Source organism: Vigna radiata, chromosome 5, assembly GCF_000741045.1.
Source record: "Vigna radiata var. radiata cultivar VC1973A chromosome 5, Vradiata_ver6, whole genome shotgun sequence".
Lineage (NCBI taxonomy): Eukaryota > Viridiplantae > Streptophyta > Magnoliopsida > Fabales > Fabaceae > Vigna > Vigna radiata.
In genome coordinates, this window is record NC_028355.1 from 1,215,269 (window position 1) to 1,285,858 (window position 70,590).

Sequence of the window (70,590 nt, forward strand, 5' to 3'; positions counted from 1 at the left end):
ATATGCTGCCACGTGTATTCCACTAATACATTATTTTTCAAGGTGTTACATTACCTCTTCTTGGTTGAAATATAACAAATATTTCCTATAATTAAAGAGAGTTTAAATCAAAAGGTTAGAAACAAATAAAATTTACTTTAAAATGAAAAACAAATATTTAACTTTTATTTATAAATTTTTGAACCTTTATTTTTTAGAATGTGTTTGAATATAAAACTCAAATCTTATACAATTTGATGTATTGAGTTGTAAAGTAATTATTGAAAATTATATTTAAATTTAATTATTAACTTACAACATTAAAAAAAATAGGTAAAAAAGAAACTACTTTACAATAAAGAAAAATGAAATTTAGTATCATATTAAAGATATGAAAAATATTGATATGCTCTTTAAAAATGTGCATTTTTTTCTCTACACCCTTTAGTTAATTTGTTAAAAATATTTTACATGACACATTTCAAATAAGTTTTTTACTAAATTAAATACATATTGTTATTTTAATTTAGTATCTTAATCATTATCTTATTCTCTTAACTAAATCACTTGTTACTTATCTTTTATTTATAAGAGACTATAGAAAAGAGATGAAAATAAAATAGAAAGTAAAATTCTTTAAAATAATGAAAAATGAAATTATTTTATTTATTATTTGACATTTTTTTAAATAATAATTATTATTATAGAAAAATGGAGAAAAAAGAGGAATGGGTATACAATCTCAACATTATGATAATTGTTTATCTAAACAATATAATGTAGACTTAATCCATAAACGATAGTTTGTTTGAATTAGAGGTAGAGTGCAAAAGGAAATAAAAAAGAAAAAAAACATATAGTAGAAAATTAGGTTATTTAGCCCGAGTGAAACATTTGTTTATAGATGCATTTTTTGTAATATAATATTTTTTTATATACTAATATATTTAGGAAATAATTAGTAAAATAAAATTTCAAAATATAAATTAGAGATAAAATGCAAATTAAATAAAAAATAATATAAAATTTAATAAATAAAAAGTACTTTTAAAACAATAATATATTAAAATAAATTACTTTAAAATGAGTAAAGTTGAAATTATTACCTTTTCAAATTTGAATACTTTTTATTTTAATTATTCTTTCTTTGAAAATAGTTCTTACACTTCACCCTTAAATCCTTCTCTATTTCTCAGAAAATAATTTATCTAAACCACCAAAGTTGTCTCTAATCACTGTGTTAATCAGCCTCCTACAATGCTATGTGTTTTCAGAATTTGAAGACCAGAAATTCCTCCATCAACACCATCAACACCACCATTCATTCAGATGTTTCGCTTCCAAAGCATCAAACCCCTTTTTCTCCACTCCAAGGGACTCACAACCCCTTTTCCCTCAACACTCTCTCTGAAACACTTCTCCCTCACTTCGCAACAACACTCATTCACCGTTTCCTACCTCATAGACACCTTTGGTTTCTTACCACAAGCCGCTCTCAAGGCTTCCAAGCGCGTTAGCTTCGATACCCCTCAAAAGCCCGACTCAGTCATCGCTTTCTTCAACAGAAACGGATTCACCCACGCTCACATCAACAACATCGTCAAAAGCATACCCAACATACTCATATACAACGCTGACGAGAAGCTTTCGCCAAAGTTCCAATTTTTACGCTCAAAAGGTGCTTCTGCTTCTGATATCGTTCGCCTCGTTAATAGGTGCCCCAGAATCCTCACATCCAGCCTCAAGAACAACGTGATCCCCTCCTTCGAATTGGTGAAAAGGTTCCTCCAATCTGACCAGAAAACCATTGATTGTGTTTTCGGTAGTAGACCTTTCCTTCGATATAACGTTGGAGCGCAGAATGTGGACATGTTGCTTGATGTTGGAGTCAGGGACTCCGGCATCGGCTATTTGTTCGGAAGGAGGCCCTCTATACTCTTGTCTACTGACTTGAGGGAGGCTATTGATGAAGTTAAGGAAATGGGGTTCGACCCTTCCAAGATAAATTTCGTCATTGCCTTGCACGCCAAAAGGGCTCTGTCGAAATCGCGGTGGGACGCGAAAGTTGATGCCTTTAAGATGTGGGGTTGGTCTGAGGAAATGGTTTTTGATTCGTTCAGGAAGCATCCCCTCTTAATGTTGGTATCCAAAGATAAAATTAATGAGATCATGAGATTTTGGGTTGTTGAATTAGGTTGGGACCCTTTGGCACTTGCCGAAATGCTCAATATTTTTGGATTCAGTTTGGAGAAAAGGATTGTTCCGAGGGGTTTGGTTGTCCGGTATTTGATTGTCAAAGGTTTGAGAGAGAAGAGTGCCAAGTTGTATACCCCGTTTAGTGTTTCTGAAGAGTTGTTTCTTAAAAGATTTGTGATGTGTTTTAAGGAGGAATCGTCTCAACTGTTAAAGCTTTATCAGAACAAAAAATGTTTCCAAGAAAACAGAGAGGACGGTGTAGAATCTGCCAGTTAGCAAGTGGATTACATAAGAGAACAAATTTAACCATGTTGTTTTCATCTCATCCAAGTACTTTTGTTAATCTTGTCGAAGTAGCAATTGATTTAACTGAGATGTTCCATTTTACCGGGTGAAACTGTTGTTTATTTATCATATATTTTTCAACTTACATTACAGTAGTGATGTAGTCAATTGCTATCCTTTATAAATCAGTGAAGAAACAAGGACAGATTCTTTATAGAATGCTCATTGTTGTTCCCTTGGTAAGAAATATATATATTTTTGTATTTTGATGGTGAATAAGTCTTGTTATATATAACTTAGTTAACATGGGCATCCCATTGTTGTTCTTTTCACAAGATATGAATTCACTACCCTCTTGTTCTAATTTTGTATTGGGGAGGGTCCTTTAGTTATCATTTCTAGTCCTTTGCAATTTTTAGGGTTGCTTATTAGTTGAAATATTGTGTTTTGTCTAGGTCGTAGATGTAAATGAGAGATAGACAAAGATATAAATCAGAGGTCCTTCGTATTTGAAAAATATGAAGGTCCATGTTTCATTTATTCATTCTGCTGGAGTGTCAATTGAAGACAAAGTTTGATTGATTGAAAAGATGTTTCTCTAATATTTTAGCTGGGAATATATCGATTTCTTCTGGTTACTGCATTGTAGGTTAGGTGAACTTTACTTTTATAGTTTGATGAGGAAGATGAACGAATATTGAAGTGTTGGATTACGATAGGTGCATCAAATCATATGAATATACTTTCTAACTTTGCATGGTTGAGATGTTGAATATAACTTAAGTTCTCATAGCCTGTTGCTTCAGTTTTGGATTTAATTTCACATATCCAGTTTTGGTAAAGAAACAACCCCTATGATCATAGGGACAGAATTTCATATATTGACTCTCTCTAAGCCTCCCAAAACAGTGTGAGCTTGGTGCAGTGGCCCATCATTTAAAATAAGACAAACATATGAGTAAGGACTAGTGATTTCAACTTTCAAGTGGAAAATCAAACCTCTGGTGCTCACAACATTGTGTCAGAGATTTAGAACAATGTCAGTTAAGCTGCAAACCCATTGTCAATTTTGTGCACTGTATTAGAATAACTTTGCTATTTACTTGTACATGTACTAGTTAGTTTGCTGCTTTAATAAACCTCTTATGTGCGTATGATTTTCAGACTGAATAAACACCTATTTTTGTCTTTGAAAGATATAGGAGATGACAAGTAGGTTCTTGAAAAAAAAAACCTTGGTGACATCTTAGTCCCTATAACTTTTTATGGTTGAGGATGTTTGTCCCACTCTTAGGATCAGAATAACTCTTCTAGTTACACGAGGAGTTGTTAAGTGTAAATATGTCATCTTACTTTTTCCTTGCTGGCGTTTTTCTGGTTAGATAGGCTTGAATGCTTAGTTTGGAAAGTTTGTATATTTGAGGACCACTTTTTTCTCTGCATTTTAGACTGCCACTTTTATCTGTCTTCGGTACATTGTTGTAGATCCTCCTTCTTCCTCTTATTTTCTCTGCCAAGTAGTTATTCATCTATCACATCACTTAGATCCTTGGTATTTGTCTTTGTTTTCAGAAGAACTCTATTTTATTAGCTGTATTTGTCCAGTATTTTCAGCACAAGGAATGAGTAAAAAGACGAAGAATTGATGCATCAACAACTCTGTTACACTGATGCTGTTACTAGAACACATTTCAGAATGGATTTCTCTCCAACACAACCTTTTACATTTTTTTTTCTTTCCCTTAAAGTATCCCTTTCATGGAATTCATTCTGAATTGTGTTCCAGGAACTTTCAAAAACTCATTTCATAGAATAAATTTTGGTTCTTCTCATACTCCTCTTTGAACTGTTTAAAACTATCAAATTTAATTAGATGCATAGCAGAAATTTCATCTGACAAGTTTCTGACAAATGAAGAAAACGGCTGTCCACACTGAATTTCAAACAAATATCAGCTTAAGATCAATTGGACAAAATAAATAAATATCAGCTCAATGTAAACTGTTTTTACATTCCTGATTGTGTGCCTTTGTTAAAAAAGAAATTCGAACAGTGTTTTTTTTGTGTGTGTTTTTCTATAAGTTTGTTAATTCAACTCATGTAAACATGTTTAGAGTGTTTTTGTTTAGCACAAACCATTAGGATTGTCTGCATTTGGTTTTGTTCAGATCTCAAATTGTTGTTTTTCTGTGTGCATTTGATTCTATTCAGTTTTGCAATTTGTTGTTTTCTTATCACGATAAATTCGCCCAATAAATTTATCTTGCATCCTCTAAAACTAGCTTCTGATTTATTATTCCTTTTATGCCTGCATAAATCTTAAACAAATATGTACATTAAACTTGTATGGGTAATGATACATAGACAACACTTTTTTACAACATTTGAACATCAATCATATGTGTCATTGTGTGATTGGTCCAAATGACACAATGACACTACCATGAACCAATCACACAATGACACGTATGATGATGTTCAAATGTTGTCAAAAAATGTTGTCTAAGTATCTTTATCCAACTTGTATACGTTGTACTTCATGCATACATAAATCTGTGTAGTTATATTATTTAATAATTTTGTTTAAGATGTGTTTCAAACAATAGTTATATGGTTATCACTATGATTGAATTTAATTGTCAAGACAAATATATATGTTTTTAGTTTTTTTATTTTTTTTATTTATTTTTTTACTTTGATTATGTTTTTTGTTTTGTATCATGACTTTGGTACTTTTTTTTTTTGTCAAGAGAAAAAAATATGAGGTACAAGTTCCTTTGAATGAAGACGTAATAGTTTGATATTAAGTACACTAAGTTGGATATTTGCTTTCATGGTTAAAATGGTTGTTATTGTTCATTTTAGTTAATATTTCGTTAATGCCGAGAACTTTATCTGCATGTTTTACTTTATGTTATGGTTTAAAGTGTTAATTAATTTTAAGGTGTTAAATTTTTTTTACCTTTAATCGTTATATTATTGAGGTTTATGTACATTTGTTGCTTCTCTTATATGGTTCTATGTACTATTTGAAGTACGTATTTTCATTTTAGTATTCTCACAAGCTTTTGTAAATTTATAATAATCCATCAAGTTTTATGATATATATTTTCTAAATATAATGTAATATAATTGAAAAAAATATATATGACATGTTAATTATCATCATGTGTTTTAGTTCATGAATTTGCATACTAAGTTTAAACTTTAGATTTGAATCAATAACTTATATTCATTTTGTCCACAAGAAAATGTCTAAATAGTAATTAAATTTAGACAGCAAATAATAGTTACCAATTCATAAATTAAAAATTATAAATATTTAAAATAGTCTTTATTATGAATAAAATTATCATTAATTTGTGAATTGATTTTTAAATCCGTTTTCAAAATTAACTATTAAGATTTAAAAAAAAATAAATTAGTCTCTAAATTGGTCTTTAATTAATTTTTAGTTTATAAATTGATATCTAAATTAATTCACTAATTATTTTTGTTTGATTACCATTTACACATTTTCTTGTAGTGGTCATTGTTTTACAATTTATATTTTTTTAATAATTAAATTATTCATTGTAACAATTTTACCTATTAAACTATTACATTTTAATGCCATTTAACTTATAATCATAACAAATATTCATTTAAATTATTCATTTATCTAAACATTACCTAAAACAATTCATTAAATACATAATTACGCACCAATTTAATTATTTTTATATGTTTTAATATTCAAAAATCTAGATATAAAAATATTTTAATATATGTTACAATATAATAATATAATAATTTTCTTTTAAATTATTAAACTTTTGATTTGTATAACATTCATTTATTATATATAATTAACTTATTTATTTAAATATAATAATAATTATATTATTTTTATTAAGTAAAAGACATCTATGCATATAAGTGAAGTATAGAGTTTATTTTATAAATCAACTTTTATAAAATTGATATAGATATAAATTTATTAAGACGATCTCAAAGCCTATTTTAGCAAAGTTGATTAAAATTGTTATAGAACTTATTGTTAAACTTTTGTTGAGCTACTCACTTTTTAGTTTATCAAAAAGTAATTATTACTGTTATTATAATACCAATATAATGATATTTAATTAAAATCTACATGAAATATATTAGCTTTTGTTAAATATTAAAACAATTAATTATCTTTTAGGTGTGAGAATTGAAGGTAACCATTGAGAAAAAAGTATAGATGTGCGTTTTCATTGTGTAAAAAGTATTTCATATTAAAATTCTCATATTGTAAAAAGTATTTCATACTAAAGTCATTAAAATTTTGTAACTCAAACTTTGATGATACACTACATGTAAAATGACTTATCTATATTTATAAATTTTGATATAGATAATTGATTAGAGATATATAATCGTTCAATTCAATCTTATTACCATTTGGTTACAAGTAACTAAATTGATTTCGTGTGGATGGTCTAATCTATTTAGGTTTAATAGATTTGGAGGTCTTTGTTTGTGTACTTTTGCATCAATTATGTCCTTATATTTTCAAGTAGTTCGATTTGGTCCCTGTTTAAAAATTGAAGCAATAAAATTTGTGCCGTTAAATTCTCTGGATAGCGTAAAAAATGTTGTCAGAGGTGGACTTAAATGATTTTTTAATTTAAAAAAAGTTTAAAAAGTTCCTGTCACATCATTATCTCTAGACAAACCCTAATTTCTCTCCAAGAAACCTTAGTCGCCGCATTATCCAGCACCACCATCGCCACGATCTCGCCGTCATCACTATTCACGACCATCAACGCCACCGCAGAACCGGTCACCACAAGTTCTAGCACCATGAGCAACCTCAAGCCACCACGCTTCTCGCGACATTCTTCCATGGACACCTTGCGTGCCATTCTCGCGGGTAGCCAACCATCCCCACAGCGCAAGTCGCCACCGCTAACACATGCGCCGTCGCCACCATCTTCATCTTCTCCACCTGGAAATCAAAGGAACAAAATCGCAACTCTTCTCTTCCACCGCGAAGCAAGAACGCGTCAGTGTCGACATCACTTTCAGACCTGTAAAGCCAAACCAAAAAACCATAATCGTGTTACTTCTTGCACAAGAACTCGAAGCCATTGCAACACCCACCTTAATCGCATCACTCCGCCATTAGCGAACCACTAGCAGCTCTCACCAGCATCGAACAGAAACACCTTCATCCATGAAACCCATTCATTTATGTGTCGCATCTGCAAAGAGGAACACCAAATCAATTTCATCAGTTCGTCTTCTCTTGCGTTTTCCTCTCGTGCCTCCACATCAAAATCCAAAAACCTGCAAGAATCAAACCAAGAACCAGGACAAGTTCAATTCACCTGAAACACCATTAGATTGTTCACAGTGTTGCCGAGGAGAAGAAGCGAAACCCTTTCGCGAGGAGAGACTAGGCGCTAAAGCAGGAGTATTCCCCCAATCTGAAACCCTAATTGACAGGGAACTTGGCAGCGCATTATGTCAATTTAAGTCCACGTATTAAACTCTTTGTGTCATGTGTTTTCAAATGCCAGCTCACTTAGTCATCATGTTTAAATTTTGATGCCGTCCAACAATACAGTCTTTATTACTTTAATTTTTCATAAATAGGGTCCAAATCGAATTACTTAAAAATAGAAGAACCTAATTAACGCAAAACTGAACAAATATGGACCTCCAATCTATTAAACCATCTATTTATGATTATAGGGTCATACGTAACAACTTTTATTATTATTTTCTTTTAACTAAACTAAATGTGATTGTGATACCTTGAGTTTGGATCGGCACATTATAGTGAAGCAGAAGCAATAACAACCTCGGACCTCATCGATTACATATACAGCTCCCAAATTCCAGGTTCAACCCACCAACGTGCGAGGGACACTTATTTAAATTCTAAATCTCTTACGCATGGAATGACGTAAACTCCATCAAAACATATAAAACAACATATAGTAATAACCTGTGTACCTTATTCCATCCAAATAAATATTTTTCAATTTTTTCTTTTCAGAATAGAGTTAGATTGAATCAACTTTTTAGACAAAGCAATAATATAACCCTCACACTAAAAACTCCTAATCATTTATTAAACCACATTAATATGAGTTGATTGGTGATTCAGTTGGGTGGAATTGTTCCTTTATAATTCTTTATCTTTGATGCCAACACTACTCATCAAATTGTCCTGTATCTTGGCGCTTGCAAAAGGCCTTCTGATCATCCATCACTAACAGTACTTGCAAGCCAATCAAATCAAAGATTCTTCGCTTGGACTTTGTGTACATTTAGTTTCCAATTAATCAAAAAAATTGCTCAATCACCCCATTAACTTAATATTAAACTTCACTTAATGGCTTATATATATCTTTTCTAGTCACTAATGCAGATCAGAGAGTTTGTTCATCTTATAATTTTGGTTTTCAAAATTTTATAGGTATAATTTTCTTAATGGCTTATATACCTTTCTAGTTTTTTCACTTATTCTATTCATAATTAAACATAAAAACATTCCCTATATACATGAAGTGAATTTTATCTAACAGTTGAACAGGAACATCTCCCTTTCATTCCTATAAAAGCATCACATTTTCACATGATACATGTCACAATATACAAATAACAAGACACTTAGACACAGTGTGTCTGTCTAACACATGTATGCGTATTCGTCTATATATACAACGGGATTCGATCTGGTCATTGATTCTGAGTGGTGTGTTATAGTCAAAAGAGTTTCTGGGGCATCGAGAAATAAAAAATGGAAGATAGCTTTGGAGGCAGTTCCTCGAAGGACAAGTGCAGCATCAAGGAACAAGACCAGTTGCTGCCAATAGCCAATGTTGGTCGGCTCATGAAGCAGATTCTGCCGCAGAATGCAAAGATCTCGAAGGAAGCAAAAGAGACAATGCAAGAATGTGTGTCGGAGTTCATAAGCTTTGTGACAAGTGAAGCTTCCGAGAAGTGCAGAAAGGAGAGGAGAAAGACAGTGAATGGTGATGACATTTGCTGGGCATTGGCTACGCTAGGATTTGATGACTATGCTGCACCAATGAGAAGGTACTTGCACAGATTTAGAGAGCTTGAGCAAGACCATAATAATAGTAAGCTCAATCATGATGAAAGATAAGGATGAACTGTGCAAACTGCGACACCAATTCCTATGCTTACACAGTGAACCAGCAACATATTTAGACCAGTTTGAGGTTTTCCTCGAATGAAATATGTAATAACTTCGTTGTCTTGCCTAGAACATAGACCTTTTTTCTTGTCTTTCATATATATATATATATATATACATACTTCAGGTCTTTGTGGTTTCTTGCAAGTTGAGAAATTTCAGTTTATGAAGTTAACTTCTCCCTGCAAATCGATCAGATACCAAATTCAGCATTCTCCCTTGATTCAAGAATAGGAAGATTCAGCTTTCAAGCAATAAGCACCAGTTTGATCTGAGTTCGTTTTGGAACTGGCTAACTTTTTCACTTTTGGCTGATTAATTTCCTTGAATTTTCAGACATTTGTAAGTTATGTTTGTGTTTGATTTTATCTTTGTGGTTGATTATCTTGTGCTAATCTTAGTACAAGTCAGCATTGTCGTCGCCAAACACGCTAGCTCAAAGTTACTTTTTAGGGTTTCCTCATATAGCGAATATATTAATTAGTACATTCATGCGTGTTTAATCTACTTTAATTCAGCTTTAGACTAAGGTTAGGGTTTCACTAACTCATAATTTTTAAAGTTGGGGCCACGAATTCTACCCACTTGATTATTATTATATTTATTTAAAGTATGTGGTAGGTTAAATAACTGAAAACCACCTCCTATAAACAAAAAAGAAAGAATAATAATATGAAGTTTATTCTGTTTAATTATATATTTATAATATAATACGTTGTTGTTCTTTCTATTCAAATGTTGCATTGAGCCAACATGTGAGAGGAAATCAAGGACGAAAATCAAGGAACAATGAACCAACCAAAATGATTTTGTAGGTTGAAAATTTTATAATGAAGAGCATATAAAATATATAAATATTATTATTTTGGATAAAGGAGTAAGAGGTATCCAATTAAAAGGAGCAAACATGAATTTACACTGTATTTACTCTTCCCTATATATGGCAACCAAGGTACACTTTGCCATGGCCAATCATAACTCACCAAATGTCAACCACACAATTGGCTGCTTTAGAAAGTATGTAGCATATTTAGCATCTTGCTGTTTGGACTTACGTGTGTCAATGTGACTAGGTTAATTAGGTTAAGTGTGCCAATGTAACTTGGTTAAAAGGTAAAAATTAATAATAGTTAATTAATGTGAGCTTTCAAAAGAAGAAACCCTTGTATATTTGGTCTTAGTGACTATAAACAAACTTATATAATAGATTATGGGTATCACTTGAATTTTCTCGAAAATATAGTATCAGAGATACAAGATAGGTGGTATTTATCTCCTTGTACTAATGTAAGGTTGGGATGAATTTAAGTTAATCAAAAAGAGTTTTTAATTGGGTGGACTGCATTGATGTCACATGCCATGTAACTGGTATGATACTATTTTAAATCATGAAAACAAAGTGGATGAAGACATTTCAAGGAAAAAGATGCTATATATAATTAAGTCAATTGACAAATGGAATAACTCACATTTAAGAAGATGCTATATACATAATATTATGTTGTAAATGTATACATTGTCTTCGTATATATGCGAAGAAAGTTATGCCTTCATTTTAATCTTGATTTATTTGAATTGTTGTTTTGTTTTTCACTTTTTTTTCTCCATGTGCTTTTTGATATCCAACTACACTTTTGATGTATCATGCTAGAAAATAAATTTATTCATAAAATTTTTCTTTAAATAGAAGAGTGTTATATCCAAATTTAGCATATCATTTGTTTGATTTTTTTTATCGTGTGATTAAACAAAATAAGTGTTAAACATAATTTTATCTGTCGTACAGTAACATATATAACCCAACAAACACATGTTGTGTATGTAAGCATTGTTTAAAATGTGGTTCATCAGACTAATGTATGTATCATGTATAAAAATCCTTTGATAAGTTGTTACTTGAATAGACTTTCCACAAATATACTTACTTAAATAAGTTTTTGTTTGAGAATATAATAAGTGACGAGTATGTTAATATGCATTAGATAAGTATCTTAATTCGCTAATTACATTAATTTTGCAATTAGACAAATTTGTTCATATGTTGATCAAATGAATAGAGCGAGAAACATTAGATAAGTTTAACAATACATATTAAACGAGTTTGTTCATATACTGATTATATAAGTATAACAAAAGAATTAGATGAATAATTTCATACATTGATTAGATGTGTATAAGAAGACACGTTAGACGAGTATGTTCATACACTAATCAAATGAGTTTTACAACACATTAAACAAGTTTGTCCATATGAGTTTAGAAATATACATTAGACGAGTTTGTTCATATACATATTAGATGAATTTATTAATACACATTAGACTACTTCATTCATTCTTTAATTAGACGAGTCTTGCCTACAGTGCACGAATTTATTCATATATTGATTAGACGAGTATAACAATACACATTAGATGAGTGTGTCCATATATTGACTACACGAGTTTAAAACACGTATTAAACGAGTTTGTCAATACACTGATTAGGTAAGTCTAACAATACACATTAGATCAATCTTTTTATACATTGATTTGTACTTTTAATGAGTCTACTTTAAATATTTTTATAGAGTCTACTCTATTTTTGCACATGTTTTATCCTTTGTTTTTTACAATGTCTACTATTTATATATTTATAGACATATTAACTTTCTAATATAAATCGTTTTTCAAGAAATCATCTCAACCTAATACATATAATTGGTACATCTTAACCTATGGTGGTATAGTATATCTCAATCTAGAATGGTCTGATACATCTCGGTTTATGTTAGTCTAATATATATATGGTGGCCTGATATATCTCAACCTATGTTAGTCTTATACATCTTGGCTTATGTTATCCTGATACATCTCAACCTATGGTGGTTCGATACATCTCAACTTATGTTAGATTGGTACATCTCAACCTATAGTGGCCTGATACATCACAGTCTATGCTGGCCTGATACACCTTGACCTATGTTAGTTTGATACATCTTATTCTTTGGTGGCTCGATATATGTTAGTCTATGTTAACTTGGTACATTTTAGCCTATGTTCCTAATACATATCAATTTATGTTGGCTTGATACATCTCAGTCTATGGTTTGCCTGATACACCTCAACCTTTGTTGGTCTAATACATCTCAATCTATGTTGGCTGGTATACATCTCAACTTATGTTGGCATGATACATTTCAGCCTATGGTGGCTTGGTATATCTCAACTTATGTTAGCATGGTACATCTCAGTCTATCGTGGCCTAGTATATTTTAGCTTATGATGACCTCATACATCTCAACCTATGATGACCTGAAACATTTTGCCTATAATGGCTTGAAACATCATGGCTTAAGATGGCTTGGAACATCCTGACCTATGATGGTCGAGTACATCTCGACCTCTAACGTCCTAAAATATCTCCACCTATAATGGCCTTAATGTTTCAGCCTAAGTTAACTCTATCATTTTGGTTAACTGGAAATATGACTAGGGTTAAAGAAGGATTACACATGTCATTAATCAAAGTTAATTAAGATAATTATTTCTAAGTCCTACCATGTAAAGGTCCATAAGTCTAGTATAAATAAAATTATTCACGAAATAATTAGGAATATTATTATAACATTTACTACTATTTGACGCACTTGGCTAACTTAAGTGTCAAAACATCTTGTACAAAAACACTTCCTATTGATCTTGAAGAGACGTATAGACCTAAAATATCTCGGTTTGAAAACATGAAGTTGGAAACATATCTTATATTAATCTAATCTAATTCCTAAAACATTTAGGTTTGAAAAGTAAATAAACAATTTTCATAAGATGATTTTGATATTGTAGTAACAAAAGTGGATTTTAAAATTAAAGAAGATGTAATTTTTATTTTATCAAAAACTTAAAAAAATATTAAATTATTATTATTTTAAAAATAAAAATATATAAGTACCATTTATTATAATCTCAAACTCCTTTATTCAATGAAATCCTACAAGATAGTTTACAACATAACCCATAGGTATTTATTATGTAATTACATACATATAAACTTCATTGAAATTATAAAACTATTTATCAAATGAATAATGAAACTAATTAATAAGTAAATAAATGTTTCAGGTGGCACAAATTAAATAGAGTGACGATGTCCCAAACAAAATCAACCAGATCACAACAAAACTAATTTTCTTTTTGTAATTACAAAATCATAAAATTGGTAACTGGTCATGCACTAGTTATCTTGAATGGACTAATTTTACTTAGAAGTTTTATAAAAACAATGCATATAATTTTTTATTCAACTAGCATTTTTTTATATTGTCATTTTTTATTCATTGAATTAAAGATTAACCCAATTTATATTACAGTAAATAGATATTAGTATGAGAAAAACTATTTTAAAAGTCTTATCTCCATTCAATTCAATTGCTTCTTATATTTAGTGTACGTTTATTTGGGTTAATTTGATATTTTGTTAATCACTTAACAAGCTGGGCTTGCACGTCTGCTCCCTGGCCCTGATACAAATCTCTTGCAGTCTTGGTCCAATAACAAAATCTGTTTCAATTTTATCTATTAAATAAATAAATTTAATCACTAATTAATCCTATTTTTTTATAAAAACATTCCAAATCCCTGTGTAATGATTTTATACAAGATATCTCATTTAAATTATAAAAATTTAAGAATACGGTTTTTATATGTTTCTATAATTTTGAACTAATAAAAGTTTTAAGTTAAAAGTTACTAATAAGTCAATTTTATTTTTAATTCATTTCAAAATATTAAAAAAAAAAATAAGTACATTATATATTTACCCAAAAAAAATATATATACTTTTATATAATTTTTAGATGTTTGATAAAAAAAACTTCAATCCAATGGTGAGTATTGGATAAAAGACGCATGAGCTTGGATGACCCAACTGAGTTAACAGTTAAAAGAATTAATTCAGTTTATATATTAAAACTCATTTTAAAAATTTTATAAGAATTGAAATAGAAAATTTAATATATTGTTTTAGGTAATAACATTAATTAATATTTTTAAAAAAATACAATAATTAATATGTAGAGAATTTTACATTAACTATACGCAGAAAAAAATAATTGCCAATTCACAATGATAAGTATTTTAATTGTAAACAATCCTACATGATGATTTTCTTTACCAGGATAATAGAGAAAACTAATTAACTAAATTTATAGTAAAATAATAAATTATTATTTTTAAGTTCATACTGGTTTAAATTTATTACTTTTTTTATCAATTGGCTAATTCGAAATAAATTTGTTGTTATCTGAAATATTATTTGATTAGAGTAGAATCAAATCGTCAAGTTAATATCTATTTATATACACTTTTTCTTATCTTAATCTGCTAATATGCTTTCCAATTATAAAATTATGATGGAGTCCTGATTTTAAAAACCAGTAATATTTTGAATATAATTATTTATTCCGAATATGACCATTTATCTTAATCAAGTTATTTTAATATTGTTTAGATGTACTTGGTAATAAAATAAAAGATATATGATTAAAATCATCAGTAAATAAAAATAGAAATATTGAATATGGATAGAAATGTGAAATTATTCATTATTAAATATTAAATTAATAAAATAAAATATTAAATCATCAATAATAGTTAGATAAAAAAAATATAATGGTATTATGCAATATATTGTATGGTTGAAAAATGTAGATAGTTTGGAATATGTCGTAGCTTTCAAAGTGTATAAGTTAGTTATTTTAGTAAGATTAGTAAAATATTTTGTTAACTTAAAAATATTACTAAAATTAAAATAGAAAAAATATCTTATATTTTGTTATATAAAACGGATTAATCTGATTAAAATAATATAAAAGGTGTGAAAAGAGTAACAGAAAAGAATTGGACTGGACTTATAATCAAAGGTTTGGTTCATAATTTTTTGTTTTTGTTTTCTTTTACTTTTCATTGGTTTCTCAAAAACAATCACAACACAACCTGCTTGCAAATCCTCTTCTTGCTCCTTCTGGAATTAATCATCTTTTTCTTTCATCCACGGTTTCTAGGGTTTCGCTTCACTTTCACGGTTTATCGTCTTTCTACGGTAACGCGTATTTTCTTCTCTCAACCTCACTTCCTTGATTTCCTCCTCTCCTTTTTTCCGGCGCTGCCACGTCGTATATTCGCTTCATTATCTGCGGATTTCGGAATTTGGATGTTCGACATGGATTGTGGTGTTTTCTGAAATAGGATTGGGGAAATCTGTGGATGATTTTGAAATTTACCTGTTTCGGAACAGTTTAGGTTTAAGTTGGGGCTTGTTGTTTGCTGTGATTTATTTTATGAGAGTGGAAATTGTTTGTTTGGAATTTGGAATGGTTATTTATTGTTTTTAGCTGAGGTATGGGGATTGTTTTTCTCACGAGGGTTTATGAACATTTTTTGGTTGTAGATTTTTGCGTTGAAGCTTGGAATTTAGTTTGCCGGCATGTCCATGAGTGAGCGCAAGACCATTGACCTGGACCAAGGATGGGATTTTATGCAGAAGGGCATTATGAAGCTGAAGAACATTCTGGAAGGGCTGCCTGAGCCCCAGTTCAGCTCGGAGGACTATATGATGCTATACACGTATATATTTTTTTGTGATGCTTTGTTTGTTTTCATGTTCAGTCCTATGTGCGAGTTGGGAGACGGTCTTTGGAAAAGAATAATTGCTTTTGTTTTTTGAAATCTGTGTTAGGATTCTTTACATTAGGAGTTTTTTTACTTTAAAGATAATTCAAAAACTGCACTGAGTGTTTTATGTGTCTAAGTAAATTCATCTTGCTTGAGTTGATTGGAAATTTCTTTTTAGGAATTAATTTTATTTGTATTGTATTGCAGGACCATATACAATATGTGCACCCAGAAGCCACCTCATGACTATTCCCAACAACTGTATGACAAGTATAGGGAGTCGTTTGAAGAGTACATCGTATCAACGGTGAGTAATGCAATTATTCGAATATGATAGGGATTCGTTTGAAGATTACATTGTATTTGAATTTCTTTTTGGTTCATTATTTAGTGATTGCTGGTTTGCTAATTCTAGGGCATAGTTGGTTAAACAACCAGTATCATGCCTAATGTTGTTGACCTTTCCTTAAAGCCCAACAACAAACGCATCCTAGTGGGGAAAGAAGCCCCTTTAGTTTCTTTTAAAGAAGGCTATTACAAATAGATATAGGTTCATCTGACGCATGGAGGTCTCAAGGAAAGCATTAGCAGAGTGCTAGGTAGTGCTTAGATTTAATGGGCACAATGTAATTTGTTTTGATCGTGGTTTATGCAAAACTCCAGGACTACTTATACTGGTGTCATGTCTTCTTTTCCTTTTAGGAAAATGTGTCCTCAATGTTATGGTAGTCTTAATTTTAAGATATCCTAAACCAGTAAAAGGTAGGCAACATAATCTTCGTTATCTAAAATAATGTTTTGGAACATTCAATCCCCAATGTGTCAAAAGTGTCCAAATGACATAGCAATAGCTTTTACTTTTGACTGAGTACTAATGAAGAGTGGATGTTTTGGAAGTGAAGGATGCTTTGTTCTGCAAGCACAAAACCAAGTACATAACGTGACAATCAAGGGATAAGAGTTATCTTCTAATGAAGAATTAGTTTTTTATTTTTATTTTTAAGCCTAAAGAAGAATTAGTGGTTGGTAGCTGCAGTTTTTTTTTTTTTTTTTTTGTAGCTGCAGTTTTTTTTTTTTTTTTCAATCAGCTGCAGTGGTGCACAGGCTCAAGTCAGATCCACTTCTAAATAATGATATTAGATTAAGACCGAGGGGATGAGAAAGAGCGTCATGATTCTAGAATTTGAAGAAGATAGTACATAAATCTGGAAGACAAAAGCAATTTTTCCTTTTATTTCTTAATAAGGTTACTTGGTTAAGAAAACTTCCTTATATTATGTTAATTCTGGATGTTTGAGAGAATGGGATAAAATGTAATGGATTGTTTGTGCATATTTGATACAAGTTCATATAGGTTCGTTTCATATCTTAATTTCTTCAATCAGAGCCATAGACTTTAATTTTACTAGAAATAGATTGGTCCTAATTCACTGCTAAAGCTAATTTGAGGGAGGATTGCTGATGTTGAATGAGAGTGTTTTTCCCATATTCTTGGCCAATACGAGACATCTGACCCCTTCAGCCTCAAAACTGGATAAAACATGAAGTTTGCATGGCTGGACTATTTGGGTGGCTCAACATTAACACTGGTTATATTCTGATATTATATTAGAAACAGACTGGGCCCAACTAACCCTTGAAAGCTAGTACAAGGGAGGAGGAGTGCCTAATTCCTACGAGGAATATTTTGGTCATATTTCATGATAATTTTGAACATATTAACAATTTTTCATGATGTATTTGAGTGTTTTGATGTATTTTAGCTGTAAAACTTTTGGAAGTTTGTTTTCAATTATTTTTACAGTTTTATTTGTTACCGTTACTAATTTTGTTCCCAACTTTTCATAAATTAATATCACTTTTTTGTCCAGGTATTACCTTCTTTGAGAGAAAAGCACGATGAATTCATGTTAAGAGAACTTGTAAAAAGGTGGGCAAACCATAAAATTATGGTTAGGTGGCTTTCTCGTTTCTTTCACTACTTGGATCGCTACTTTATTGCTCGGAGGTCACTTCCACCGCTTCATGAAGTGGGGTTGACATGCTTCCGTGATCTGGTAATTTTACAATATACCTTGAATGTTGTAGAATGTATAGTTGAACCATGGATGATCTTATGTCAATTTTTCCTATCAGCTAATCATATTATTGTCAGAAGTCATAAATATATTCGATTTGTCCTGCTATTACACACTAGCTTTAATATTTTTTCGTTTCACTAATGCTGTTTTATTATTAGAAGAGAAATTTATGGTTTTTTATTTTTTCCAGGTTTACAAGGAACTAAACGGAAAAGTCAGAGATGCTGTGATTTCACTTGTATGCTTTCCCTTTTATTTTTTTACACAAAATTTCACTTTTAAAAATTTAGAGTAATTAACCTAACCTATTTGTCCATAGATTGATCAAGAACGTGAAGGAGAGCAGATTGACCGAGCTCTGTTGAAAAATGTATTAGATATATTTGTTGAAATTGGTATGGGGCAAATGGATCATTATGAGATTGATTTTGAAGCTGCCATGCTCAAAGACACTTCTGCTTATTATTCTCGGAAGGCTTCAAACTGGATCCTTGAAGATTCTTGTCCTGATTATATGCTAAAGGTATTATTTCCTTGTGGTGATTGCATTAACTGATTTATTAATTTAGACATTTAGAATATTGTATTTTTTGTCTTCTGTTTGATATTGTATCTTTCATTACAGGCCGAGGAGTGCTTAAAACGTGAGAAAGATAGGGTTGCCCATTATTTGCATTCTAGCAGTGAACCAAAGTTATTAGAGGTATGGTTTACTATCGTTTCTGGTACTTGGTCTTCTACTGTGTTAAATGGAGTAATGTCCGGCAACTTGAAGAAAACAAAGTTCAATTAATTGTTGTGATGATTTTATGTGCTTCCAAATTTTAGTTTCTGAACTTTTATGTCCTTTTTCTATTTTAGAAAGTTCAACATGAACTGTTATCTGTATATGCGAACCAACTCCTTGAAAAGGAGCATTCTGGATGTCATGCCTTACTTCGAGATGACAAGGTTAATTTAAACTTAACATACTCATGGTGCTCGATATTTTTTTTTTAATTATTGTAAATTTATCATAATCTCATGCTTCTTATTAATGGTTAGGTTGAAGATTTGTCAAGGATGTTCAGGCTCTTTTCTAAGATTCCCCGAGGCTTAGATCCTGTTTCCAGTATATTTAAGCAGGTTGTGGCATCAAACCTGTATATACTATTTTCTTCCTTTGTGCATGCCAGTTACAATAGGGTTGTTCTTTTTTTCCTTTTTTTCTTGATGGTTTGTTTGCACTATGTTTCTCTCCTTTGACAACACAGCATGTTACGGCTGAAGGCATGGCCTTAGTGAAGTTGGCTGAAGATGCAGTGAGTACCAAAAAGGTATTTTTCATTATTTGTTTGGTACCTTTTTTTTTTTAGTTTCTGGGTCATTCTCTCCTGTAACAATTTAGGAAAGAGTAGTGTGCTTAGTCTCAGTGTATGTTTTAATAATTCTTTCTAGTGGATTGTGTAAATACTTAAGATGAAGTGATAATTTTTAACTTTGGTGTGGATTATCTTTCTATTCAGGTATGATGTCATGAAATTGGCTTTCTTCTAATATTTATGAAACATTGTCTCAGATGGAGAATGTAAAGGGATTTCTGTCAGTTATTGTCAATATTTCATTTACATCTAATGAAGTGAAAATACATGTTTAGGAATATTTTTTACATAAACAGTTGGAGTAGAGCCATGATATGTATTAGTTTTATTGCTGGAGGATGTGTCATGTGTAACATACACAAGTACAGATAATGTTCAAACCCTGGAGATATGTTTGAAAATATTTTCCATGTAGACAGCTGGAGCCACACGAATATGATTTAGTGATCTATCTTAGGTCTTAACACGGTGTATGTGAATTTGTTTTATTGGAGTTGCCCTTTGTCTTGGAGAATCATCTGGATTTTTTATTTTACACAGATATCAATGGAGCTCAAAAAGTTGTTGAGAGAGCCCCTTAACTTCTATTTACCAAGAGAAATCATAATAAAAATCTTAACAGTAATTAATTATATGAAATATTAAATTGTATTTTGTTTTTATTTAAAGACCATTTCATCAGTCTTCTGCAATCATTGAATGAGACAGTTGTTCAAGTTTACACTTTTAGTGGATTGCGACAATTTATTGGGAAAAATAGAAGAAAGGGAAGGCACAAAATCGGTGTTCCTGAAAACCTGATACATCATCTCATTGAATTCCTGAAGTTACCCGACATATATATGTTTTATCTATCCATCTACATCGATTGTCACTAACTCTTTCTGTAGTAGTAGTTAATGATACTATCGGCCCGATCTGGCCCTTTTTTTTGTGTTTCTGCAAATCTGCTATGAAGTTGATATTTCTATTGTTCATTTTATGTTTATGGTAGGTTGTACATTATTTGAAGTTGCTTTTCAGATAGAGTGTTGTTTCAATGTCCTTATTTTATGAGCAAAATTCTTACTTATCGTGCTGTCAATAGTAGTATGCTTTTGGGACTATTTAAGTTTGCTGCTGACCATTCTGTTTACCTTTTAAATTAAATTGTCTACAGGCTGAGAAAAAGGATATTGTTGGCTTACAAGAGCAGGTAATCTCCTGGTTTTCTAATTATATAATTTTACTGTAATTTATTCATATTTTGGAAGCTGAAATTGATCTCTTTCTTCAGGTTTTTGTTCGGAAGGTGATTGAGCTGCATGACAAGTACTTGGCATATGTGAATGATTGTTTCCAAAATCATACTCTTTTCCACAAGGTTATGATCATTTAATGACTTTGAATTTGTTATATTAAATCAATATGTTATCTATAAGAAGTTTTCATCCTATAGGCTCTTAAGGAGGCTTTTGAGATCTTTTGCAACAAGGGTGTTGCTGGAAGCTCAAGTGCGGAACTGCTTGCAACTTTTTGTGACAATATTCTCAAGAAAGGAGGAAGTGAAAAATTGAGTGATGAAGCAATTGAAGAAACTCTTGAAAAGGTCTGCAATACATTAGTCTAGGTGTTCCAAATACTTTTGTAAACATGATGCCTTGGTTCTGAAATTATATTTTTGTTTTTATTTGCAGGTTGTCAAGTTGCTTGCGTATATCAGTGACAAAGATTTGTTTGCTGAATTTTATAGGTAAAAAACAACTTAGAAAAAGAACATTGTCGTTATGTTGGAAATGTTTCTGAAGTTGTTTGCTATTGCTTTTGAATTGATTTTAAGAACCAAATTTGATGTTCACCACAAGCTTTACTATTTCTTTTCTTGCGTGTAGCAGAAAAGCGGAGGGTTATTTATGCAGAAAACTTAAAAGGCCAAATAAAATATGTTAAAATGGAAACCAATAGAGACAGTATTCGGGTATAAGGAAAATGAATGGAAAGTGGATTGCAACTATTTGAAAATTTAATTTTTCATTCTGCATACCCTTTAAAACCGGATACCTTTTTATTAGCTTTTCTTTCTAATATTTCAACACGACTAGGAATATTTTGTTGTTTTTGTGGCAAGTGACTATAGGATACTTATTGATTCTATGAACTAATAATATGGAAGCCAGTCTGTATCCTTTTTGGTTTTGGCCTTTTGGGTGCTTTAACTCTTTTCACTCTGTAAAGTTGTTTGTATTTTATCATACATCACACTTTGGTGCATCTTCGTGACATGATTTACGATACAGTGGTGGTTCATCATTGAAGTGCTGTTTTCTGTGGCTAAAATTAGTGTCTACATTGTAGGAAGAAACTAGCTCGAAGGCTTCTGTTTGACAAGAGTGCCAATGATGACCATGAGAGAAGCATTTTAACAAAGCTGAAGCAACAATGTGGTGGTCAATTTACCTCGAAGATGGAAGGAATGGTTAGTCTTTTCAAGTATTTGTAGATGGAGCTAGCATGCTGTATTCAACTAAGTAGAATGAGTAAAGAAAACTTATTTTCTTGTGGCTTCTACCAGGTTACAGATTTGACACTTGCAAAGGAGAACCAAACAAGCTTTGAGGAGTATTTAAGCAATAATCCTAATGCCGACCCTGGAATAGACTTGACAGTTACAGTTCTGACTACTGGCTTCTGGCCTAGTTACAAATCTTTTGACCTCAATCTTCCAGCAGAAATGGTATTTGGTTTTGTTCATAGGAACTAATTATAATTTATTGTCCAATTATTTGATACAACTTAACTAGATGAGTTCGTTTTTGTTTAAAACACCTCTTGTATACTTTTAGGTCAGATGCGTTGAAGTTTTCAAGGAATTTTATCAAACAAAAACCAAGCACAGAAAACTTACATGGATTTATTCCTTGGGAACCTGCAACATAAATGGGAAGTTTGATCCAAAAACTGTAGAGCTGATTGTAACAACTTACCAGGTTATAATTGTTGGCACCCTTATGTGTTTTCTAGTGTATCTGTCTTTGCTTCTCTTTTGTATGTCTACAGATATTTGTATGGATTTCTTTGTACTTACCAAGTTTTGTTTTCTGATTTTCATTAGGCTTCGGCATTGCTTCTATTTAATTCCTCAGACAGACTGAGTTATTCAGAGATAATGACTCAGTTAAATTTATCTGATGATGATGTTATTAGACTGCTCCACTCCTTGTCATGTGCCAAATACAAGATTCTTAACAAGGAACCAAACACAAAAACAATATCTTCGACAGATTATTTTGAATTTAATTCAAAATTTACAGACAAAATGAGGAGGATCAAGGTGCAGTTATCTTAAAAATCTCGTCTATTTGTTTAGTGATCTTGATTTGTCTAATTTTTTTTACTGAATTGAGTGAGACTGACATTGACACGTAATTGATCATGCAGATTCCTCTTCCTCCCGTTGATGAGAAGAAAAAAGTAATTGAGGATGTTGACAAAGACAGAAGATATGCTATCGATGCCTCTATTGTGCGTATCATGAAGAGTCGGAAAGTTTTAAATTACCAACAGTTAGTTATGGAGTGTGTTGAGCAGTTAGGTCGCATGTTTAAGGTTCGTATTTCACCCCTTTCCTAACAGAATTCTCGCTGCTTATACTTGTTTCTCGAAATCATGAATAGTTAATATGAAATAATTAATTTGCATTTGCACAGCCTGATGTCAAGGCAATTAAGAAGCGGATTGAAGATTTGATTTCTCGAGACTACTTGGAAAGAGACAAAGATAACGCAAATCTGTTCAGGTATTTGGCATGATTCGGTCTTGACGAATTTGCAAATGAAGATGTGGTTACTGCAGTTGCTACAAACAGCAAAGCAAGAGGATCATATTTGAACATGCAAATATCATCGGTTCCTCCATAATTTCCTTGGAAAGAGGAGCTGCGAGTGCTTGTACATTTTGCCTCCATATCCAGGTATGGATTACTACTGTAGATGTGTGCCCATGTTGGAGAAATTGTAATGAATTCCATAAGTAGGTCCAGCTCACTTTCACTGGCACCTTCATCCTTTTTCTTTCGATTGCTGCAGTTCCATATTATATGACTTAGTTGATCCTGTGTTAATTATTTCTCCCAACCCACATAAAAGGAAATAGAAATCGTGTAACTCTAGTTTCAGTTAAATTGTAGTTTGATTGTCATCTTCCAAACCATCAAGTGAATGGGTATCTCAAGTATTTCATGATCAATGTCATTACTCTCCTCCCAAACTACTGTCCCCTTTTCTTATGTGGCAATGGAAAGTTTTCTTGAGTGAAAATTGCAAAGGTTTTGAAGTTGAAAGCTTCATCAAATTAGTACGTAAAATATCAGAACATTCATTTTAACTACTGGAAGTATACCGATCATTGTTTGTTACCTAAAAAACATAAGTGATGTGTATGCATTTAACAGCAATAATTTTTTTTTTTCATAATTTTGCATTAGCTTTTTTTTCAACAATTAAACCGGACCAATTTTTTATTTGCGAATCCACAATACTTCTTTATGGTTTTAAAGTATTAAAACTTGAGTGATAATCCAATGGGTCGAAGTTTCGATTAATTGTCGAGTAAATGGATAAAAATTGAATGATGTAAACTACTATTATAAGTAAAAGAATACATTTATTTGTGTCATATATTTGTACTATTTGCAGATTCGAAGTTTTAAAATAAGAATTACATGTACATATATTTAACATGGTAGTAGGGTATAACTTTATGAAATTAAAAAATTTCTTGACTGAACAAATAATCGGAAAGAGAAAGAAGCACTTGGTTTTATTTGTGGCGGTTGAAATTGGATTGATATTTTGATGAGGAGGCAAGTTGTCAAATGATATTTGGTGGGAAATTGTAGTGAATGAAGCAAAATAAACGGCTAAGAAAAGAGAAAAAGAAAGTAGTAATTTTAGATTATGCATCTTTTTTTCCAATGGGACCCCTCCACTTCTAATTCTTTTTGCCTAAACTAGTGTTGGAAATGAAAGTTCAAGCACGTTCTCATTATAACAACTAAATTATTTTCTAGTGCCTAACTTATATAGGCCTTCCTATTGTTTTCTCCTTCCTCGTACTTGGTCATAATTTCCACACCGTGAGTTTAAATTTTATGCTAGATAAAAATAAAATAAAGGTGAAAGAAAATTTATAAACTTATTATTTTGACCTTTTGAATTGAAATTAATATAAATTATTTGATGTGTTCTAGCTGTTATTGAACAATTCTGCTTAATCCTCTCAAAAAGATTTATTAGTAATACTATATCTAAGTAATTAACATAATAGATAAATATAGGGTGACATATTTTTTAGTACTATAACTTTAATGAGAAACTAAAATTTTTCATGTCTTAAATTTTGATATATTTTGATTTTAAATTTTAAATTTTTTTAGTGTAAGACTTTTTTTTCAACTGACATTGAAATAAGATATAGTGTGGACGATTTAAATATTAGCATTAAATATTTACCCTATCAAATAAATTGAATATGATTAAATTAAAAAGATTATTTTCGTTTTATTTTTAAAGTTTGAATATCAAAATACATCAATCAAATAAATAGAGATGAATTTAAAACTAAAAACATTTAACCCATAAATATATTATTAATCATATTTGCTTATGATTGTGTCTCCAAATACTATTACCATCCACTTCGCTCAAATATAATAGAATAGTAGTTTTAAAAACCACGTTCTTTTGATTGAAACCACTTCCAATGATAAATATGAAATGATGATTAGTGACATAAGTGCCCTAATGCAAGCATATTAGTATTTAATCAACGGGTTTAAATAAAATGCAATATTCCTTCTCCTTTTGTTTAAAAATGTTATTCAAAGAGTTAAAAGAGGTTACTAATACTTTTTTTTCTTCTCCAACTCTTTATTATTTGTTAAAAAAATTTATTAAAAGCTACCAAATTGTGAATAGGAATCACTAAACAAAAAGGAAAATCAGAAATGCTTGTAATTTTAATAATTTTCACCCAATAACAAAAAAATATATATATACATTTTAAAACATAAGATACAAGTGCTTGTCAGTTTAGAAATATCCAAAGGATTTTGTGATTAAAAAATTTAAATAAAAAATAATTTATATACACACATGTCATGAAGTATATTTTAAGAATAAAATCACGATGAAAATATATTTCAAATAAAATAAATGTTAATGTATATCACTATAGCATTACTCGAATAAAAAATGTCACTAAATAGAAATTGGCGTTGTACTTTTGTTGATTGTTTTAGCTGCACTTAGTTAGGCAGCATATTCATGTTTCACCTTTGTTAGGCAGCATTTTATGCCTCAAAGTTTTCCTCTACAAGATAAAATAATTAATATATTGTTAGATGTATAAACAAATTATGTAATTAAAAGAAAATATTTTAATTCTTGAAATGTCAAATCATGATAATGTCCATCATAATTTTTATAAAAGTAATACATAATTCATTGTAATAAAACATAATAAATTATGATGATCCGTAATTAATAAGGAATATTTTTCTTTTCATTTTCCATATAATAATATATAATTAAAAATAATAAATAAAATTGTTAATAAAAATATTATATTATTTCATTTTCCACATGTTGAATCCCTTGAGTTCAATTAAATCAATTATTAGAAGTGTATAAGAGTGAAGAACAACAATGAAAAATAAAAGTAGATAAGAAAAAAAAAACAATCAAAAATAAAACTCTGAAAAAATAAAAAAAAATATATTAAAATTAACTTTTTGTTAAAAAGTATTTATTTATTTTATTAGACGTAGTAATCGATTATGCTTGAAAATAATAATGAAAATTAATTTTTTTTTATTAAAAGGTATTTATTTCTTGATTAGAAATTGTAATTAATTATACTTAGAGAGATAATTAATTACTAATATTGGAAGAACTCCTTTCCTGGATTCACATTCAAATGTTTAAATGACATTACATAGAAGGAATTTGAAGGGTGGAATGAATAGCAGAAAAGGAAGATTGAGAATAACTTTATGAACTAAACTGTTTGATTAATGGTGAATGAAGTTAAAGCACCCAAATGTCATTTCAGCTAAGAATCACAACACAACTTCTTGTGGGCTCCCTTTCCTCTCCCACAACATTTCTCTCCAAATAAAAAATTATTTTCACACATTAAAAAAATATAAAAGTTTATAATTTTATAATTATTTTAATATAGTGATTAGTGTCAAATGAATATAAAAATAAAAAAAATACAGAAGTTTACACTTTTATGATTATTTTACCTTTATATTTTATGTGAAATGAATGTAAAAACGTTTTATGATACCATTACTCCATAATATGTTATGGTACCCTTATCCCTTTCCAAATACTCCACATCATCATTGGTATTGGGACAATGGAGTGAAACATTTTTATATTAATTTGACATAACACAATTATATTCATTTAACACATATTATAAGAGTAAAGTAATCTTAAAAAAGTAAACTTTTGTACTTTTTTAAAAATATATATAAGAAAGATAGTCTCAAATAAACATAAAAAGTTTGTTTTTCAAAGTATCATTTTTATTATTGTATTTATTATTTCTTCTTAATATATCTATTAATAAAGGTGCATATAAAAAATGTTAGAGAGAGCAAAGGTGATGTCTTTATTCGTGATGTTTTTTATTATGTGTTTTGGACGAATAATGTCCACATACCAAACATAAAATAAGAAGTCACTAGTTTTTCCATTGAAAGCATAGCATATGCAGATTAAGAATAAGAAACACTGAGTGAGTGTTGTGTATGTGACCCACATTCACACTCTCCTACATCACCCAACTAATTTCTTTCCCTATTTTTCAACAAAAATAGAAATGAGAGATTTGACCATGATGTCCAACATAATTATATATACACACACAGTCTAATTATAGTACTATACTCCTACCTAGTTGGGGAGCATCCTAGTTTGTGTTTTTGGTTTGGATCTTTGCAAAGTCCAGTGTCTTTTTCCCTTGCAACTTGTTTGTTACATAGTGTTTACTGTACTCCCCATGATTGTATCTTCTATACATGCATGGGTGGTTTTCATCCACAAATTCTGGCATTGGACCAAGCTCTACCTCATAGCTGGGAGCAAAAAATGTCACAATTGATAGTCTATCTTTCTCCTCATGAGCCACTGCTCTATGCTCCACACTCCTGTATTTTCCATTTGTAAGAACCTGCATCATGCAAAAAAGGATCAAATCTAGCATACAAAACAGCTCAAAAAGGAATGACAAATGAAGGAAAGAAACTACTACTCCTCGTACTACTACCAACTTTGTTAGAAGTTTCACGTTGATTAGAGATAAAGTCAATTCAAAATGTATAAGTGAAGTGCAAAATTCGTTTTACAAGCCGGTTTGGTTTGTGGGATTGCATTAGACTTAAAATCTACGCTTTAAGATAATATTTGAATCATGATTAGAGTTTGATATTTCTTGTTTCTTATTATCGTAGACGAGATGTCTACAGGAATAAACATAAAAGGAAAAAGAGAAAAAAAGTGAAGTAGCCTTACTTCTATCGTGTCTCCAATGTTGATGACAAGAGCATTTGGAATTGGCTGAATAGGAAGCCATGTATTGTTCTTGAGTATCTGAAGTCCCACTGGGCCTCCCTTTGCTTGCTGCAGCACAGTGAGAGCACTTCCATCTGAATGGGGACTCAGACCCAAAACCAGGTCAGGCCTAGAACATGGAGGGTAGTAGTTCATCCTTATGGCTTGCACTGATACACCAAACATCTTCTCAAACACATCCCCTTTCAAATCCAGGCCTAAAGCTATGTCTTTCAACAGATTATAGCACAGTTTCCTTATTTCTCTTGAGTACTCTTCCACCGTTTCACTGTCATATTACGAGATTTATATAAAAATCTGAGATTTTGATTCAAGAACTGTGATTTGTTCTCATATGGAACTGTTATGTGCATTATAACATTACCTGAATCTTTCTGGTCTCTTTGGCCATAGATTTGGGTTCCTTAGATATTCAGGTTCGAGTCCAAGAGCAAACATGTTGCACCAGTCCAACTTCTGGTCCTCTGAGAAAACAAAAGCTTGTCCGTATCCTTGAACAGTACCAGGAGCCATAGGGTATTTCTGTTTCTCTTCCAAAGGTAGCATGAAAAACTCCCTGCTCAGGTTCTCTATTCTCTCTAGCAGATTGAGGTCAATCTCGTGATTGATTACCTAATGATAATGATGACCACTACCAACATTAGCTTCCACGAAGGAATATGTCACAAAAACATGTGCAAGTTTGATGAGTTAATGAAAGTAGTGTTATCAAACAATAGTAGTGTTGCCAAGAACCAAATGGTATTCACCTGAAAAAATCCCCACTCTTGGCAAGCAGTTGCAAGATTGAAAATTTCGTCTTTGTTTCCTTTGGTAAGCTTAGAAAAATCAATGACAGGCATGTGAGTATCTGGTGGAGGAAGAGGTGTGGTAGGAAGTGTTGGTCTGTCTGTCATGTCTCTTACAAATCTGTGTGGAACTGTTCTTGGCTTTGTTTTTCTAAGCTCTTGGACATCATCAATATGCCCAACTTTCACAGGAGAATTAGGTACAGGAGCCATGGAAACAGAATCTGGACACTACACAATCACAATGCCTCTTACTCTATATCTCAACCCTCTCAACCATCTTCTATTTATAGTGGAATTTAGACCTTTATGACGTTGCATATTAAAAATTACCAACTCATAATAATTATGCATAATTGGCACATGAATCATGTTGTTGAGTGAATTTGACTTCCTTTCACACCCTACTCCCAAGTACTTAATATCTACTCTTGCATCAGTTGAAGTCTTTCATTAAATTATCAGATATTATCGATCAAAGTTTCACCACGACTAAAAATAAGACTAATAATATATAGGTTTAAACCTCTTTTTGGTCTCTAAGTTATGAGCGGATGTTCAATTTAGTCTCCGCTTTTAAAAATGTAAATCTTTGATTCCTAAGTTATAAAAAATGTATTAAATGAGTCCTTTTTTGATGTTCATTATCAAAGTACAAAGAGTAATCTAAAGTGCTGTTATTATTAAGAAACAAATCAGAGCAATCTAAAGATGTAGCAGTTGTTAAGAAACAACCAAAAACAGTATTTCAAGTCAAAAAAAGACTCATTTGATACATTTTTTATAATTTAGGGACCAAAGATTTACATTTTTAAAAACGGAGACTAAACTGAACATTCGTTTATAACTTAGAGACAAAAAAAAGTTTAAACCTAATATATAAAAGAAGTGACTGCAAAACTCGTCTTAAAACCCGATTTTGTAGTAACATACATTTAGAGCAGTTTGGTGGGAAGAAAAGAAGCAAGTTGAGAGTGATTTGCAAGTTGAAGAAGTGAGATTTGAAGTGGTACCAAAAATATACCTTACCATACCATACTTTGCATTGGCATTATAAATGACTGATTGGGTTTGGAATCATTATTATGGACATTTGGTGCATTTTTGAGACTCCATGATCAGTTGTGACACCAATAATTTATCGGCCAATGAATGCAGTTTAGAAGGAACAGAGCTCTTTCTTAATGCCTTTTTCTCCGTCAAAAAGAGGAAGAAATATCTATGGAAGTGCAGATGCCACATGCTAAGTGCTGTAACATACACCACGTCCTTTTCTCTATGCTAGTGCTACAATTTAACAATTTTAAAACTTCTATTCTGTTTCCATGCTATTGGTTTCTAAAATCATTAATCAGTCACTAATAATTAAGCAATCAAAATGAATGACATCAAACTTTACTTCCTTAGTAATATTATAGCCACAAAATTATAGCATCAGCTTTGAATCTCTTTCCAACTCTTAATTAACTGATATGCGTGATATCATCAACCACATCACATGTTCAAATACATTAGGAAGTATGATTTCCAAGAGGAAATGAAATTACATTAACACCCCCTATTGTCTTTTTAGATATTACATTTACAATTTTTTACTTTGAAAACATTTTTCAAGCATCTTATGTAGATTGTATATTATTATATAATATATCTATATTAAGAAATTCATAACAATGTATCAAAGTGACTCAATTTAAGGTTAAACTAAAAATAAATCGGTTTAACTTGACTCATTCTGTAATGAATAAAAAAATTGTAATACATTTAGATTCACATGTATTAGTATATTAATGAATTAAATATTTTTCTTTCGATTTATTTTATATATTTTTGTAGTACAAAGTATATCAAATATTGTTTGAATGATATGAAAGTAAAAAAGTGTAGTAGTATAAGTAGTAGGACCATTGACGAAAGAAAATGCCCCCATTTTGCAGACCAAATATAGTGTAATATGTCATGCTGCCTTTCTCCACCTTCCCACGTTTCATCCCTCTTACTTTTTCTCTCCCACATCTCTTATGGTTAAGGTAACAGTTATCATTTTCATCGTATTAACACGAAAATGATGTTAAAATATTATAAAAAAATACGGTTAAAATATCATTATTTATTGATTTATAAATTACATTATAAAAATAAGAAATGAAACTCAATATTATTCATTGTATAAGAAATTACTTATAAGTTTTTGGATTAAGAATTACCATTAAAAAAACATAATTGAAGCATAATTTGATTTGACCTGCATTATATGAAAATTAATGTGACTTATAAGAATCTTTGTACCTAACAATTATTGATTATATAGTTTCCTAACTTGGAGAATTTTAGTGAGGCAAGTTTTCTTATATGATGCCAATAATACAAATGATACAAAGAGAAAGGAACAAATTTAAAGTTGTGAGTGGAGAGTTCCACTAAAGGTATATAGATACTAACAGCATGCTGCACTCTGTGTCTATTGAAATGGAAATATATGCAGAAGAAAGTAAGATGGTATTGGAATCACTGAAAAATTACACACAACAAACAAACAACACATTAATGGAGGTTTCGTTGCTTTCTTTTTCTAAATCCTGCCTTCTTCAATAAGAAAATTATACTTTATTATTATTTCTTACAAAGTGAAAAATCATAGATAATATACTTTAATACATCTTTAGATTAAATATAAGTACCTTTATAAATTAAATATAGTTTTTTTTGTGTTAAATATATTTTTAGATTTTAAATTTTGACATAAAATTAGAATTTTTTTATTTTTTATAATTTAATTCTTAAATTTTAAAAATAAATAAATATAATTATCTTAATTTATATTAAATTTATAGATTAAATATGTTTTTGATCCGTAAAAATTGGAATTAGTCCCTCTTCAAAACTTTGGCCTAATTTAGTCTCTCAACTTTACAAATGTATGAATTTAGTTCTTTTAACTAAATTTTGTTAGGTTTTTTTTATGTTTCAAGCATGTTTCCTAATAGTATTTAGGTTGTTTACGGTTTGATACATTTTTGTTTCAATTTTAACTGAGAAATGCGTTTCAAATATAAAATAAAGTTAACAAAATTTGGTTGAAAGAATTAAATTCATACATTTCTAAAGTTGAGAAACTAAATTAGGTCAAAATTTTGAGGAAGAATTAATTTCAATTTTCACTAAAAATTAAAGAATCAAAAACATATTTAATCCTAAATTTATTTTACATAATAAATAATATTTTAGACTAACCTTTAAAATATTTATATATCTAACACATTCTAAACTAAATATTAATTTAAATATTTTTAATATATAGAAAATTAATATTATTAAATTAAAATAATTATATCTATTTTTTTTTAATTTTGAAACTAAGATATATTAAAATTATACATAAAAAAAAGTTAGATTTTGAAAAATAGAAAACTGTAGAAAGTTTTGGAAACCGAAAGATTTTTATTTGAAAAGTGAATAGATGTTTGAGGTGACAACTCTTACAGTCTTGATTCTAAGAATTTGTACATCAAAAGAAAATACTAAAAAAATAATAGAAAATTATATTATCCTTTGTATTTTAATTGACATTAGGTTATTGATTGGATAGGGTGTAATGATTTTAATTGATATTTATAGATTTTAATTTATTTGAGTGCAGTTCAACTCAGTTAAAACATGATAATTGAATATAAAATATTTAAGTTGACTTAATTGTTTGTTGATAAAGCATGTAAATTTTATTATTATAGGGTAGAATTATTAAAAACTAAAAAAAAAGTAAAGTAAGTTTATAATATATATAATTTTAAATCATTTCAACATAAATTTAAATTGAAACTTCTAATTATAAATAGACATGGTTGTTATTAAATATGCTTTGTGTAAAATATTCATAATTAAGCACCAAAATCTTATCATTAATATATAATCATTATATTAAATATATTTAAAAGAACAATACACATTGAGTCAAATTTAGAAAACTATAAAATATAATATTTTAAAATCTAAATATGTGATGATAAACTTGATTAAGAAATTGAGCTATGATACGAGAATTATTCACCAATATGAGATTAATTAACTCACTTAAAAAATAATATATGATTCTTAACATCATAAGTGGTTGTCGAATATGTAAAGTTCAAATTTCACTATGATCAAACCTGGAATTTGAATGATTTCATGATAATATTCAGTATCTTTTTTCAGAAATAAATGAAGTGATAATATTCATTCAATTCTTTTACTTTGAATTTTATTTTTCTTTTACTAAATTTTTAAGGAATATATATGAGATTTAAGTAAGTTTTTTGTTTGGTTTTATTAAAGAAATCACTTATATTGCTAAGTAAAGGATTAGAAATTAATTGAAGCATCAAGTTGAGGGTTTAGGTAAGAATCACTTAGCTTATTATTTTTAGCATTTTTAATTTGAGGCACTACAAGATTCTTCATAGGGCATTCTAGATTATGGAAGCTTTAGCTTTCAACATATTCAAAAAATGTTGATTCCTTATCCTATTATCTCTTTAAAAAAAACTTTATATTATTCCACAATTTTATTTTCAAGTTTAGTGTTTGTGGATTACAAATAATGAATAAGATCAGTTTTAATTCGAATTATATTGAATCCAATCAAAATGTATTTATTTATTTATATGGTCAGAAAATTTGAAAAAATTGATCCATCTTTATCTAGATATTCAAAATTATTCTTATTTATTCATTTTAAAATTTTCAATTGATGAATTTATTCTTCCATAAACATAAGAAGGGTTGACCCAAAGATGGTTTGGGTGGAGTCTACTAAAAAATATCTTAACAAAATTTGATTCTGTTAAGATTGAAAGGATATCTAGACTAAGATTGAGAAAAAATAATAATTGAAGTAAATATCTAGACTTAATTATTTTATCAACAATTACATATATTTCTCTCTAAACATGTGTTAATTATTATATGTAAAAACTTATTATAAAAGAGAAATTAAAAAAATTTAAATAAATCTATCTATGCAAAATCAATCAATAATAATTTAAAAACCTATATGGAAAAAAGTCTATAAATTAATTTATTAACTAATTTCAATTTATTGAAAAGCTCTATTAATTTACTTATTTCTAGAAAATATTTATAAAGAATGATGGTAACTTCACAAACATTACAAAAAAAAAATACTACACAAAATAAAACACATAAAACTCACTAGTAGTTAAGCACTATCATTAACATTGTATACTGGAAAAAGTTACATATGAAAAATGAATATTGAATGTCATGATACAAGATAAACCACAGAAGCATTAAGAAGAGAGGAATTTTCAACTTGTGATAGAAGAATAAAAAATTTAGATAAACTTTATTCTTTGCAGAATATGACAACATTAACGAATTTAAGATTAAACCATCCCTATGGACAAGAAAAGGGACAGGACAAGATAAACTGTGTCAATCATGTGTTGTCATTTTAGTATAAGAGATTTGACTTTTGTTAAACTCAATTTTCAGTATCTTGAATTATACTGTGTAGTGTAATTCTCCACTAACATGGATCAAAAGTACATGAAATAAATTCTCAGTCGTCAAAACAGGAAATACAGGCTAATACTTCTGACAAGATGATGCAATGCACAGATTCCATGCTATGTATAAACAGTTAACCAGATCACAGAGGGTACATAGAGAAAAGAAATGGAAATAGATGTTAAAGCATTGCTTGGTAACACACGCACAAGGAAAGTTTCTGCATGGATTTCTATTCATTCAAAACTTTGATATGATAACATAAAAGGAGAGAATGTCATCAAGAATGGAGCTATTATAACTATATAAGTATTCAAAGCCCTCAAAAATGGTTGCCTAACATTGCAGACTCTATATTCTTGTACCTGGGGCTCCAGCTATGTGGAGCAAAGAATGTAGCACTGAACTAACATAATATGATATCATCCGGCATCATCACTTGACAGCCAGGAATCCCTTCCCTCTTTCTAACCCATAAAATTTAAGGGTGTGTGTTATACCCTATCCACATTAAGAAAAACCTCAAATGAAAATCTGTTACAAAATTTTCTAATCAATCACATTTTGTACAAATGTACACAAGGGTAACAGATCGCCTTCAACCGGCCGGCTTAGCAGGTTTCTAAGTGCTAGAATTGGTAGGTATCTTTTAGCCTCTTTCTTCACAATGCCGTCTCAGTAGAGAAGTAAAACCAAAAAAAAAAATTAATTATATACAGGATCAAGTTAATCTCTAGCACCACCAAGACCAGCGCGGCTTATTGCTTTTGATGCTGTCCAAACAAGACGTACAAGCTCGTCTACATCCTGGAAGCTGAAATCAACAACACTCCGAATAGAAGCTATACAGTCCTTATTCCTTGATTCTTCCAGGATCACACTAGCAGCCGCAAAAGTGCTCTGACATTTCCTAGAAGCCTCCATTGACAAATGTATGTCCTTAGTCTGCAAAATCACAAAAACTTAGACCTAACTTTCGATAAATAATTGTACTCAATAACTACAAAAGCTAGAGCAGTTAACATCGCGCCTTGGTGGCTTATTGGTCATGGGTTTGAACCCAGAAACAATCTGTTTGCATATGTAAGGGTAATGCTGTGTACAATAATCCATCCCCATATCTTTGCATTGAGCAGAACCTTCTGGCACCCGGGTACCTTAGGTTTTAGTATTTTATAATTACACAAGCTAACTGCTTATATTGCTGAATTTTTCCACCACCTGTCCACCAAATTCTAAAACAGGCATTGCATCATAAGTTTCCAATAGTAAAGTATTAGTTGCTCATATGACAACACCACATACTTACTACATAACAGAATGACTCTGATTATGCAATGGAAAATGGCCTGTGGATTAAAATCTGAGCTACTATAGCATGGCAAAAACAGCTGACATCCATCTTGATTTTCTCTCAAACAACAGAACCACGTTTCCAACTACTATTCCTTACCAAACTACTCTCAGATCCCCCAACAACAACCCTTGGTACTTCAACATTAACATATAGAGATAAACTATCAACTAGAATATAAGGTTTGTCATCAATTGAAACTTACAAAATCAAGAAGCCTGATTAAACTTGGACGAGTTCGCGCAGATATGACGTGGTTGATAGCAACATGACTATTGGTACCCCTAGGCAAAGTAGCCCTATCTGCTGCTGCCTGATTGTTCAGGTTATCAACATCGGATGCAGAAGATGAAGGAGATTCGCCTAAACAGTAGAGTAAAAAAGCAGTGCTACATCATTGACTTTGACCACTTAATACATTCATGCATTCATCAAACAAGGCTGTCAGGCTATCCGGACTGGATCCGTGAACTGGCTTTAGTGTAACACATTTCAATAAAGAGAAAAATAACACCAGATTTTGATTTTTTTTTTTTTAGATATAAAAGAACTACTACATCACTAGTTAGCTTTCAGCTTTTCATCATGTGTAGATGTATCATTTACTAATTTTGTTTATTTTCTGGTGGAATAAGTATGCAAGTATAAGAATAATGCAAAATCAACTTTCAACAATACCTGACAAGCCAGAAGACTTATACAGTTGTATGAAAACAATGTTCCAATACCTTGAGAAGCCAAGTGAAGAGTTGATTGTAACTCATGTCGATCTCTGTTAGTACTGGAATTCTTACAGTAGACCACTCTCATGTATGCCACCTCCATGCATTTATATGCCAAAGCAGCAGCAGCCATTTCTTGACGAGCTTCATATTCAAGGGCACAACATCTGAAAACATTTAAGACATTGTATGATTAAAGGTCAATTGCATAGCACGAGAGAAAGACAATAATGCAACAAACTTCTAAAAGTTATTTAATGGATTTTAACTTTTTATTATAATGACATGGCTGGACTTCTTTAAAAGCATTGCAAATTACAATTAAAACGTTGTTATAAGCCTTAATTTCCAAATAAAAAAGAATCACCCACATTATTTTAAAAAAAGTCTGGCCAACTAATGAGTTAAACATATGAACGCCAAAGCTAGGCTAATTTATAAACCACCCAAGATTTTCAGCTCATTAAGCTGTTAATGAACCAAGGAAGCCAGGAACCCGAGAGGTGACACTCACTCCAGCCTTATTTATAACGAACCAAGTTGCATGCTATCAAATCACTTTCCCTCAAAATGTACTAACGATCAATAACTGAATTAAGGTCAAAACCTAAGATCCTACAAAAATAACACTTACTTAGAGCTTCAGAATTTTCACTTACTTGAAAAGTTTGGCCGCAGTAGCATAAATTTGCATTTGACTCATTTCCCCAAGTTTGCTACTGTCATTGTGACAATTTTCTAAAATAGATGCTCCATGCAAAAACTTCAACCCAGCTTGAAAGTATGTCTCGTTGCTTTCAAAGTCAAACCCAGAGTTCTATAAAACAACAGTATTTATACCACCGGTTAGAAAATGAGAGGTGCTAGATCAAACCAAATACATCAAGTAAAATCTCAAAATAATCAACTAACCTTATAATTATCTGCTCTATCTTTTAGTTTTGTGGCTTCTTCCAGGGTGTCAACAGTAGTTTGGTTAAAATTTGTTCTCAGAGGACTTGAAAAAGAGGGTTGCTGATCAGGCAGGGAATTTCCAGAGCTACAATTAACTCCAGCATTGTTACTAATATCAGCAAAATTCCTCATAGACTTGACCAAATCACCATTGTCGGAAACATTGACGGGATGCTCATTAGCCATTCCTCCCTTTTGATACTGAGGTACAGTTCTAGAACCCATATTCAATGCTTCCCTTTTAAGTTCACCTGCTGCAGATGAGAGAACTTTCGATTTCCCAACTCTTGATTCTGTGATTACATGATTAGCTTTGTTTTCTTCCTCAAAATCGTGAGTTGAGTCTTGCCGGGTGATAGCCTTTCTCTCATTGCCACGTTGAACATCAATCTCTGGAGCTGATTTCTCAAAGTCTCTTGGTTTTATCTCAGTTTGCTTTCCAGTTTCATTTGGCCCTTGTATTAAAGCACTTTTCTGACTAGTAATCTCAATTTCACTCTTAGACTTGGGTAAAGTATATTTAACAACATTTTTTGTCTCAGCATCAGATGCATGGTTACTGGGATCAGCTGCTGAATCATACCTCCCACCTTTTTTTGAATGGACAGTCTCTGAAACTGATGTCTTTATGTTATCGGTACAAACATGAGAAGAAATTTTTTTGCCTTTCTCCTTGCTGTTCAATGATGTAACCTTACCAGATTTCTGCCAAGAAAGTTCACTTTCCAGGTTTTCCTTCTTTACTTTCTCCTCTTTATGTACACCATTGGCACAATAGCCAGATTGTTCAACATGAACACCACCTTCAAGCAAATGATTATTCTTTAGTTCAGAAGGATTTTTAGTTTGGAGCCTGCATTTGTCTTTAGCATCCTCAACCTGGTTCTCTGTGGAAGATAATTTGTGGGATGTAGTATGTAAATCATGCGGAATTCTACCCTCCTTCAATTTTACTGATAGTTTTCTGTCCCTGTTATCCACACTTCTCTTGGAACCTACCGCAGACTGTCCACCTTTTGTAACATTGTCTTTCACTGAAGTGTCTACTACTGCAAAATTATTCTTATCCAAGTTGAAGGCCCTCAAAGGTGACGAGGTAACAGATTCAACAGGTGAACTTCTCACATCTTCAAGCTTCGTTTTAGCTTTATGAGAACCTGAAACTTTAGAAGAGCTTGAAGTTGCTGCCAATGAATGTGGTCTAGAGTCCAAATCCTTGCGCACTTGATCAATACCATCTGAAGCATGAAGAGATGCAACATTTTTCCTATGCTTCCTTAGTTGGTTGCGTTTGTCACCAAGTCTGACTTCTGTGCCAACAGCCATATGGTCCCCATTGCCTGCCCTGCAAACTTCCCTTATACCACCCTTGCTTAATTTATTGTCGCCTTCATTTACTGACTTTAAAATTCTGTACTTCTTTTCTTTGCCAAATTCTGTTGCATCACCCTCTTCACCATACTGCTTTTCATCATCAAGCCGGTCCTTCAATTTCCTTTTCTTCATTAAACCAGATGAGACCTGAGCTTGATCTCCCTCTTTCTTTACAGTGACTGGTAATCTGTCAGATGCATCCTCAGATAAACAATATTCATCATACTTTCTCATATCCTTCCCACTAGCTTTTGTTGGCAAACCATTTCTTGAATATAGAGACACCTTCTCAAGGTTCATGTCAGAATTTGATTGAATATTGGCAGAGAAAACATTTTCAGTTTTTAATTTCTTCGGAGGTCCCGATTTATATTGTTCAGCATCCACCTTCCGTTTCAACTTAACATGCTTTCTATCACCTGCTCATGTGTGAAAATAACATTGAAATTATTAATTAAGAATACCTACAATTTCTTATTAACAAAAACAAATAACATATCATCTCTGAAATGAAAGAAGTACCTCCATTCACTTGCTTTTCATTCTCTTTAGGCACATGTTTCTCTTCTATCATGTTGTCAGGCCTACTAAGATGTTTAGAAGAGTTTGTCATCTTCTTCACTGGGTTTAAGTCAGCAGGATGCTGATTCAAGCCGTTCAAGCTTCTATTTTTTCCAGATACTTGAACATTGGCCTTCACTGAATTTGAGAACCGATGCATGTCATTATTAATTCCAGACATTGTCTTTTCCTTAATAACAAGTTTCTTCCTTCCTCGGTCAGACATATCAGAACTAGACATATTTTGATTTAGGCCATACTGTAAAGAATTTGGAGAGCTAACTCCAATCGCAGTTTCAGTGCCATGGCTTTGCATGTTATTTTGAACCTGGGAAATTGGCATTTGATATAACGCATAAAGTGCTTTTGTTGTCTCATCCTCACTGAACTCACAAGAATTCATCCCAGGCCTAACAACAAATTTAGAGAACAATGAGAAGGCAAATAACACAGAGCACAAAAGAAAATGCACACATAGAAATTAAAAGATAGAAGAAATAGTCCATATATATAATACCGATACTAAGCATATACTCAGCATAATGTGGCCAGGCATAACCAAAATGAGCAATCAACTTACAGCCAATTTAGCATGCTACACAGCCATTTCTCTGGAAGGTGCTCAGGCTTCATACCAGTAGGTAGGAGCCGCCATTTCTGGCAACTGTCACAACATACCCAATCTTCTTCAATAAGTTGAGGTACAGCTACTGCTGATGAAATCATCTCAGGTGCAACGTTGTTTTCAGCTATAGGACATGAAGCCGAAGTATCATTAATGCATGGCCCAGCTAGCACCTGCTTGACAACTTTATGGCCACTCATTCTCTCCTTTGCTTTAATCCCAAATGCACTCTGTTTTCCATTACTAATTTTTGCATTTTTTATTTCACCATTTCCAGCAAGACTGTCAACTTTCCGTTCTGATCTTTTTTCTTTCATTGAATCCCTGTTACCATCACTGAAATTTTTGTCCAACAGAGACCTTGACTTCATTTTATTTATACAAGTACTGTCAAAGCCAGTACTCCCTTTCTCAATTACCATTGCATTATTAGTACCACCAAAGCTTTTCTTTCTTGCAATTGCCTTAGCTTTTCCAGGACTCTGATTACCTTTCGACTTATTCTTCCGCTCAGACACAGCCTTTATTTTCTGACGGGTCTCAGACTTATGATCTGCCTTACATTTTAGTACCTCACGTTCAACCTTATTGGAAATAATGGAAGTATTACTTGAGTTATTATTCATAGGGTCTGTAGAATTATCCTTGTGGGAACTTTCCAGATTATGTTCTGGAGCCTTTTTCAGAAAACCATTTCCTACATTTTGTTTCACAGTCTTCCCAAAATCTTGACCAGATATCGATTCTAACGACTCTTCCTTCAATGCTTCTTCAGAAGCCATTCTGCCCAGCACCCCATTCTCATTAACCTCCTTGGAGGCTTTAGAAGCTTTAGCAGTGACTTCAGCAAATTCACCAGCATCACAAATTGAGCTTGACAGAGGTGTCCATTTCAATTCATTAGGCAGGAAATCTTTACAATCCGGTGTTCTATTTCCTATTTTTTTCTTTTTATGCAATGTAGTTTCCTTCTCGGAAAGGGTACCATTCGGATGCTTCAATTCCAACTGCTTTTCACTTTGTCTCGCCATTCTCACTGTGTTCTTCTTCAAATGTCCAGCCCGCACAAAAGAATCTGGTTCATTAAGAGAATCTTGATGACCATTAAGAGGGTACGAAAACCTGCTGTCTCCATTAGCTTTATTATCATTTTTTATCAGGTTGAGCACACTTTCATGTAGAGGAGATATCAGAACACCGCCAGGGATAGGAAAATAACTCATAACCTATGTCATCAAATAAGAAGTTAATACTTCAATATTTCTAATGATATTAAACAATATAGGAATAGAAAAGCTCCCCTACCTGAATCATGCCGGTTGGAGAATCTGCATCACTCTCTTGAGATACAGGTGGCATGCCTTCACTTTCCACAGGGCTGTTATCCATTGAAGATGAGGGAGAGTCATCAAGTCCAAGGCCACTATAAATTTCTGCATTCTTTTGTGCTAAGATATTAGATTTCATTTTTATTCGCAACTTCAGTGTCCTTTGATCAGTTGAATTCTCTGTATTTTTTGTAGTATCATCCTTCAAAGTGCACCTCTCAGCCTGATCACAGGAAGAAATTCCTTCTTCTTTCTTCACTGAATCATTTGCTGAAGCTTCTCTTAAATCACGAAATAAATGTGAACTATGAGAAGCATTTTCAATCCTTGAAGGATGAGGCACATTTGTAGGTGCTTTTCTGTTATGAGACACAGCCTGTATAACAATATAACTGACTGCACTCAATCAATCTGCATTATTTCTAAGCTGAAATAAGTTGGCAGCATATATTGCCTTCATATTAAAAAGTAAAAAATAAATAAAAAATTGATGTATGCCTATACCTCCATGTGAGGATTGTTATTAAACTTTGGTGAGCTGTGGTTTCTTTGTGGAGTTCTTGGATGAGACAATAGACGAGGGGAGCGCTCTTGGGTAGGTAAAAAGGAACCATAACCACCAAATTTTGCACCTGAAAAATATTATTCATATCAGACAACAACATCACTTCATAAATGCAAAGATAGCTCTTTCATTTCTCAATACATACTTCGACTTTTATTATTCTACCTACCCAGATTCTCAGCAGATACACCACCTTCAAATTCCTTTTGAAAATGGCCAAGAACATGCTGAATCTTCTCATCCTTCAGGAAACAATTTATTAGTACTAATATTTTGGCGATAAAAATTTACAAGAGGACTTAAAAGCAAATATAGTTAATAAATAATAATCATCGTGAATATGAAGCATAATAATAGATGGCACCAAAACAATCACCAAACACTTAAGAAGTATTTCTACTCTTTTTTAATTAGGAAAGACTAACATTATCAGAGGACAAAATACAGTGCACTTTAACATAGCATCAACACCTCTTTACACAAGAAAGAATTAATGGCATAGCAAATCAGTCCATTTCCTATTATTTGATGGGCGTCATGCTACTTGCTAAATAGTAAACTACTTTAATCTCACAAAATGTAGCAATATTTTCATCTACATTAGCAAAGCAAAATCAAGAAAGAGATACTCTTATTGGCATTTATCAAGGAAAGAGTTTCACTATGCTTGCCAGCACATAACAAACACAAGGCGCTCTACAATGTTTCTAAATCACTTCATAATGCCAAATTTCTTCGCCATTTACAAACAAGGTAGGTATAACTATGAAGCACCACAGCCAATAGTTGTGGATTTTGTCATACTGATTTTGCACCTTCAGACAGGTTTAATTAGACATTTTATGACTCTTTCATTCCTTTTTCCCCAGTAACCAAATACATCTATACATTTACAAATACAATTCCAAGTTTTATTGATCATCCAAACCATCCATAAACCAAGCAAATTCGAATGAAAATTTTCAAAAAATATTGAAATAACTCCTTACAATGTATGAGAAAGAATCAGGGTCAATGTTGTCTTCATCGTCATCCTTGTAATAGAAAGCCTCTCCTTCCTCAAGCTCAGTATCCTCCTTCATCTCAACAACCCACCAGAACTTTCTAGCCCTAGGTCTAACCCCAGAACCCAAAAGGTAATCTTTTCACATTGGAACCTTCCCTGAAGTCCAGCATCACTTCAATCAAACCCCAAAACGAGTGCAAGAAAAACAAAAAACCCAAATGATAAAAAAAAAAAAAATGAAAAACAGACCCCACAAAGCAAACGCGAAACCCTCAAAAACCCATAAGGGAAAAGCAATTATTTGCACAGTGATCATGCCATGCGACAACCCTTCATTGATGAAGATGCATATAAACCAGAATAAAAACCATTACTTGCATCAAAAAAATTGATTTTTTCGCTTCAACCCACAATCTGATAAAAAAGAAGAGGCGGTGGAGATCAACGAAACCGATCAGTGACTACTGGAATGAGTTTTTGACGGCGAAAACGGATTCCAAATCTTTCACTTTGCTCTCCCAATATTTTTTATGTGCACACACAACAGAAAAAAAAAAAAGTTGGGCTTTCGGTATGTGAATAAATTTTAATTATTTGGATCAATCTAATTTCACTACATTTTTTTTAATGTATATTAATGATTAATGATTTAGGATTTGTTCAATATGTGGGAGGGTATAGTAAAATATCAAGATTAATAATCATGATATATGTCTTTGTTAATTAATTTTTTCTGCTTGTTTTTATATTACACTCTAAGAGTAAAATTTTCTTAACTAATATTTTTAATACTAGTATTTTAATTTACAAACATGTTCAAATGAAGCTAAATATGTTTTTGAATTTGAGCATAGAAAAATCATAGAAAGGAAAATACTGCCAAAATACTTCAACTAAAGAAAGCATTTAATTTTACCCAAAATACTAAAAAAACTAAAGTCATTCAAGATTTACTTGTAGTATTAATTTTAATATATATATATATATATATATATATATATATATATACACACTATATTTAGTTGGTTTTTTGGTATTAAATTAATTGACTATGAAGTATTTTCTTTTTAATTTTATAGCATTTTAAGAGTGTAAAACTTATTCTATTATTTTTTTATAAATTATAATATATCTTAATGTTGTATTCTAATCTATAAGATACAGCAAAAAAAAAAAACATAAAACTATAAAAGTTGTTTCTTGAAGAAAAACAAAAGTTGTATTATGATAATATATTACTATTTGTTTTGAATAAAAAAGATAAATAATAGTGTGTATAAGTTGAAATTAATAATTTTAAGTTTTTATTTCTTTATAGGAGAATGTCATGGTCCAAAAAGACAAACCATTTATTATGTAATTTTGGACCTATCCAATCCATTTAGTGGACAGATGTTTTTGAATAAATGTTCTTCTTTCAAACTATAAATAAATTCAACAAAACAAAATTGTCTTGCAATGTATGATACATAAAGTAAGTGAATGCTAGCATAGCATCTTATTCAATTCATTACATTGTATAATATCATATGCTATTCTAATTTGTTTGTTCATTTTATCAAATATTTATTTTATATTTTTACCTTTTTACATCCATATGAAATTATGAATGTTTCACTCGTTTTATCAAATATTTATTTTATATTTTTATTTTTTTTAATTAGTAGCATGTCTGTCTTGGAATACAAATCACTTTAAGAAAATTCGTGTTATTGCTAATTTAATACTTACATTTAGAAATTTGTAATCTATGGGGATTTCAAAACACTCTTTAAATAAAATAAGCCATATATATTTTATAAAAAAAAATTATAAGTATGTAATGACTTTCTTAAAAGAATTTTATTTAAAAATATTTATAAAATATAAAATCATACTACTTATAAATTTACAATAATTTAACGGATTTCACTCTTCAGGAAAAAAAAAAAGAATTATAAGTATTTGAAATGTTATCTCTTCCTAGTAAATTATACATTTGTCTATTATATTGTTTTGCTGCAAAATTATGTAAAACAACTTAATATACAAGGGAGATTATCATTAAATATAATGAGTTGTTATTTATTATACATGGTTTTAACTAGACTAAATGGTAAAAATTAACTGCAAGAGATACATGGTATGCGTGAGAGATATATGTTTAATAGTTCATTATCTCCTATAAAATGTCTTTTTTATATATACTATGAAAAGAGTCCCTTTAACATAACAATATAAAATATTGTGTATGGTGCAACTGTGATTTCAGACCAAGTTCTTATTGTATGAGTCATATTTCACTTATTAGATAAAACAAATTCTCTAATATGTTGTTGCATCTATTAAAATAGTTGTTATTTGTAAAAAAAAAAAAAAAAAAAAAAAAAAAAAAAAACTTAACATCTACTTTGGTTTTTATTTTCGTAATTTATTTTAAAGTGGTTATAGACTTTTTTCGACATTCATCATAATTTTGCAATTTTTATTTAATCTAGTTATTTTTTATAACAGCGTTTAAATAGTTAATTGTAATTTTTATTTAATTTAGTTATTTTTTATAACAGCGTCTAAATAGTTAATAACTTAGTGTCTGTATGAATCTCAGTTAATGAGGTGACCCGTTTTTTTGACATGATCATCCATGGTTTTTTTCTACCTAATCATCTTCAACCTCTCACCACTTCATTACCATGGTTTTCTTCCACCGTTGTTGGCTATTCGTTATCCTTGCACCTTTCATATTCGTCAATCACCACATAGTAACATAAAGTCATCGTAAGTCACCATTGTTCGAAATCGCAACCTGTAGTGAAAACCACAAATCATAAAAAAAAACTAAAATTGTGAATCACATCCTAAGCTTACAATCCAAGATCGCAATACCAATTCGCACCACCACAGATCTCCATTTCCAAATCGTGATGAAACTTAATCATTTTCACAGTATAGAAGGCCATTTGTCATATTTTCCAAACCAGAAAATCTCAAATCGCAAGTTGTCGTGACACCAGAGAAGACAACCACAAAATCGCGTCTCCCTCATGCATATGTAGCTTTGAACCATTGAGAAACAGCAACAACCTACAAATTGAAAACCCAAACCAGAAAACCCTAATTGCTTCACTGTCGTGAAAAACCAAAAAACCCCAATTGTTTCAATAGGCAACCACTTTAGACAAAATGGCAATTACATGATTCGGTAAGACTCATACGGTGACATTAACGATTTAAACACCATAAAAAAAATGATTAAATTAAACAAAAATTAAATAAAAAGAGACAATTTTGAAAAAAAAAATGATAACTACTTTAAAAATATAAATGTATATATATAAATATATGTGTATATATATATATTTATATTTTTTTATTAATAAAATAAATAAATAAATAAAAAATAAAATAAATTTTAATAATAAAAAAATATAAATAAAATAGAAAATAATAATATTAAATAATTAAAAATCAATTTATCATACACTTATGAATAAAATAAAATAAATATTAAAATAAATTTCAATTAAAAAGAATATGTATTGTTATAATATTTAGTTTAAAAATTAGTACAATTCAGTTTAAAATTAGTATGGTTTCAGTTTATATTGTAGTTTAGTTAAAATTAAAATAGTTTACAATTTAGTTAATAGTTCAGTTAGTGTAATTTACAATTCAGTTAATAGTTTAGTTCAGTTAGTGCAGTTTACAGTTCAATTAATAGTTTAATGTAGTTTATAATTCAAACACAAAATAATAAATTAATAAAAAAAAACAGTGTCAATATTTTTCAGTTACAATACCAAAAAGCTTGACAAAAAATTTAGATAAATAGATTCTTAATTAACAAGTGTGTCATCTTTTTTTTTTCAATAAGAATTATTCATTAAGCAATTTCTACTGACTATACATTTATAATAGTTGGGTGTATACGGTAATTTGCTATATAAACACACACTTAATGTTTGGAGAAATATTTAATAAATAAAACTAGTATTTTTTATTTTTAATATATTTTTATGTGATGAGAAATTATTAATAAACTTTTAAACGTTACTTTTTATTTACATGTCAAAGTTCATAATCATATTTTCCTATTTGAATATTAAAAGTAATTTCCTTTTAAAGTCTTATGCTTCCATCTAACACACTTTTTATAAATTTCTTACTTAAAAGGTTTAAAAATAAAATATATCAAATATCGACTCCTTAAGTGTTTCACAAATAATCTAATATTAAATATTGTTGTTCCAAACTATTAACATGGTAGAATTTATCCAAATATTTTAATATATGGATTGGATTTAATCAAATATAGTTTAAGAGTCAATTTTTAGACATTTTCTTATAATTTAAAGTTATGATCCATGAATATTCCTCTCATAATTTAGGTATTGAAAACTTAACAAATCAATATATTGAAATTTACCATGTCAATGTATTAAAATGACTTTAATCTAATCTAATTATAAAGATAACTTCTTATATTTTTCCTTTGATTTTAAAGTCAAGAATTATGAATTTATTACATAGATATAATAAAATACAAGTCACCAACATAAAAAAAAAATTTGATAGCAGTAAATTACTTTCATAATTAAGAAAAAAATACAATCAACTCGAAAAATAGTAACTTATACACGTCTAAAAATCATTAGATAAAGTAGAAGTATGATTTGATAAGTTTTAGCTTACTTCTTTTGAGTTTGTTCGAGCATAAAGTTTCATGTATATTCAGTATTCATAATAAGAGAGATAAATTAATTTTAATATGTTGATATTAAAAGAATCCGTAGTTCTTAAAATTTGACATAAATTAGAATTTGTTATTGTTTTAAACTGTGATATAAGTTGATTTTTAACTTTAAAAACAAAAATAAATGATTATTTTAATTTGATTGACTTAATTTTTATTATAAATATTTAATTGTGTTTTTATTTTAAACTATAATGCAATTTTAAATCTAGTATTTTTCTTAAAAGCTTGATCTTCATACATATTTAATAAGTGTATAGATTAAGTCTCCAAGAAGATGTAATGTAACTATTATTATAAATTACACAATCAAAATGACATTAAATTACATTATACAATTAAAGAATGAAAATAATATTATAATGTAATAATCACTTACACGATTAATAAATCTTTCACCTTCAATTTCAAATTTAATATTTAGATGCATTTGTATATAAATAAATAGATTAAGTCCTCGGTGTCTAGATATAAATTATATATTATCAAACACTTCATCTTTAATTTAAAATAACTCAACTTTTTTTATCGGACTTGTAAAATAAATATATTTAGATACACTTATATATTAATGATTAAAAGTAGATTTTAAACCTAATTGGACCTTACAAAATTGGTTTGAAAAATAAAATTTACACTCAATTATATATTATAAATTGGTCTTATCTCTAATTGAATTGATGTGAAACTTTTAATATTAATTAATTATCAAATTTTCTTTTATATTTTAAAGGTCTTTTTCGATTAATTTGTCCAAACATACCTATAAATAATATCATTCTTCTGTCAAAACTCCCATCAAATGCAAACACTGAAACAATTTTTCAATTTTCATATAAACACACAATTTTGTCGTAGTGTAACAAATTCATACACAACAATTTAATAAATATATATATACTTTTACAAATACTAATTATATTTAGGAGGTTACTTTTAATACAAAAAAAAAATACTCTCCTTTTCTATCCTACGTAATTACAATATTAAAAAACAGTTTTTCATAATATATTGAATAATTTTGTTATTATGAATCATCCTTTTATATACGATTAATTATTTAAATAATATTATATGATAAAAAAACAATGATTATTTACGAAAACAATGTCAAAATTATTGGTATATTACACTTAAATAAAAACTCCGTGTAATTATTATTATTTATAATAAATGGTAAATAAATCATTTAACTTAATTAAGTGCTTTAAATAATATAATTATTTTAATTTTTGAAAGATATTTATCATCTTAATTGTTACTTAAGCTGTAAAGATTAAAAAAGAACAATAAAAGATGTCTGAGATTTAAAAATAAGCATGACAGAACAATATTTACATAAACTTCATATATATATATATACATATATATTAACTAAATATTTAACGTAAATTAGTTTTTCATACTCACAATGAAATTAATCATAAATCCTTTTTCTTATGATCTATCTAGTGAGAGGAGATATAATGGATAAAAATTTAAAATAAACGATAAAAGAAAGTTAAGAAATAATAAGAATGGAGAAAAAATGTAAAAAATTAAAAGTTTATAATTGTTTTTCTATTTTTACACCAATTTAAATATGTGATAATTATTTTTCCTCTTTCCTTTTACCAAACAAACCATAAATATTTATTTATAGTAATAAAAAAAATGTTTATTCTAAAATGATGGTGACTCACTTGCACAAACACTTATCAAAGTATAATCAAAAGACAGGCAAAATCTTATTTGCATGAAATGGATAAATAAATAAATAAATAGTTTCGCCAAATCAAAATCTAATATCAGAACCGCACGTGCACTTCCTATGTGACACCTTTCACAGTTTAACTGCCACTTTTATTATTCTATTTTTCCAACTTCAGAAATTCAATCACATAATTTTCCTGTACCAATTCCAGACTTTTTCATAATAATAATAATTCACTGACCCTATTCTATTTTTTAAGTTAAATTTCTATTTTATTGTTTTGTTATTTTTTGTTTTCCCCTTCGGGGATAAATCTCTCGGTTTTCTCAACTGGTATCTTCTAATGTTTCAATAGGGTTTCGAATTTTTTCTGTGTTTCCCTCTGAGATTCTCTCTGCTTTGGTTTTCTCAGTTTTTTTCCCTAATTCGCGGCTCTCCCAGGTTGAATTTGGTAGGTTTTTCCAATTTAGGGTTAGGGTTTTGTGCGTGGTAGTCAATGGTTTGTTGCGTGCAAATTTAATTGGGAGTGTTTTTATTTTGGTACCCGCTTCAGCTTCTTCGTTGGTTCTGTTGCAGAGAGAAATGGACACTTTCCCCTTTTGATCTTCTCGTCGAATCAAGCATCAAAATCTGAGCTTCTTTTGTTCTCCCGCTGTTTTTTGATTTGGGGTGGATTTTTTTGTTATTTCTATATTGGGCATCCTAGTACATTGAATTGGTTCTGCATTCACTCGAATTTGCAACGTGAGAGCTGGAGAAGCTGCGATGAAGTGGGTATTCTCCAAGTAGCATTCAATTCGAGGTCGAATATTCAGTCCGTGCATGGATCCTGGAAGGGATGCGGGTGGTGTAGCAGGGACAGTTCTAATTCCCATGCGTTTTGTATGGCCATATGGAGGAAGGAGTGTGTTTCTCTGCGGTTCTTTCACACGGTGGATATTTTGTTCATTGTTGCATGGGCATTTTAGTTTTTTGCTTAGAATGTTTTGGTTTAGTTTTGCTTGTCTCTCCTTTCATTTTAAATTTTATCTGAAAGGTGGTCTGAGCTTCTACCGATGTCGCCAGTGGAAGGTTGTCCAACCGTGTTTCAAGTTATTTATAATTTGCCACCCGGTTACCATCAGGTCAGTTTATGGCTGTGTTACCAGCTTAATGGTGCGTGTGTTGCGTTTGATGTTTTGTGGATTTTATAATTTGTATATTTCGTATTGTCAATATTGTTATCTGAGTTTGAGGTGTGCAGTGTGGCTCAAATATGGGATTTCAAGTAGATGATTATGATAAGAACTGATGGATTTAAAAGATGTTACTTTTAGGAAAATGTTTGACCATCATAATTGATGACTGTTGGATACTTATTATGAAATTACTTGAATGCAGTACAAGTTTTTTGTTGATGGAGAATGGCGGCATGATGAACATCAACCTTACGTACCAGGAGAATATGGTATGGTCAACACTGTCTTCTTGGCTACTGATCCCAACTACATACCTGTTTTGAATTCAGATGTTGCACCTGGAAATAGCATGGATGTGGATAATGAGGCTTTTCGCCGAGTGGTGAGAGTCCGGTTGACTGATGGTAGTGAGGTGCTGCCTAGAATATCCGAAGCTGATGTACAAATCTCCCGTCAGCGTATTTCTGCATTTCTTTCTTCCCACACTGCTTATGAATTACTTCCCGAGTCAGGCAAGGTTTGGAAGTTTTTACCTCGACCCTTTATTTTGGACATTATGAATTGTCAACATTGCATCAAATTCGCAAACTTCAAACTTGAATTATGAAGTTACCAATTTAATGACTTGTGGCCACAGGTTGTTGCTTTGGACGTTGATCTACCAGTGAAACAGGCATTTCATATACTGCATGAGCAGGTAACTATTTATCTTTTTCAGATGAACTGAAAGTAGGGCCCTTTTAGCCTATATTGAGTAATTTTTCTAAATGTGTGTCATTTACATACCTTTACACTGATAAATAGGTGAGAATGAACTCATACATTTTGAATTATTCTACGGAATTTGACCAGTTATTTTAGAATCTATGCTTTGGCATTAATTTTAAGTCTTTTCCTTATTCCTTCTTATGCATTAGTCTTCTTAGGTTTAATGTGAATTGCTGATAGAAATTTGCATATGAATTTTTCTGATCTGGATTACTTACAGGGAATTTTCATGGCTCCTCTTTGGGACTTCTGCAAGGGGCAGTTTGTTGGTGTTCTCAGTGCTTTGGATTTTATTTTAATTTTAAGAGAGGTACTTATATATTTTATTTTAATTTAATTAGACTATCACATGTTTAGGATCATTATTTATTTGTATTAGCAATTTTTTTTTTCTGCTTTTTTTTTTTTAGTTTTGCTATCTTTTATGTGATGTTTTGTGATGCTGTGAAGAAAGGCCATTACATATCTAGTTGTTATGACAAGTTACAAAACCCGGTTTCAAAAGGAAAAGGCAAACAAGAAAAATTATTGAAAAACATGTAGTTTTATTCTTGAAGGCTTTGGTAGTTTCTTCCTTTCCAATCAAACAGTCTACTTGTATGACTGAACATGTGGCTTGTGCAATAAACTTCTTGCCAGTGATATATGTTCAGTTTTGGCACTTGGTCATCAGTTAGTGGCGGACCAAATTACTAAAATGTAGGAATGGTAGTAATGTTGAGACATTGGATGTGTATATATGAATTGATCTATTCTGCATATTTGCATAACCAGCTCCGACCTGTTGCTATAACTACTTTTTTTTAAAATTATTTCACGTTGGTTATGAATAAGATGAATTGGTGTGTAAAATTCTACTCCAAAAATTGAAATATTCTATTGTGTCATTTCTAACATTTTATATGCACAACGATAATAATCAGTGAATAAGTTTTTACTCTTAAAGATGTTGATATTGGCATTTGTTTGGGCAGTATAATATGATCTGGGTATCAGAAATAATTAATGAGGATCAATTTCAAAATTTTGAAGTATGGTTAATTGCTCATTTGAATTGCACAGTTTTGAGATTACTTTGTCTTTGTTGCTTCAATATGCATTGTTTATCCTTTGAGTTATACAAAGGAAACAAGATATAGCCTTCGCTACTTGTTTATTCATGACCCTTTTCATAAAAAGGAATCTGTATGCAGATCTTCATCTGAAAAGAAAATATCTATCTCAATCCTATCTCAAATGAACCAAATCATAAGATTTGTGCTGTTAACAGTATTGAGCTTCTGCATCAATTCCATTTGTATCATCCTGATATCCACTGTAATTCCATTTATATCATGGGAAGAAAGAGTTACCTTTAGCATTTTTTTTACGTTTTCTTGTCAGAGGAATACATGTCTAATAAACCTGATACAAGTAGCTTATTTATATCTTTTATGTTAAACGTGGAAGGAGAAGGTCTGATCCATGGTATTTAATTTTTGTCCAAACACACACTTAATGCTTCAATGTAATAACTTTTCGTTTTCCAGCATTATTAGTAAGAAGAAATAATTGTTTGGTAACTTATTACTCTTCATATTGATAATCCGTGGAATATATAGCTCTGGTTCTTTTGCAGCTATTGTGCATCAATTATTATTCTTAAATTTTCGCACAGATACCCTTAAGTTTGTCTGTGTGTGCACTTTTGCATAGCTTGTTGAAACTTTTAATTTCCTATTTTCAGCTGGGGAATCACGGGTCTAATCTGACAGAGGAGGAGCTTGAAACACATTCCATATCAGCTTGGAAAGAAGGAAAGTCTTATCTAAATAGGCAGAACAATGGACATGGAGCTGTGTTTTCCAGACGTTTTATCCATGTAAGTTTTTTTTATGGTCGTACTATGCATAACTCTCATTTTTTATTGCTTACTATGTTTTGTAAAATCTGTAACAGTTAATAATGAGGATTAGTCGCGATAGCTTGTTTTTTGTGAACACATGTTTTTACACTTTTCATCCTTTGTATAGTCTTACCATGTTATAGTCTTACCATGTTACTCTTATCTTCATCAACCAACCTTTTTGTTTCTATAATTTGTAAGAAACTACTCACAATGATTGTTTTTATTTTGATAATTATCATAACAAAAATAATTATTTTTTAATTGTATTCATTGTTTTTTATTATCATAAAAGATGTGGATACATAGGTGGGATAGCGGCTGTGTTTCCACCTGTATATACAAAGATCATGGTGTATAATGAACAGCTTGAGTTACTTTCTGCCGTGTTTTTTTTTTTGTCGCTAATTCATTCTGAGTAAAAGGCTGATGAAGTTAAATGTAGATTAGTGTTTGTGGTAAGCGTAAGTAAATCAAAACAAACCAATAACATAGTTGATGGTTATGGCACCATCATAATGGAATAGTGGGGCACATTTTATGCTCACCACCATTTGCCTCCTGCTTTTTGCTGCTTTCTATTATTTTTTTCTTTGTGGTTCCCATTGCCCTGGCAACATTGTGGTATATAGCGATCATGGCATAAATGGACTGTTTTTTTCAACACACTTTTTAAAGAGTTTTAAATAGGACTTTTAGAATCTGTCTTCGCTCATCACACTCTCCTGGGCCTATCTTTTGCTACTCATTACCTTCCACCACCTTCTGATGACTGAACCCAGTGACTCAAACCCTGGTGATCAAAACTTCTGTAAACCCTGTCTGAGTTAATTATCTTATTTTCTTTTTCTAGTTTTCATCAACATCTTTTCTTTTGTCCTTTTTCTCTTTTTATAGTATTTCTTACAGTCCAAACTTCACTGTCCAAACTTATTAGAGCTTAAAATATTGAAGTGTTATCATTACTATGACTATTGTCCATCTCGTTTCCATTTGCTGTTATTTCAGGTTAAGAAGAAATAGGCCTGTGTCTACTTAGATTTGATCTTTCCTTGTAAAAAAAAGACGAATAAATATTGTTGCTCCTTCATTATTCTTGTATATTTTTTATTCATTTTAGTTTTGATTTATTAGGTTAAATTCAGTCTGTTTTGCGTAGGTAGTGTGTGTGACAGTCAATGCATGGAATGGAACATAAGACAAGGCTGTTGAGTTTAAATTTTCTAGGGATGGAGTTGCCTTTGTAACCTTCCTAAAAACCTATCTTGTACTAGGCTTGTATGTATTTCCAATCATGAAACAATTGGTGGTTTTAGTGATTATCATTGTATGCTTTAATTAAAGGCACTTCTGTATTGCATTGCACAATTTATAGTTACCGTAGTTCTATTGGTTCAATATGTTTGACATTCTTATGCATTATTCTTTTATGATGCAGTCAGGGCCATATGACAATCTGAAAGATATTGCCGTGAAAATCCTCCAAAAGGAGGTTTCAACTGTTCCTGTTATCCATTGTTCTTCTGAACATGCTTCATTTCCACAGTTACTACACCTTGCTTCGCTTTCAGGAATCCTTAAATGTAAGCTTTTTTGAAAGATTTCTTTAACAATGTAGGTAGGTATGATCCTTACCAATTTGATTTTCAGGCATTTGTAGGTATTTTAGGCACTGCTCTAGTTCCTTGCCTGCACTTCAATTTCCAATCTGTGCAATCCCTGTGGGCACGTGGGTACCCAAAATTGGGGAATCAAATCGGCGGCCTCTAGCAATGTTGAGACCAACCGCTTCTCTTGCTTCCGCCCTAAATTTATTAGTTCAAGGTGTGAACTTTGTCTGACCTTGAACATAGTGTATCAAAAAGAAAAGCAACAGAGAAAGAATGAAGATATTGGTATCCTATTATACTTTTGAGGTATTAGGCTGATGATAGAGAGCATTGTCTCCCACTATGAGACAAATTTTGTTGTATGACTAATCATCAACAGAAAACATGAATTTTATGGGGTGATTTAATTTTTTATACAAGCATTAAAATGTAAACGAAACGTTTTCTTTGAGCAAAAGCTAAATTTTAGTTACATTAATTCTCGCCCTTTGCTTTTGCAGCCCAAGTAAGCTCAATACCTATAGTTGATGATAATGACTCGTTACTGGATATATATTGTCGGAGGTCTGTTGTGTTCTATATCCTTATTATTGTTACACGTCATGATGCCTAGTTTAATATACTATCTCTTAGTCTTATGGTTCAAGCATTATTTCTCCTAGCTTTCGTTCTTTGCATGGGTTGTATAATCTGACTTTTCCACCCCATCATTCTTTATTGGCAGTGACATAACAGCTTTGGCGAAGAACAGAGCGTATACACATATTAATCTTGATGAAATGACTGTTCATCAGGCAAGTTCTTTTTCATTTTGCATACCTATAAACTGCCAACAATCAAATGTTTTTAAGACATATATGTTATGATTTCATCTTTTCCTCATTTACTTAGGATGTTTATTGAGCCTACTAGCCTAGGCGACGCGGATGATCTTAAGAATTTGTAGATTTATTTAGCACCCTTTCTGTAATTATATTTCTTTTAAAAAGCAATGTTTAGTTGACATTATATAGCACAAGGTTAGCTAGAAGGTCTTGATTTAGGGGTTTGGTCTTGTTGAAATATATAATTTCCTTTATTCTTAAAGTAATATAGCCTCATATCATGAATAACATTTGAACATGTGTTTTTTTTTTCTTGACTATTTGCTGCTGAGTTGATCCTGTGGATGATACTCAATAAACTTGATGAACAAATAGATTCTTAAGTCATATCTAGTATGATATGGAATTTGATTATCTTTTCCCCTTCAAACATTAAGGTCAAAAAGGTTTTGATTTAGGTGTCTGGTCTTGGTGAAATATACAATTTCCTTTATTTTTAAAATAATGTTGCCTCATTTCTTGAATAACAGTTGATTATATGTTTATTTTTCTTGACTATTTGCTATTGAGTAGATACAGTGGATGACACTCAATAGACATTGATGACTAAATAGATCCTTACGTAACATTAAGGAAGTTGGGTAATTTTGATATTTTGTTTTTTCAAATATTAATGTCGATGCCAAATTGAGGCTCTTTACTTTTTGATGTCAACAGTCAATGTGCAATATATATCGGAAAAGATTCACTTATGCTGGGGGCAATTCTTGCAAACTACTTTACTTAATAACTTATTATATAATATAAATTTCATAAATCCAACCATTGAATTTAGATAAGTTGAAATTTTTGTATGTGTATAATCTTATAATCAACATTGACTTATATTTTAAAAGTATATGTTAAAATAAAGTTGATTGATGAAGTATCAAATAACTTTTATATTAAATATATTCTAAATTATATGAATTTTTGTAGAATTTGTCTATAATTAATGAGAGTTCTCTATCCAGCAACTGGATTAAATAAATTCAATGTCTATGAATAGTTAGACAAGCCACACTTTTGGAATAAGTAAATTTCTCCCCCCCAACATCCCTGCATTATCTATTTTTGTGAATGATCTAATTTCCGCAGAAGCCAGTCTATTTGTTAATAGTGCTCATTTTATTTAATCTGTATTAATATAAATGTGTCCTGAAGGCTATTCCTATTATTGAGACATTTTTAATTGCCACATTTTTATGATTAGGGGTGGAATTTTATTATTGCTCTGATTGTTATATTTTATTTTAATTGAAAATATAAATGTAAGCATCGCTGTCTGCCCATTTTCTGAGCTAATGTTGCATACTTTATCTATTGATATGAAGGCATTATAGTGGTTTTCTTCTTGTGACCTTAGTATCTTTTCTTTTGCATGTTTTTTGGTCCAGGCTTTGCAGTTGGGCCAGGACGCATATAGTCCCTATGAGCTTAGAAGTCAAAGGTGTCAGATGTGTTTGCGTTCTGATTCTTTGCATAAAGTGATGGAACGCTTGGCAAATCCAGGTGTTCTTGTTTTCCTTCTCTGATGTGGCATGGCTTTTAATATCATTTTCTATGCAATTATGTGATTGATTGACTGTTAATTCAAAGGTTAACTTTTTCATTTTCTTTTGGTAATTTTGGGTTAGCTTTCAGTTCTTATCAATCTTCATTTGTACATTCTAACTGTAGACATGTAACCCCAGATTTCATTGAATATGGAGAACAGAAAATTATTTTACTTGACATTTGTATATTTACTAAAGTTATGTTGTTTCTGGGTACCTTGAGTTAGCTCTCTTTCCTCCTGCAACTATCTGACGGTTTTTCTCAGCCATACTGAAAATAAGTGTTTTCTGTATCCCTAATCATTGTATAGATTATTGCTTAGCATTTAACATATTCTACCAAGCTTAGAAGTATGTAACATATTCTACTTAGCATTTAACATATTCTGATGACACCCTCAATGAATGTTCACTAACAAACTAAATTGAGACACTAGTGGCCGGACAAAAACTGAAAGGAAATTGACTAGAAAACACTTTTTTTTGCCTAAATTTCATAGCATGTTATTTATTGAGATTCTGTTGATAGAATTGCATACCAGATGGCAATATAAATGATAAAAAGTTGTGTCCAAATTACAACTGTGTGCAATATCCATTTTGTTAAAGCTTCAATTTTGAGATTGTCTTTCTGAATGTTCTAATACTGTTGAATGGCGGAGTCAGGTGTGAGGCGGCTTGTGATTGTGGAAGCCGGCAGCAAGCGTGTAGAAGGCATTGTTTCATTGAGCGACATATTCAAGTTCTTCCTTGGTGGTTAGTTTGGATTGGTGAAGAAGTGAAAGGGTCTGTGTAGTGCTTATGACATACAATTAGCCGCCATGACTTGTCCAGCCATTGAAAGTGCTTTCTACACGGTGATTTTTATCTCATTTCATTGTAATACAATTGGATTGGCCTCTTGCTTTATTGCCTCTTTTTAAGATTTTAGGCTGAGAGAGAGGCCTGTAAATTCAGAGTATTTGATTGCCCCAAAATTTATTCATCTCTCCCCATTCGTATTATCTTCAAATGTATTGTGCTCCTGACAATAGATACCAGCAAGGTGGGGGAGCACAACATCTGTAATCATTCCATGCTGTGAAGATATCAAGTTTGAAGAAAAAAAAATGAGGATGAAGATTGAGATACTGTTGTTTTATATTTGTTGATTAATAATCCATACTTAGGGTTTGATTGTTTACCTTACTTAAGAATAACTTTAGCCTAAGTAGCTTATCAATAAGGGACCTTTGCATATGAAGTTGTATCATTAGAGTAGCTGATGTGAACAAAAAACCTATAAGCAACAATTGTCTGTACTAGTTTATCTAATAGTAGGACATTTTTAAGCAACTCTTCCATTGCATGGGGTGCTGGTTAAGTTATACATTCCAAAGCTAGTTTTTTCCAAGTCAAAATTTCACTTTCAAATGGAGTAAGGATGAATTCACAAGTGTTAGAAACATCTAATGAATTTGAACAACATATCATCAATAAATAAACTTGAGGTCAGAGGAGTTTCTTGGGGATTGTTAGGAAGAAACTACAATGCATTACATCATTGTAGTGCTTACATTGAGGTCAGAGGAGTTTCTTTAAGGTAGATTATTTGTCTTATTAATATTTAATTGTAATATATAATGATTATTATCCTTATTTGTTTTAATTTGTAGTGCTTACATCAACCATGAATTTAGGAGTGTGAGTACTATATAATGATACATGCACACAATTAAATTCGTAAATATTAGTGACCAATGGAGAAAAATAATATACAATTAACTCATGCTTTAAATATTTAAATGTGAATGTCATCTTTTATTGATAAAACGAATATTCATTTTCATTCAAAGATGAAATATTACAAGAGGATTTAAGAGCACCAAACATTAGTTATTTTAAGTATAAATTCTAGATGATTATGCTATGATTTGTACAATTAATAAATTGCTATGCACTTAAATACATTTTACCCAAGTTTAGAATTGATTTTGTACTATTTTATTAGGCTTTTATTTGAAAATATCTACTCAAAAGTGTTTGTTATACAGAACATATTATTGTTCCAGTAACGAAGTGATTAGATCAAACATTTTTTTTCTTCCTAAAATACCTTTTTATCATTTTAGTATACATTTATCATAAAAGTGTTATTTTTTATAACAGTTATAAGTTTTTGTCTTTTTATATGAACCTCTAAAATTGATATATATAATATGATAATTGTTTAATTCACATAAAAAAGAATTAAACTTTGTTTTATTTGCATTTATGTCAGTTTTCAATCTATATAAAGGTCTATTTTAATTTTAATAAAAAACCGTGGAGTAAAAAACCGTGCATAATAAATTTAATATTTTTGTTCTTTAACTAATTTTCATTTGAACAAACTATATAAATTCTTGTTGAAAACATTATAGTATACTAGTGAAAAAAACAAAACACATGGACGCATCATGTGTATCTATTTCTTTTATCATAACAATAAATAAAAAAAATATAATTATAAATTAAATATTATCATAATTCAACATACAAATTATTTTGAAAGAATATAAAATGTTGTGTTAACTTTTATAGTATTATATTTAAAGAAGATTTAAGAATAATTACTATTTGTTATAGGTAACTTTTAAAATAATAACATTAATAAAATTTACTTTATTAATAGAACAAAATTAACAACAATGCATATGATTAAAAATTAATTATAAAGTAAAATTCTTTATATTAATAGCTATAGACCATGGACGGTATATTACACTCTCTAAATTTTAAATAAATATTAAATGAGTTTATTCCTTTTATCTGAGTTTGTTTTCTTTGCGTACAATAAATTAAATTTATTTCAAACTCCAAAGGAGAAAGAGTAACTAGGATTTGAAGAGAGAGAGAGAGAGAGTCACACAGCAGATCTTCCTCCAAATCGAAATGGTCAAAGAAATTGAAACTCTGACAGAAGATGAACGACGCGCACTTCGTGGCAGCAAATTTGCTCCTCTTCCTAGAACTTCCAGTTCCAAACCTAGGTTAGCTCTTCCTCTCTTTAGGGTTTTGACTCCCTTTTCAATTTTAGACTTAATTGTCACAATTTCAGAGTTCTGGCCCCTTCAGTTTTAGTGGGTCTGACTTGAATTTTTGATTGGTGGTTTTCTTGACAGGTTGGCTCATCCCGGTGGACCCTTGGCGACGAATAAAGCAGCGGCATTGGCCAAGTTTCTTGAGAGAAAGCTGAAAGACCCAAATGGGTTGGCATCTATTAATCCTGATCTCCTTGAACTGGCTGTAAATAATGCCAAACAAACTGTCCATGCAAGTAAGTCTTCTAACTCTATCTCTCCTTTCTTGTAAGGCCTCTGTCTTGAATTTTAATATTTTAGTGTTTTTATACATTCATTTAATCATAGATTGTGATGTATGATAAGTTTACTGTGTTTTGCAATTATAGCTTTAAAGTCATATATGATGATTTTTTTTATTAGCCGACAATCTAGAATTTTTTTTTTTACCTCAGAATTTCTTGAAGTTGTGCTTATTTTTGTGTATTAGATCAGTTATTTATGTTTCATTGATTTAATTATTACTTGGTTTTTATACTCGATGATATTTTGCTGTTTTGACCTTATAGACCTTATATGTACATATTGTAAGTTTTAGACTGTTCACTCGAATGTATTTTGATGTGTTTTGGACTCTACCGTCAGTTGTCTTCAACTCTGATAACTTTGACAGCTTCTGGCGCTATTAAATTGTCTAAACTTTTCTATCGATGTAAAATTGTCAGAAACTTTTCTATGGCGGATGAAGAATTTTGACAGTTTTACACAGCAAAAAAGAGTTTTGTAGGGGTCTTAACAGCAACACGAACACTACAAGCCACTTTAGCAACGATGTACATGACAAAGGAGGAGACTAAGTTTGCAATTTTTACATGTAGGATTATTGACTGCATTAATAATAAAGACTGTTATTTATTTGGTTATTAAGTTGTTGTATGAGATATTTAGATTTCATTAGACTTGTTATTTATGTCGAGTGTGGTTTTGCTTCTGATAATTTGACGCATATATTTATCTTCTTGGCCATGTTAAGTGAAAAAATATCATTTCTGTAATGTTAGGTATAATCTTTTCTGTTGGATTTTGGTTTCTAGTTTCCTTATCCCATGTCTTTAATTTAATTTATGTTATATTCATTAAGTGTAATATTTTATGGTTCCCTGCAAACATTAGGTGGTTCTTCCAATTTTCAAAGAACTATTCGGCATGTGGACTCCTTTGGTGACTCTGATTCTAAGGTTCTTACTTCATTGTTATTAATGGTGTCTGGACATTTGTTGAGATATCTGCATTTTTCACTTTCTGAGTTTGTTATCGATGTTGATAGGATTCTAGCGAAGATGAACTGAACGAGCTAGCTGAGGTAAAGGAATGCAAGAGAAAGAAGAAAAAGAAAGAGAAAAAGAAGAAAGAAAAAAAGAAAAACAAAAAGCGAAAGGTCTCTGCTTGCTAATGTCACTGGTTATTTACCTTGAGACTTTTTCCATTCACGTAATTAGGTTTATTTTGCTGCAGAATGCAGAGGACCTTGGATGTGCAGTGATGAAAAAGCCTAAACAGAAGTTTAAATTCTGATATTACTTGTACTAGCAGATTTTTGAAACAGAGGATTGGTGCCAAAAAATTTTAGTCATGGTTTTCTTTCCTCGCCCAAATTTGTTAGTTACAAGTAAATGCCCAGCAGTTGATGGAATGCTGTGACAGAGCTTTTTTATTGTATCGATATTCCCACCAAGCTACAACATAAACCACAAACTTTTTTTATTTGATTCTTTCAAGGTATACTGCTGGAAGGAATTTGTGTGAAAACAATTCTAATTTCCAAAGGCTAAGGATGGTGAAAATGCACATAGGGTGGTGCTATTTTGATCTTCGATGTCATACTCGATTTCAGCAGGGATATACACTTCCTTTTGACCATCCTCTCTTTCAGTATTGTATTGTATTTTTCTGTTATTTTTTTTTATCTCGTTCGTTTTCTTTATACTCATCTCTGTTTTCTATTTAATTTAGTTTTGCAAAAAAGAACAAACTCTAGATTTGATTTTAGTTGATCCTACTTTATATTTTGCTCTTTCCCCACGTATATGCATTAGTTGTGTTGTGTATGCCATAGATACAAGGAGGGTTGTTTCTTATGAGATGTGCAAGAAGCATTTTTCTTGCTAAAAGTATGCAGACAGAATCAGGTTCAGTTACATGTAAATGGTCGAAGTAATTCTACAGTCATGGACTATTCTGATAGCCCTTTGAGTATATTGAGAAGGTTTCTATGGCAGACATGAATATGATTGCTACTTGATTGTAGTTGAGCTCACTTTTTGTTGTGATGGTAATATCAATCATCTATATCGTTAAAAAAAACATCTTACATTTTGACATGGGGGCAGGTTCTTCCTGCACCTTCATAAATTCCCCCTGCACTCTAATATAAAAAAAAAAAAAATCTGTTTTTGTCTTTTTTTTTTATTGTGTAATTTGAAAGTAAAAACTGATTTTCAGATTGTCAATTTCAGAAAACATTTTGAATTATGTAATCTAAAAACCAAAAATGATTTTTGGACTGTACATTCTGGAAGTTAAAAATGACTTTTTAGTTGTGTAATTTGAAAGCTATTTTTATTTTTTCAAAAAAGACTTTTAAATTGTATAATCTGAAAAAATAATTATTTTCAGACTGAAATCCAAAAGATATAAAATATAAGTATATATAGTTTTGAGTCATGAGTTTATTAATCAATCTCAGTGACATTGGTAAGTTGATGACTGAACAATTTTCAAGTCCTAGTTTCCATAGTTTGGTTGTGCCCTTTTCCTTAAACCTTTTATTAAAGTCTGCATTTTAAGAAAATAATAAACTGTCACCTGTTCCTAAAAGAAACGAATTTTCAAAAAAGGAAATAGTCTGTTTGAATATCTTGAAAGTTGTCTAACTAAAAGATCGTAATCACTGTATGTGACATGGTAAGCATGTTGAACAGTACAAGTTTATTGATCATCCCGCTTAATCAAAACTAAGATAATGCCTTGTGTACTGCAAAAGTGAATCACAAAGTCGAAAGCTTTTCATTTCTTCTATATTGATCTCTTCGGCAAAAGAATCACATTTTCCTCCTTTTGTTGGTGTTTTTCTTTTCCTCAAAGTTACCATTGTGATTAACATTTCGCTCCTCAGCAGCATTTTTTCCCTGTTCTTCCAGTGCTTTTTTGACAAAAACGTTCAGTTTCCATACTGTGTAGTCGGTCTGCATAAAGTGGTCAAATTGGTTAACAGCACCAAAGCACATGCTATACAAAACAACTTAGTATAGTCAAGACAAAATTAACAACAAATGAATGAGAACAAACTTTGTTAGCCATAGAGTAACGTTGTAAACCTGCTTATCAAGGTCAAGGTTCACTTCTTGATCATTAGGTTTGAAGGTTGGGTCATTCTCAGAAATTATCTGCAATGCCTTGTTGAGATTCTCAAAATTCAGTCTGCTGAAAGACTTAACAAGTTCCAGTCTCTCACGAATCGATATTTTCCTGCAGTATTATTGCCAACAAAGTAACAATGCAGAGTACCCATAATCAACTAAATGACACAACATGTATCAAAGTCATGTATTTAAAGGATCAAATTATGAAAAAACAAATATTTATGGACCACTTATTGCTGGACTAAATAATACACTGGTATCTGCATTACTCCTTGTGAATGGTCACTTTCTAAACATAATCAATTCATGCAAGAATAAAAATTACACTTCATACTCAAATCTGGAAGATTACCAGAACCTGATCACTTTATCCCAATGAAGTGTCAACTAGGTTAGTTAATTTTTTACCAGAGGAATTGAACCCGCAGCCTCTTCTATTTTTCTTTCAAAACCCTTCAAATCTAATTAAAAAAATAATTCAAAAACATTTATTTCCTAAGCAATGAACAAGGAAGAACACCAAAATGACACTCTTAATACAAGCAGCGACAAAAGCCTTATCACACTAGCTGGGATCGACTATTTGCAGCATAAAACTCCATTTGGCTCTGAATGCTGAATCTTCTGAGACATCTCTCATCACATTTGACAATGTTGTTCTGTTTGGTTTGGTTGGGTGGAAAAAACAAAGTTCTTCCATGCTTCAAAGAACAGCTGCAGTTTGGCTTTGCATATTATTATCTATATGGATACACAGGAACGATATTTTTCTCAATGCTTCTCAGCTTAAACAAGAAAAGGTGGTGGGAATCGGTCAAAGTTAGAAGTTGGTTGTGGATAAAAGGAAAACTTGAAAAAGCATCAATGTCTAATTAAGAGTGGTGGTCAAATCCTGTATTGTGTCAACCACCTTATTGTAAATCTGGGACTGAATCTTGATTTAAAAGGTCCATTGGACTCCAATCTTGCAATAAATTTGGCTTTATATAGAAAAAAGACCAAATCAACAGATATATTATTTGTCAAGATATTCCTTTTAATGACACTGAAATATAACGGAAAATTTGAACAGCATGAGTAGGTGGAGAAGTTAGTGATACCTTTTGTACTTAGAACTGAAGATGCTGGTAAATCTTTACATATTCAAGTACCATTTTGAATTTAATATCTCAAGATTTTAGTAACATTTTAACTTCATTGTCAAAGACAGAACAACAAACACCCAGATGTCTAATAACACTCATTTATTGCAATCTGACCTTCATCACCATGTAATAATAAATATTAATGGACAGCTATTTCACGAACCTGCACTTTTCAATGACCATTTCTTTGAGATTCTTTAAGTGCACCTCAACCTCGCATAGCTGAAACAACATGTAAGCAAACTCATTAACCATCTGATTTACTATAAAGTAATGCAATAGATTTTACACACAACTTAGAAAGAAGATAGTGTATCAACCGAAATGCTTATATCCTTTGCCATATTGGCATAAGTAGCTTCTTGAGCAAGCTGCTTTTCCATCTGCATATGTGCTTCTTCCTTTAATTGTTCATTTTCCTGAAATAATCACATTAAAAAGTACGGATATTTGGTATAATATTCATAGAATGACTAAAAATATAAGAAAGTTCCATTCATCCAAAGAAAGGAAAATATTTCGGGAGAACAGATTACCGCATGAGCAACTTTAGGCAACAGCTGTAGCCATTTCTTTTCAAATTTTTCAAGCAATGACTTTGCCATAATGTGGATATCATGTTTTTCGTTGTTATATTTCATTGCATTCTTAAAAATCAACCTGACATCAGAATATATCTCACGCACGTTCTTATAACCAGAACCATCCTTGACATCCATTTTCTTTTTTATCGTACTGAAATCCATAGGCTTTGCAATAATCTAGGACAAGAAAAGTAAACAAAATATTTTAATAAAGCAGTAAAAAAGTAGTGTTTTTCTAAAAGCTTACAAGTATACATGCTTTTAAGTTAAAAATGATAATGATTTCCAAAGTGATTCTGTTGACAAGGTGTCAAAAGAGGATTAAGAAACATCTCTCAATGTTTGGTTCTGTAGTTAATTTCTTTCCCTATATAATAGCTAGTAAATACTGTATTCTGTATGATTACTCTGTGATTGTTTTTGTTTAGCTTATTTTTATGTAATTCATTATTGCCAAATTTATTTCCATTTTAGGATTTAGTTTCCATCTTTCACCTAACGTAATTCTTCTCTATAAAGAGGGGAACCCTACACAAATTAATCATCAATCAATAATATTTCATACTATGAACTTGGTATCAGAGCACACGATCTTTGTGCATCTGATTTGGGGCAATGATTAACAGTTCCTCAGTTCCGTGTACGAGACCAAATAATGCTTTGGCATAGCAGATAAGGGCACCCTAAGTTTCAATATCTTAGACATTTGTTTCCAAATCTATTCAGAAATGCTGATTGTTCTTCTTTTAATGGTGAAAGTTCTATTCTTTCCAAAAGTCACAGAACTTCTCACTCTCTCAACCTTATCATGCATCTAAACCTTTTCATTTAATCCATAGTGATATATGGGTCCAACAAAAATTACATCCCAATTTGGAAAAGGTGGTTCATAACCTATATAACTTGTAACTATTCTATTTTCCTGTATGATTGCTCTGTCATCGTTTTTGTTTAACTTACTTTTAGGTAATTCTCTATTGTCATCTTTTCTCTCCTTTTTTAGGATTTAATTTCCTCTCTATAAAAAGGAGGAAACCAAAGATTAACCATCAATAATATTTCATATTTTCAACTCATAAATAATATATCTATAACTTTCCTTGTTTAGATATTTATAGTTAAAATCAAGAAAAATTAAATACCTCATGATAGTCATCCAACCCAAGACCTTCAACATCTACAGGGTCCAAGAAGGGCCAAGCCCATTTATGCTCAGCTATCTGAGAAAAAAAAATGTATCACTATTGATTTTCTGCAGGAAACTCGGTGCAGTCAATATAGAAGATTCAACAGAATAACAGGAGGTCATTCATTTATATAACCAAGAAGATAAACGATTAATGCACTGTTATTCTCAGTCAAAGTAAGATGGTAGTAGATATTCTTTTCAAGAAAATAAATACATCTAAATATGATAATTTATTTGTTTTATTTAAATTTAGTTAGTATTTTCAATTCAGGGAGACAAATGCATGCTTTGCAACAAAGAAAATGAGTAAAAAGGGTTCATACTAAGGCAAGAGCAAGTTATGACAGGGTCACATGTAGTCTCATAGAGCCATAGGCAAGATGACAAGTATGTGGATGTATGTATGCTAGAACATAGTAGTAAAGGGAATACATGAAATTTCAATACAGGTCCCATCTGGCTAACAAGCACAACCAATTAATGGCAAAACAACTAATGCTGTCTATTATTGAAAGCTGACCAAATGGTTTTGATTGATCAATGGTTAAAGTTCAATCCATGTAGGTCCAGTAGAAAGAATATAGACACCAATTTCCCATGTAGGTCCCTGATTGCATAATCTTAACCCACAATTGAAATTTGAAATAACAAAAACAGTTGCAGAGTATTTCCACTTGCCTGATGCAATATTGTGGAAAACTGTTGTATAACCTCTTGCATTGCGTTTGAAGAATTAGGTTCCTTACTTGATGAACCTTGCTGTGATCTTCTACTGCCAATAACAAGCTTCTCCCGGCCTTTGTCTTTGACACTATTAACTTGAGCTTTAGTCGAAAGGTAGAACTTTTCAACCTCAGCAACTTGCTCTTCAAGCTGTAGTCATGACAATTTTTTTATTTAACTCATTGTCAAGTTCAAACTTTAAGCACATAAATGCATAACAGCAAATTTGTGCCTAACAAAATATAAAGGATTCCCTGGACCTTAAACATGTGAAAAGTACTAAATACATGGGGAGTCCACCCTAGAAAGATATGTACTAACGGGGAAGAACCAAGCATTTAAGCATTCCATCAAACACCACATACTCTTCTGTACGAGACTTGGGCACCTCATAATGCCCAAATTCTTATCACATTGATAAAAGGTCTCAATGCTATTCCATTCATACAAACCAGCTAACAGTAATGTGTATTCTAGTTTACATCTACGATCTACGATCTACCCCATCGCAGTAACTTACGGAAGGCAAAGGTTGAAAACGAAAACATCAAAAAGGAGAAAAAAAATCATTAAAAAGGTCATTGTTCCAACTCCAAGGTATACAATGACTAGAATTCCCAAAGACAGCACTTCAAAAGAAGCCAAACTCTATATTCTCCCATGTTCATTAAAAGAAAAAATGAGAATGAGCAAGTGAAGCTCATAACTCTGCTCTTTAGTGTCCTAATAGATTAAAATTTCCATGCAACATTAGAACCCTGAATCCAATAAACATAGGGCGGGTGAAAAGAACACAAAATAAATAGTACAAAGATAACCAGCGGTAATTCTATATGATGTAAATAACTTAAATTCTTATTCAATAGCTTCTTATTACATGAAGACTTGCGTTATAACTATGATAATCAATCATGTTGGAACAGGCTAAAAGTCAGTAGTTTATTGAAATACACCAAGAGTTTATGAAAATCATAAAATATTTTCCAAATTCACAAAGATTCTCAGTACACTCTAAATATCCTCCCTAAATCAACCACGACAGAGATACAGCAGTTCCATAAAAAAAAAACATTAGCATTAGGAAAAAAGTTTCCAAGAACTTGTACTACTAGCACCAATTCGGGTATAAAACATGTTAAACAACCTATTGCAGAAGTGCCAAAACTATTTTATTAGCTTCCAAAGCAAAAATTTCAGAATTCAAATCAAATTTGTAGGTAAATCTCATGCAACAGAACTTTCAGATATATTACTCTTGTGCAAAACAAATCAATTACAAATCAACTAAAGCTTTGAATTCAGACTTAAGTCTGTCAAATGAATCAATTACAGAAAAAAGGCTATTGGCAATGACAGAAAAAAAAAGTACCAATTTTTCTACCATCAATTAACTTTATATTGTAACCCTAGAAATTATATAGGAAAAAAAGAAGTTACATAATCAATTTAAGGATTAAATGTTTCAGTGGGTTCATGCAAGGAGTCTTATTTAGTCCAACATGATAAAGTATCTCAGTACCAATACTATATAGTTATGGGGAAATGTTCATATTAGCCTCCCACGTGACTAGTACGACAAGACATGTTAGGTCTATACCAGAAAAAGAAATACTTGAAGTGTGACAAGAAACAGAGCGGAAAGGAAAACAAAGAATTAAATGGGTCCTACTCATATTCCAATAGAAAAACAGAGAAATGGTTATGAATTACGAAATGAGAAGTCACCTTTTGAACTTTGTTGAAATTTTCACTGACAGAATACCTAAACCGGTTCAAATCCTCCTTAATTGCATCAGGATTTGGATCCATTTCCTCACAGTTTTTTTTTTTTTTTTTTTTCTGGGGGTGTTATTTTTCAATCTGAGATTATATAGGTATGAATCCCTAAACTTTTTTCCACATCAGAATTTCCAACTGCGAAACATCGATTTAACCTAGTTTGCTGGTTGATTCTGTGATTTTGATTCAATAAATAACACAATAATTATGACATTTTGAACGATCTGATTAAATTGATCGACCCAGCACAGAAACAAAGATTGAATTTTTAAGAACGGTGGAGTTAATGGGTGATTGAATCCTTATTCGAACCAGGACAATTTATTAAGGTGGCATCATGTGTTGAAGTTCTCAAACTCAAACGCACACTTCTTGGCGTTATAACATTATTAAAACTTTCCTTATGAAAGAAACTGCCATCTCACTCTCCATTTTTGAATCTTTTTTTTACTTTCAAAAATAAAAAATACTCCGTCTTTTTCACTCTAAAAATATACAAGATGACTAGCATTGTCTTCCATTTTGGCTAAAAAAATTAGTAATTTAAAATATTTGAGTTTAGGATAACGTTTCTCATAGCCAAATTATTCTTTGTTTGAATTATGTTAATTAATAATTTCAAAGAAAATAAATACATTAGAGGATATATTTGATACTCCAAAATATATTGAGAAGAGTTCATTTTAATAATTTCAAAGAAAATAAATACATTAGATGATATATTTGATACTCCAAAATATATTGAGAAGAGTTCATTAAGTTTTTATTGTCGATGCATAAAATGTATATGTTGATTTTACTAAGTTTCATTTTCATATGGAGATGTCTACTGTTCTTTCCATTTGTTTTATTGTGGAGATATTCTGCCTAAGTTTTCTAGAAATTATTTAATCATTCTTTCCTTAATTAGCCTATATTTGACATTCAATACCTTGCAAAAAAAACCAACCTTTTCTAGCTATTTGCATTCTTCATCTCCTTTTCCTAAAAAGTATCATTAAGACAAGTATTTTTAACTCAAACCTTCCTTCTCCTTTGAAATACATATCCTATCCCAACCAACCCAAGCTAACTTTTCACTTTCCTTACATTTTTTTTCATAAAAAATTTCTCTGTTTTTCATCTTATTATAATCTACACCTTTGGGTAACTTGGAGAAAGACAAATATATGTATTTCTCTTTGTTCCATCATCATCCTTGCTAGTTTGGTTATATAGAAGTTCATTTTCATTCCAAATTAGCATCGGTTCAAAATATTTCATTACATG

At 30.8% G+C, this 70,590-nt stretch overlaps 8 protein-coding genes and 1 long non-coding RNA gene across 14 annotated transcripts in view; 5 read left to right on the forward strand and 4 right to left on the reverse strand.

The window, feature by feature from the left end:
* LOC106761837 overlaps positions 1-41 on the reverse strand; it is a 2,691-nt gene extending 2,650 nt beyond the window's left edge. The window contains exon 1 of the long non-coding RNA XR_001375717.2: positions 1-41. This exon is cut by the window's left edge and continues 225 nt beyond it. This is a non-coding gene — a long non-coding RNA (uncharacterized LOC106761837).
* A 1,160-nt stretch (positions 42-1,201) lies between these two features.
* On the forward strand, positions 1,202-2,990 carry LOC106761319. The gene has a single exon (XM_014644859.2). The coding sequence runs from the start codon at positions 1,309-1,311 to the stop codon at positions 2,449-2,451; it is 1,143 nt and encodes a 380-aa protein (XP_014500345.1). The 5' UTR covers positions 1,202-1,308; the 3' UTR covers positions 2,452-2,990.
* Positions 2,991-9,235: 6,245 nt separating this feature from the next.
* LOC106760042 (nuclear transcription factor Y subunit B-5-like) lies at positions 9,236-9,604 on the forward strand. The gene has a single exon (XM_014643480.1). It carries the CDS (start codon positions 9,236-9,238, stop codon positions 9,602-9,604), a length of 369 nt encoding a protein of 122 aa, XP_014498966.1.
* A 5,964-nt stretch (positions 9,605-15,568) lies between these two features.
* Positions 15,569-23,992, forward strand: LOC106762288 (cullin-1). Its single transcript, XM_014646113.2, has 20 exons — positions 15,569-15,733; positions 16,082-16,257; positions 16,513-16,612; positions 18,177-18,362; positions 18,577-18,624; positions 18,706-18,909; positions 19,012-19,089; positions 19,248-19,337; positions 19,431-19,511; positions 19,640-19,702; positions 20,907-20,942; positions 21,024-21,110; positions 21,186-21,335; positions 21,424-21,479; positions 22,082-22,202; positions 22,299-22,460; positions 22,570-22,713; positions 22,839-23,057; positions 23,165-23,332; positions 23,434-23,992. The coding sequence occupies exons 2-20, from the start codon at positions 16,118-16,120 to the stop codon at positions 23,533-23,535; spliced, it is 2,235 nt and encodes a 744-aa protein (XP_014501599.1). The 5' UTR covers positions 15,569-15,733; positions 16,082-16,117; the 3' UTR covers positions 23,536-23,992.
* Positions 23,993-27,465: 3,473 nt separating this feature from the next.
* On the reverse strand, positions 27,466-29,415 carry LOC106761386 (protein SRG1). The gene is made up of 4 exons (XM_014644937.2): positions 29,118-29,415; positions 28,733-28,980; positions 28,309-28,636; positions 27,466-27,967 (listed from the first exon to the last, which is right to left on the reverse strand). Exons 1-4 carry the CDS (start codon positions 29,367-29,369, stop codon positions 27,707-27,709), a joined length of 1,089 nt encoding a protein of 362 aa, XP_014500423.1. The 5' UTR covers positions 29,370-29,415; the 3' UTR covers positions 27,466-27,706.
* Positions 29,416-34,881: 5,466 nt separating this feature from the next.
* LOC106762170 lies at positions 34,882-43,686 on the reverse strand. 3 transcript variants are annotated; one of them, XM_014645923.2, is made up of 12 exons: positions 43,528-43,686; positions 43,137-43,309; positions 42,317-42,389; positions 42,087-42,214; positions 41,560-41,958; positions 40,210-41,480; positions 39,591-40,039; positions 37,653-39,487; positions 37,400-37,557; positions 36,747-36,907; positions 36,224-36,381; positions 34,882-35,609 (listed from the first exon to the last, which is right to left on the reverse strand). In XM_014645923.2, exons 2-12 carry the CDS (start codon positions 43,227-43,229, stop codon positions 35,391-35,393), a joined length of 4,944 nt encoding a protein of 1,647 aa, XP_014501409.1. In that variant the 5' UTR covers positions 43,230-43,309; positions 43,528-43,686; the 3' UTR covers positions 34,882-35,390. The 3 variants fall into 3 exon arrangements, with proteins under 3 accessions (XP_014501409.1, XP_014501408.1, XP_022636120.1); XM_014645922.2 differs by having other exon boundaries at positions 43,403-43,686; XM_022780399.1 differs by lacking the exons at positions 43,137-43,309; positions 43,528-43,686 and having other exon boundaries at positions 42,293-42,375.
* A 6,148-nt stretch (positions 43,687-49,834) lies between these two features.
* On the forward strand, positions 49,835-58,779 carry LOC106762482 (sucrose nonfermenting 4-like protein). 2 transcript variants are annotated; one of them, XM_014646425.2, is made up of 13 exons: positions 49,835-50,029; positions 50,155-50,510; positions 50,615-50,702; positions 50,959-51,273; positions 51,394-51,453; positions 51,745-51,834; positions 53,251-53,385; positions 54,848-54,992; positions 55,060-55,233; positions 55,520-55,583; positions 55,744-55,813; positions 57,280-57,394; positions 58,105-58,779. In XM_014646425.2, the coding sequence occupies exons 2-13, from the start codon at positions 50,401-50,403 to the stop codon at positions 58,197-58,199; spliced, it is 1,461 nt and encodes a 486-aa protein (XP_014501911.1). In that variant the 5' UTR covers positions 49,835-50,029; positions 50,155-50,400; the 3' UTR covers positions 58,200-58,779. The 2 variants fall into 2 exon arrangements, with proteins under 2 accessions (XP_014501911.1, XP_014501910.1); XM_014646424.2 differs by having other exon boundaries at positions 49,835-50,510.
* A 1,480-nt stretch (positions 58,780-60,259) lies between these two features.
* On the forward strand, positions 60,260-62,545 carry LOC106761230 (treacle protein). Its single transcript, XM_014644758.2, has 5 exons — positions 60,260-60,449; positions 60,582-60,736; positions 61,653-61,717; positions 61,807-61,917; positions 61,995-62,545. Exons 1-5 carry the CDS (start codon positions 60,352-60,354, stop codon positions 62,052-62,054), a joined length of 489 nt encoding a protein of 162 aa, XP_014500244.1. The 5' UTR covers positions 60,260-60,351; the 3' UTR covers positions 62,055-62,545.
* A 604-nt stretch (positions 62,546-63,149) lies between these two features.
* LOC106760043 (transcription factor GTE1) lies at positions 63,150-69,628 on the reverse strand. Of its 3 annotated transcripts, none has more exons than XM_022780194.1 (8): positions 69,268-69,628; positions 67,498-67,692; positions 66,773-66,850; positions 65,583-65,807; positions 65,367-65,465; positions 65,210-65,268; positions 63,857-64,007; positions 63,150-63,724 (listed from the first exon to the last, which is right to left on the reverse strand). In XM_022780194.1, exons 1-8 carry the CDS (start codon positions 69,349-69,351, stop codon positions 63,581-63,583), a joined length of 1,035 nt encoding a protein of 344 aa, XP_022635915.1. In that variant the 5' UTR covers positions 69,352-69,628; the 3' UTR covers positions 63,150-63,580. The 3 variants fall into 3 exon arrangements, with proteins under 3 accessions (XP_022635915.1, XP_022635916.1, XP_022635917.1); XM_022780195.1 differs by lacking the exon at positions 69,268-69,628 and adding an exon at positions 68,912-68,940; XM_022780196.1 differs by lacking the exon at positions 65,583-65,807.
* Positions 69,629-70,590: the final 962 nt, after the last annotated feature.

What these genes read in the sequence shown, in the direction of transcription:
- LOC106761319 (XM_014644859.2), top strand. Translation starts at nt 1,309, where the DNA reads ATGTTTCGCTTCCAAAGCATCAAACCCCTTTTTCTCCACTCCAAGGGA.
- LOC106760042 (XM_014643480.1), top strand. Translation starts at nt 9,236, where the DNA reads ATGGAAGATAGCTTTGGAGGCAGTTCCTCGAAGGACAAGTGCAGCATC.
- LOC106762482 (XM_014646424.2), top strand. Translation starts at nt 50,401, where the DNA reads ATGGATCCTGGAAGGGATGCGGGTGGTGTAGCAGGGACAGTTCTAATT. An exon ending in TGCCACCCGGTTACCATCAG is followed by an intron (nt 50,703 to 50,958) that starts GTCAGTTTATGG and finishes ACTTGAATGCAG; the next exon opens with TACAAGTTTTTTGTTGATGG. An exon ending in GCTTTCAGGAATCCTTAAAT is followed by an intron (nt 54,993 to 55,059) that starts GTAAGCTTTTTT and finishes TTTGATTTTCAG; the next exon opens with GCATTTGTAGGTATTTTAGG.
- LOC106762288 (XM_014646113.2), top strand. Translation starts at nt 16,118, where the DNA reads ATGTCCATGAGTGAGCGCAAGACCATTGACCTGGACCAAGGATGGGAT. An exon ending in TGACATGCTTCCGTGATCTG is followed by an intron (nt 18,363 to 18,576) that starts GTAATTTTACAA and finishes TATTTTTTCCAG; the next exon opens with GTTTACAAGGAACTAAACGG. An exon ending in TTTCCAGTATATTTAAGCAG is followed by an intron (nt 19,512 to 19,639) that starts GTTGTGGCATCA and finishes TTGACAACACAG; the next exon opens with CATGTTACGGCTGAAGGCAT.
- LOC106760043 (XM_022780194.1), bottom strand. Translation starts at nt 69,351, where the DNA reads ATGGATCCAAATCCTGATGCAATTAAGGAGGATTTGAACCGGTTTAGG. An exon ending in ATTTCAACAAAGTTCAAAAG is followed by an intron (nt 67,693 to 69,267) that starts GTGACTTCTCAT and finishes TCATGACTACAG; the next exon opens with CTTGAAGAGCAAGTTGCTGA. An exon ending in TGCCTAAAGTTGCTCATGCG is followed by an intron (nt 65,466 to 65,582) that starts GTAATCTGTTCT and finishes TGATTATTTCAG; the next exon opens with GAAAATGAACAATTAAAGGA.
- LOC106761230 (XM_014644758.2), top strand. Translation starts at nt 60,352, where the DNA reads ATGGTCAAAGAAATTGAAACTCTGACAGAAGATGAACGACGCGCACTT. An exon ending in ACTTCCAGTTCCAAACCTAG is followed by an intron (nt 60,450 to 60,581) that starts GTTAGCTCTTCC and finishes TTTTCTTGACAG; the next exon opens with GTTGGCTCATCCCGGTGGAC. An exon ending in CAAACAAACTGTCCATGCAA is followed by an intron (nt 60,737 to 61,652) that starts GTAAGTCTTCTA and finishes TGCAAACATTAG; the next exon opens with GTGGTTCTTCCAATTTTCAA.
- LOC106761386 (XM_014644937.2), bottom strand. Translation starts at nt 29,369, where the DNA reads ATGGCTCCTGTACCTAATTCTCCTGTGAAAGTTGGGCATATTGATGAT. An exon ending in AAGAGACCAGAAAGATTCAG is followed by an intron (nt 28,637 to 28,732) that starts GTAATGTTATAA and finishes GTAATATGACAG; the next exon opens with TGAAACGGTGGAAGAGTACT. An exon ending in ACATTGGAGACACGATAGAA is followed by an intron (nt 27,968 to 28,308) that starts GTAAGGCTACTT and finishes TGCATGATGCAG; the next exon opens with GTTCTTACAAATGGAAAATA.
- LOC106762170 (XM_014645923.2), bottom strand. Translation starts at nt 43,229, where the DNA reads ATGAAGGAGGATACTGAGCTTGAGGAAGGAGAGGCTTTCTATTACAAG. An exon ending in TGTATCTGCTGAGAATCTGG is followed by an intron (nt 42,215 to 42,316) that starts GTAGGTAGAATA and finishes AATATTTTTCAG; the next exon opens with GTGCAAAATTTGGTGGTTAT. An exon ending in TCTTCACTTGGCTTCTCAAG is followed by an intron (nt 36,382 to 36,746) that starts GTATTGGAACAT and finishes TCTACTGTTTAG; the next exon opens with GCGAATCTCCTTCATCTTCT.